Consider the following 64,701-nt stretch of genomic DNA (forward strand, 5'->3'; position numbering starts at 1 on the left):
TTTTGGTTTACTGTGGTCTTACCTCTCACCTGTCAGCAGTTCTCAGAGCTTGAGGGGTTTAATAGTTATTAGATACAGGTGACAGAATATTACAGAACTACGTTACAACACTACAAACAACACAGTCACTCAATACTTATATTTTGTAAAATTGTTCAATTAAAGAGAATCCGGGTGGTGGAACAGTCTTTTATTTTATTTTTTACAAATTAAAGATGTGGAGCTTTAATGAATGAGCATAAATGATCATTTACATTTTCATCTTTGGATGAAGTTTCCCAAAATACATTTATGCATCTAGGCAAAGATTTTGAGTTACTCTTTACAAATTTCATTAGGGCCAAAGAAAGATAGATTATCTTAGTCCATGTTCCAAAAAGGAGTGGATGTGGCACCTCTTCTCCACGTTGAAAAATGGTATCTGTCCTCCCTACTAGTCCGCTAACACTCCCAGCTTCTCAGGTTCCAGTTCTATGGGAAGCTCATCAACACTTCTCAGTTCTCCATGATGATAACATGCTCCAGTAGCCATTCTTTGGACAATATAGTATCCAGTAGCTGTTCTCTGGGTCCTGTGTGACTCCAACACTTCACTGAGTCTTCCATCCCAAGTCAACCTCCCACTAATGTTTACCTGTATCATATCCCTCCATTCCCAAGACAAACTTCCTACCCAAAAACCTCTTCCCAGGACCCTTTTCTTCGTTGTTCTTCCCAGGTGTCCCTGTACTCTCTTCTTTGTGTTTTTCTTTAAACTTCACACATTTGTCCTGTCCTGATTTACTGTGAGACTGGGGTTGCGCAATGTCAGGGTCGATCCACTGAAATAAAGTAGTTTCAGATGCTTTGCGATTCAACACCCCCCATCATAAACTGGTAATCCAAATGCTTAAAAACATATTTAGTGTCTTTAGAACTATTATATATTTAAAAAGCATATAATAAAATATGATAAGTAATATTTAGAAAAAATATATATATATATTTATAAAAAACTCTGGTGTGTGTGTGTGTGTGTGTGTGTGTGTGTGTGTGTGTGTGTGTGTGTGTGTGTGTGTGTGTGTGTGTGTGTGTGTGTGTGTGAAAAGAAAGTGGTTGATTTGAAATCAACTGCATGATCAACAAATAGACTCCAAACTATGACGGAAAAGACAATTGCTCATCTAAACGGTATGGTAAACAAAATTATAAATACAATTTATTTTGCCAAATAACATAAAAGCCAGAAGTGTTTCCAGTAAGTCCTGTATACATAACCATATTTACATCAATGCTCAATACTATATAAATAGGTCCTGAATACATAATCATATTTACATCAATGCTCAATACTATATAAATAGGTCCTGAATACATAACCATATTTACATCAATGCTCAATACTATATAAATAAGTCCTGTATACATAATCATATTTACATCAATGCTCAATACTATATAAATAGGTCCTGAATACATAATCATATTTACATCAATGCTCAATACTATATAAATAGGTCCTGAATACATAACCATATTTACATCAATGCTCAATACTATATAAATAAGTCCTGTATACATAATCATATTTACATCAATGCTCAATACTATATAAATAAGTACTGGGCATTGATGTAAGAAATGATGGTAACTATCATTTATAATACTGTGTATACTCATAGCATTGTTTTTAACAAGGACTGTATCTTTTTTGGTGATTTCTGCAAGAACTTGCTTTCTCTTCATCTTTAATGATATCTAATCAGAAAATGGATTTAGTGAAAACTCTTGGAATTGAAAAGAGTGAAATAAATATTTTTTAAAACAAATTAAGCCTCAGTTGCTTAAAAAATCATGTTAATTCACTTAATTAACTTTGCATGTACTGTAACACAAATAGAAATGGGAGTTTTGTCCCCAAAATGAATCACAAATGTGTACAGTATCTGCCAGATCTTACTGAATTACTTATTTTTCTTCTGACAAACTGGAAGTGAAGAAATATATATTTTTATGTTCTAGACAAAATATGGCACACAACATGACATAATGTAATAATAGTAATAATATCGACATTTGTGAAATACCCAACTGTACACATTGAATAAATTAAAGAAAAACGTCACTGTAGAATCTGTGTGATTTTCTTGTCACTATCCAAATACAATGTCTGCGAGGTGCGGTTTGTGTGTGTCAATTTAGATTCTAAGTGAACCTACGGTATGTTCTAGGCCTTTATCTGTAACTGAACGTATTGGGGCCAAACATACAGTCAGGCAGACTGCTGAGGTAAAGCTCCTCCATAGGAAACAATCAGGGTCAAATGACAACTAAGTGTACCACCACATGTACCAAACTTAAGCATGATAAACTTCATTACAAAAAGGACCTAGATAATTTGTTTAAGGGTATCAGCTGACAATACAATCCAGTGTCTCAACTCACCAATCATCTGCAGTGTAGACTCCATCTTGGTTCCCTGGTACTCTGACATCACCACACATGTGACCGCCTCCAGTTGGTCCATCCCTATTCTCATGTGACTGGTGATAAAGTACAGGTCACCCCCTCCTACTGTTTGGGTCTCTCTGTCTCTGCTGAGGTGATCTCCTTCCCACTGCTATCCGTCCACTGGGTACAAGTTCTCTGAGCTACAGCTGAGCTGGATGAACACTCTGTGGTGCTTCCTCATGGAGATCCTGGGGACACTGCCCTGCTCTGCTCAAGATGGGGCAGAAGAACAGTATTACCATATCATAACGGATCATTGTTGATGATTTGTGTACCAGACACACTGCATTACAGTAAGCACCACACTGAATTACAGTAAGCACCACACTGAATTAAGAAGTTTAGCTTTGCTAAATACTTTGTCTTAACTTACGTGTAACCTGTAGCATAACGGCTGGTTCTTGAATCCAATCCAAGTAGCTAGCTTGGCATTTGTAGTGCCCCCTATCTTACACCTTGACATTGTAGTGCCCCCTATCTGACACCTTGACATTGTAGTGCCCCCTATCTGACACCTTGATATTCTTAAACCGCAGTGATACAGTATGTTGTCTCTCTCACTCTTTACATTTTACAGTGGCCTTTTATTGTACCCAGTACAAAGAGCACCTGTGTAATGCTGTTTAATCAGCTTCTGGATCTGCCACACCTGTCAGATGGATGGATTATCTTGGCAAAGGAGAAATGCTCAGGGATGTAAACAAAATTGTGCACAACATTTTAGAGATATAAGCTTTTTGTGAATGTGGAACATTTCTGGGATCTTTAATTTCAGCTCATGAAACATGTGACAAACACTTTACATGTTGTGTTTATATTTTTGTTCAGTATAAATCACTTCAAGTAACTGTACTTAGAATATGGTAGTGTAATGGGTGCCACAAACGTTTTGAGTAATGACAGCACACCAATTGGAGTTTACAGTGTGTGGACATCTTCACCTGAAGAGAATACTTACTGAAAACGCTCATGTACCTGGGTGAAGATGTTGAACACCTGATAAAATAGTACCTGGTAAGGATATATGTTCAATTTTAATTCCCATTCCAAGTCAATTTATGAAATTGTGCAATATTCTTAAATACGTTCCCTGTTCATTAGTGAGGTGTACACACTATATGATTATTTGTTACTTCCAAGATCAGAGAATGCACTGTCCTTATTAAAATGAGTTTTTTCTTTGTTTTCTTTTGCAGGACACTCAGAAAGGTAAGGCTGAGACGAAGCTGAAGCAGACCACCATGGCAATATTTGTCTTCCAGAAAGAAGGGGACTCTTTCCATTGAAGGTGTGTAAATGCTGAACGAGCTGACTTTGGTCGCATCTGCTTGCGCCATGCTGTTTGCTGACATGTATGCTCTAACTTGAACTATCCAAAGGTACTCCGGTTCACCTTTGAGGTCTTTCAAAAATAATCATAATGCAGCTTGATTGATGTACAGAAGATCTCTCAAAGTGCAGACCATAAGTACCAAGCTGCATGAGCCGGAGTAAACGGAATGCTCATGTCCCTCTGCACTGATCTAGGATCTATTTTTAGGTTTTGGTCATCTGGATTTCAGTTGGAGTAAAGTGATTAAGTTTAGAGTTATGTGAATATATTTACAAGTAGAAATACAGCTGGCAAGGGACATATCAAGGTTGTGTGGTGTGTGTGTGTGCGTGTGTACTTACCTCACTAGAGGACTTCATTCAAACTCAGTGAGATCTTGTAAGAATGGGGCAATGGAAGGGTTGGGAACAGCTGACTTTCTCTGGGCCATCTTGTCAAAAACTTTGTTCCATTTCCAGGATTCAAATCAAATCAACACCAAATCAAATGTAATAAGTCACATGTGCCGAATACAACAGGTGTTCACCTTACAGTGAAATGCTTACTTACGAGCAACTAACCAACATTGCAGTTAAAAAAAATAATGGATAAGAATAAGAGATAAAAGTAATTAAAGAGCAGCAGAAACAATAAATACAGGGGGGTGCCCGCACAGAGTCAATGTGCAGGGGCACCGGTTAGTTGAGGTAGTATGTACATGTAGGTAGAGTTTTTAAAGTGACTATACATAGATGACAACAGAGAGGGGTAGTGGTGTGAAGGGGGAGGGGGGGTAGCCATTTGACTAGATGTTCAGGAGTCTTATGGCTTAGGGGTAGAAGTTGTTTAGAAGCCTCTTGGACCTAGACGTGGCGCTCCGGTACCGCTTGCCGTGCAGTAGCAGTGAGAACAGTCTATGACTAGGGTGGCTGGAGTCCTTGACCTTTTTAGGGCCTTCCCCTGACACCGACAGGTATAGAGGTCCTGGATGGCAGGGAGCTTGGCCCCAGTGATGTACTGGGCCGTTCGCACTACCCTCTGTAGTGCCTTGCGGTCGGAGACCGAGCAGTTGTCATACCAGGTAGTGATGCAACCATGCTCTCGATGGTGGAGTTGTAGAACCTTTTGAGGATCTGAAGGCCCATGCCAAATATTTTCAGTCTCCTGAGGGGTAATAGGCTTTGTCGTGCCCTCTTCCCGACTGTCTTGGTGTGTTTGGACCATCTTAGTTTGTTGGTGATGTGAACACCAAGGAACTTGAAGCTCTCAACCTGCTCCACTGCAGCCCCGTCAATGAGAATGGGGGCGTGCTCAGTCCTATTTTTCCTGTAATCCACAATCATCTCCTTTGTCTTGATCACGTTGAGGTTGAGGTTGTTGTCCTGCCACCACACAGCCAGGCATCTGACCTCCTCCCTACAGGCTGTCTCATCATTGTCGGTGATCAGGCATACCACTGTTAATGTCATCGACAAATTGAATGATGGTGTTGGAGTCGTGCCTGGCCGTACAGTCATGAGTGAACAGGGAGTACAGGAAAGGGGCTGAGCACACACCCCTGAGGGGCCCCTGTGTTGAGGATCAGCTGGCGGATGTGTTTTTACCTACCGTTACCACCTGGGGGCGGCCTGTCAGGAAGCCTAGGATCCAGTTGCAGAGATAGGTGTTTAGTCCCAGGGTCCTTAGCTTATTGATGACCTTTGAGGGCACTATGGTGTTGAACGCTGAGCTGTAGTCAATAAATGGCATTCTCATATAGGTGTTCCTTTTGTCCATGTGGGAAAGGGCTGTGTGGAGTGCAATAGAGACTCCATCATCTGTAAATCTTTTGGGGTGGATCTAGGGTTTCTGGGATTGATGGTGTTGATGTGAGCCATGACCATTCTGTCAAAGCAGTTCATGGCTACAGACCAAATCACGCGGTTTTGTGACAGCTAAGGACGATTGTTTCTTGTTTCTTGGGTTGATGTGGACCAGGAGTCTGTACAGCCATATATCCAGTAAGGTTAATGAAATCAATTGAGGCATTGATAAATACAAATAAGACAGCTAACTAATAAAACATTGCTATAGCGTACACAATACCACAGATTATTTTACCAGATTCATAATATTTTCCTTTCTTTCTGTGCCACCAAACGTTTGCATACGAATAATAAAGTGAACAGTGTTAACTAATATTGTAACATCATGGGAAAATGTTGTTTAGCGGGATGAGGCTATTCGGACACTCCTGGCCTGCAAAACAATGGAATATGTAGCACAGCTGAGAGCCGAGTGAACCGAATCACACAGGGTTGTGACAGCTAAGGAGGACACTGTGTCATGGTGTTGTTGCCATTCATGCCTCCCCATTGAGTAGACTGTATCACGATGACATCTAGATGGATACTAATATTATTTATTTATTCAGTAAACTGCAATCCTATTTGAAATATAATCATGGGAGGGAAAAATATTGTCCACATTTCTAGCTACTGCCAGCGACACTGTTACAGCTGCCCAGTGTCAAGCACCCTATAGCCGACAGGCACCTGATACAACACCGGTCCACTCGTCATTCACATTGGATTCAGTGGCTCGCGAGTAGTTTATCAGACCACGACAAGGTTTTATGTCAAATTAAGCCCGTCAATCTGTAGAGAAATACAATTTCGTGATAGTAATAATACAGTATGGGTCTTATCTTTTGAACTACTAGAAACACGCCATTTTCTCAGTAGTGAAAACATAACGTGCACATATCTGCACTCAGTTTATTCTCTATATGAAACTCTGTCAGATTGGATTCTAGGTTGCGCAGCAAGATATTTACAAGCAATTTAGATTTGACCAAAATGGCTGTGTCAACTTGAGTTAGCTAACTAGCTCGCTAGTTGCAAACATTAGCCAACCAGATAGCAAGTTTAGATAAGAAAATATGCAGTAATTCAACGTTGGCTAGCAATAAAGATTATTAGAAACAAGTCAAGGCACCTTACCAGCAGCTGCTGGAAATATTCCTCCCCTTCACAGCCGCTAAAGAAAAAAATTGTAAAATAGAATGAAGTTGGTGCATGAAAATGATCATTTGAATCTACAGAAGGCATATGCTTTTACTGTAAAGTAATTTTTACAGGAGCCTTCCAATTACAGTTAATAACAGTATCATTCAGCATTTTACCTACAATACAGTGCTATCTACAGCATTAATGGTGTAAAACACATTGGTTTAATTACCAGTTTCCAAGACAAATTGTGATTGTATTTATGTAAATTTAATTTAGCTGGTATAATTTTAGAACTTGTAAGAGGCACAAATGGTTGATTGTCATGGCCAATATTTGTGTGTTTGGATTGAAGAAATTTGATTTTTGTTTATTTATAATTTATTTAACCTTTATTTATCTAGGCAAGTCAGTTTTAAGAACAAATTCCTATTTACAATGACGGCCTACCAAAAGCAAAAGGCCTCCTGCGTGGACAGGGTCCAGGGATAAAAACTAAAATATTATATACATTTTGAACTGAACATACATCACAACAAGAGAGACACCACAACATAAAGACAGACCTAAGACAACAACATAGCAAGGCAGCAACGCATGGTTGCACAAAACATGGTACCAACATGATTGGGCACAGACAACAGCACAAAGGGTAAGAAGGTAGAGACAACAATATATCACACAAAGCAGCCACATCTGTCAGTAAGAGTGTCCATGATTGAGTCTTTGAATGAAGAGATTGAGATAAAACGGTCCAGTTTGAGGGATGAGGAGGGTTAAAACATTTAGATGGCGCTCAATATTTGATTTCTAGAAAAACAATCCTTTATCTAGTCTTTCCTGTTTTCAATTTGCTCCACTTTTTGATTTGCTCCCTGTCTTTAAGTTTTGTGTGTGTTTTTTAATTTGGTTTGCCTATTATTGGGCCGATTTAGTGGGCGCTCACGTGTGGGTGTCTTTCAGGTCCGAATTGTTTTCAGTGGATACCCCCATGAGTGTCTTTCACAACCCCTCATAAAATCCTGGTTTGTGGCTGGGAAATGTAATCATCCGTTTAGGCTACTTGCTTCTTCAAGTGTGATCGTTAGCTGGCTAGCCATAGCTTATTTAAAGAACCCATAAAGAATATAGGCTAGAAATCATTTTTATTATCTTTCATATTTTTTAATTTATGTTTTATGTATGAAACCTGCCCTTAGTCACACATAAAATAATGTTTAATGTATAAATCACAACATTTCATGCAGAATCTATTTGAATTGCATATTTCCATGTCTAGTTCATGATTTCAAAATATTTACAATATTTTTAAACAAACAATTTATGATTAAATCTGTGTATCATGACACAAGGCGAGACCCAGATGCAGACACAGGAGGCAGATGGTTGGAGTTTAAGATGTTTAATAAACCAAAAAGAAGTAGGCAAGAGAATGGTCGTGGACAGGTAAAAAGTCAAAACCAGTTCAGAGTCCAGGAGGTACAGAGCAGCAGACAGGCTCGTGGTCAATGCAGGCAGAATGGTCAGGCAGGCGGGTACAGAGTCCAGAACAGTCAACAGTCAAAACCAGGAGGACTAGAAAAAGGAGAAGAGCAAAGGCAGGAGTACGGGGGGAAAAACGCTGGTTGACTTGGAACATACAAGACGAACTTTCACAGAGAGACAGGAAACACAGGGATAAATACACTTGTACAGAGGGACAGGAAACACAGGGATAAATAGACTGGAAAAAGCAAGTGACACCTGGAGGGGGTGGAGACATTTTTATTTTACTAGGCAAGTCAGTTAAGAATGAATTCTTATTTTCATTGACAGCCTAGGGTTAATTGCCTGTTCAGGGGCAGAATGAAAGATTTGTACCTTGTCAGCTTGGGGATTTGAACTTGCAACCTTTTGGTTACAAGTCCAACGCTCTAACCACTAGCTACCCTGCCGACCCATTAATGAGGACAGGTGAAACAGATCAGGGTGTGACACTGTCTTCAAATGTATTTTTAAAATATGTACAGTATTATGATCATGATCCCAAGACATGAACTGATACACATCCAAGTCTTAAAAGCAATATTTTCTTCTTCACACATCAATACAGCGTGCAGTAAATGTGCATGAAGGGAGGTGTAACATGACCTGTTCACTATGATTTGTATTTATAACATCCGTGTGATTTGGAAAAAATACGACTGAAATAGCTGTCCATTATATTAGGACGAAGAATATAAAGTCAATTCCTTGCTGGTCCTGTGTGGCTCAGTTGGTAGAGCATGGTGATTGCAATGCCAGGGTTGTGGGTCTGATTCACAAAGGGGACCAGTTAAAATACATATAAAACTATATGCACTCACTACTGTAAGTCACTCTGGATAGGAGCGTATGCAATTATTTTTTAGATGTGACGAAGAGACACCACCTCACCATTACAATAAAGTACCCTAATGATTGATGCAGAGGTGATCCTTCATGCTTTAGATGATTCATATTGTTTAGTTTCAATGGACAATATTCTGATTGGATCTGCATCATTGTTCCAGGGTGAGAAAAGTGGGCGGACATCATCCTGATAACTTGGTCCATTGGTAAATGAGTAGATGAGTGAGCTGTCTTCTGCATTGTAGAAAGTCACCTTCCTTTCCTTATAATCTAGATAAATCCCAACTTAATCTGGAATATCTTTGTCAAGATCATGCTCCTTATCATCCATGGCTTTCAGTCGTCCCCCATTGGACAGCCTGATTACCCAGAAGCCATTGGCAGGGCTGAGAACCAATTGTCCCTTCCTGTTAGATGTTGCCTTCGTAACACCAAGTACCCAGTCATCCTTCTTCTCCACATTCACCTTCCAGTAGGCCCTCCAAGCACGGCCCATAATGCCCAGCACATAGGGATCCTCATCAAACATCTTCTCACTACACAGTCTCTGTGGTGTTTCCTTTATCCAGCTTACTGTTTTCCCATCTATCAGTAGGTTAGGATGAGCTGTGTCCACATCCAGAGTTACATCCACTGAGGAAAGAAAACACATACATAATGTTGAAGAAACATTTTTCTTATTTTGATCTTTAAAACACCTAAGCTGTTGGGGTGGAGGGGGAAGGGTACTAAGCTAACATATGGCACTGTTTTAAGACGGTAATACCATGGATCATTTAGCTGTTTGATTTAGAATTGTAGGACCCATTTAAAAGGTACAAAAATTAGAAATCATATTTGATTAAAAAAATACCCGTCAAAAGTTTGGACACACCGACTCATTTAAGGGATTTTCTTAATTATTTATATTTTCTACATTGTAGAATAAGAGTGAAGACATCAACACTGTGAAATAACACAGAATCATATAGTAACCATAAAAGTGTTAAACAAATTAAAATATATTTGTGATTCTTCAAAATAGCCACCCTTTGCCTTGATGACAGCTTTGCACACTCTTAGCATTCTCTCAACCAGCTTAATGAAGAATTATTTTCCAACAGTCTTGAAGGAGTTCCCACATACGCTGAACACTTGTTGACTGCTTTTCCTTCACTCTGTGGTCCAACTCACCCCAAACCATCTTCAATGGGGTTGAGGTCGGGTGATTGTGGAGGCTAGGTCATCTGATGCAGCACTCCATCCCTCTCCTTCATATAGCCCTTACACAGCCTGGAGGTGTGTTGGGTCATTGTCCTGTTGAAAAACAAAATATAGTCCCTCTAAGTGCAAACCCGATGGGATGGCGTATCGCTGCAGAATGCTTTGGCAGCCATGCTGGTTAAGCGTGACTTGAATTCTAAACAAATCACTGACAGTGTCACCAGCAAAGCACCATCACACCTCTTCCTCCATACTTGCAACTTCACATTTGTTTAACCTTTATTTAACTAGGCAAGTTAATTAAGAACACATTCTTATTTACAATGACTGCCTACCGGGGAACAGTGGGTTAACTGCCATGTTCAGGGGCAGAACGACAGATTTTTACATTGTCAGCTCTGGGATTCGATCCAAAAACCTTTCGGTTACTGGCCCAATGCTCTAACCACTAGGGTGCCTGCCGACCCACACATGAGGAGATCATCCATTCGTCTACTCTGCGTCTCACAAAGACATGGCGGTTGGAACCAAATACCTCAAATTTGAACTCATGAGACCAAAGAACAGATTTTGTCCTTTGCACGTGTTTCTTGGCCCAAGCAAGTTTCTTCTTCTTATTGGTGTCCTTTAGTAGTGCTTCCTTTGTAGCAATTTGACCATGAACACCTGATTCACATAGTCTCCTCTGAACAGTTGATGTTGAGATGTGTCTGTTACTTGAACTCTGTGAAGGATGTTTTTGGGCTGCAATTTCTGAGGCTGATAACTCTAATTAACTTATCCTCTGCAGCAGAGGTAACTCTGGGTCTTCATTTCCTGTGGCGGTCCTCATGAGAGCCAGTTTCAGCGCTTGATGGTTTTTGTGACTGCACTTGAAGAAACTTTCAAAATTCTTGACATTTTCCAAATTGACTGACCTTCATGTCTTAAAGTAATGATGGACTGTTGTTTCTCTTTGCTTATTTGACCTGTTCTTGCCATAAAATGGACTTGGTCTTTTACCAAGTAGGGCTTTCTTCTGTATACGACCCCTATCTTGTCACAACACAACTGAATGTCTCAAATATATTAAGAAGAAAATAAATTCCACAAACTAACTTTTATCAAGGCACATCTGTTAATTGAAATGCATTCCAGGTGACCACCGTATGAAGCTGGTTGAGAGAATGCCAAGAGTGTGCAAAGCTATCATCAAGGCAAAGGGTGGCTACTTTGAAGAATCTCAAATATAACATGTATTTTGACTGGTTTAACACTTTTTTGGTTACTACATTATTCCATGTGTGCTATTTCATAGTTCAGATGTCTTCACTAATATATTACAACGTAGAAAATAGTACAAATAAAGAATCACCCTGGAGTAGGTGTGTCAAAAACTTTTGACTGTTGATTAGAAAACGTGACAAAATATTAATAGCCACATGTAAGAAAAATGATAGTAAATAGCTTAGTACCTTCATGTAACTTCTCATCTGAAAAAAATGTAAGAAATTGAAAACAGAGAAGTGCAATAGCAAAACTCACATTTCATTCAAACTATCATCCTGATGAGCATACTGTATAAGAAAAAGAGTCATTACCGGTTGACTGCTCCATGGTCTGCACATGCATCTACAAGTGAATCAAAAATAATTCAAATATATTAACCTGGAAATACACAGTAAATAACAGGTATTCCTATAATGCTGTACTTACTGTATGGCATATCTTGATTTAAATGTATGAGTGTGTAGTTTACATTCCTTACAGTACCTTGCTTACGGGGTGATGTGGTAGACCTCTTTGGCTGTTCAATAACTGCGGTGTTATATGATTCATGTACAACAACAAAAAAGACTACCTCACAATTTTATAAAACAGTTTTAATCTGAAATACTTAAATCCTAGAAATCATATTTTAAATGTACAACATGGGGATTCTTTTACTTTTGAAGTAAACATTTTTTTCACTATAGTTATTTTGGATGTCTGCTCCTGTACAACGTGTGGTTCAAATCACATAGTTATGACCAAATGTCCAAAGATATTACTTTGCTCTTTTGAACTAGACAATTATTAAATCCACCATTATGATTTTAATGCAGCAAATACAATCAACTTAATGTACCTGTGTCTTCAACAGGTCTTCTACTGCAACAGCCACCTGTACAAGGAAGAAATTGCAGTGTAATCGTGATCTGATAAAGAGATATACAGTATGTACTTTCTTTAGTTCAAAATGTGTGCATCTCTTTCTTCATACATGAGTATATTAATAATAGTTGATTAATGATATTAATTAGGGTGGGAGATATATTTTGGGGTTATACATTTCTTTTTTTACATTATTAAAAGGAAAACTCCACCCAAAACTATCTTTTAGTATTTATTTCATTAGTCCATTGTTGATATAGTCCCAAAATGTTTTATATGTCAGCAATCGTTTTTCAAGATATGTAACTTTCTAAACACAGACATCTGGCCTGCATTATGTAATTTGCATCACATGATGGAAAATGCATCATATGGGATAGATTTCTGTATTTTGAAAGTTACATTTCTTAAACTTGATTGCTGACATATACAACATTTTGGGACTCGATAATTTTTGGGACTAAAATGTATAACCCCAAAATATATCTCCCTCCCTAATTGGCTTTTTTATTTTAAGAGTGTACAGTTTAATCTGTGCAGCAGATTTACCCATTATAGCTAACAGTAGATGGGGACCAAGTTCAGAAAAAAGCAGTAGGACAAATTACAAAAAATTAGCTAAGGCAAAACAACTACAAGTTTTGCACTAAGTAGAGACATACAGTGCCTTCAGAAAGTGTTCACACCAAGTTTATTTTTTCCACATTTTGTTGTTAAAGCCTGAATTTAAAATGTATTACATTTAGATTTTGTCAAATTGATCTACACACAGTACTCCAGAATGTCAAAGTGGAATGTTGTTTGTAGAATTTTTGGGAAATTAATAGAAAATAAGAACAAAAGTATTCAACCCCTTTTTTATGGCAAGCTTAAATAAGTTTGACCAAAAATGTGCTTAACAGGGAAAACCATTTAAAAAATGACATGCCCTCCTAAAACTGGTTATATCTCCAGTTCTGTCGTGATATTAAGATTCTAACAACGGCAGTGTGTTAATAAATAGACAAACAATACATATACACAAAGGTATGTGGACACCCCTTCAAATTAGTGGATTCGGCTATTTCAGCCACACCCGTTGCTGACAGGTGTAAAAAAACAAAACAAGCACACAGCCATGCAATCTCCATAGACAAACATTGTCAGTAGAATGGCCCGTACTGAAGAGCTCAGTGACTTTCAACATGGCACCATCATAGGATGCCACCTTTCCAACAAGTCAGTTTGTCAAATTTCTGCCCTGCTAGAGCTGCCCCGGTCAACTGTAAGTGCTGTGAATTGGAAACGTCTAGGAGCAACAACGGCTCAGCCGTGAAGTGGTAGGCCACATAAGCTCACAGAACGGTACCAATGAGTGCTGAACGTATAGCGTGTAAAAATGGTCTGTCCTCGGTTGCAACATTCACTACCGAGTTCCAAACTGCCTCTGGAAGCAACATCAGCACAATAACTGTTTGTCGGGAGCTTCATGAAATGGGTTTCCATGGCCGAGCAGCCACACACAAGCCTATGATCACCATGCGCAATGCCAAGTGTCGGCTGGAGTGGTGTAAAGCTTGCCGCCTTTGGACTCTGTAGCAGTAGAAACGCGTTCTCTGGTGTGATGAATCATCTGGGTTTTTGTCGGATGCCAAGAGAACTCTCCTGCCCGATGGCATAGTACCATTTGTAAAGTTTGGTGGAGGAGGAATAATGGTCTGGGGCAATTTTTTCATGGTTCGTGCTCCTTAGTTCCAGTGAAGGGAAATCTTAACGCTACAGCATACAATTACATTCTATGTGATTCTGTGCTTCCAACTTTGTGGCAACAGTTTGGGGAAGGCTCTTTCCTGTTTCAGCATGACAATGCCCTTGTGCACAAAGCAAGATCAATACAGAAATGGTTTGTTGGTCGGTGTGGAAGAACTTGACTGGCCTGCACAGAGCCCTGACCTCAACCCCATGGAAAACCTTTGTGATGAATTGGAAGACAGACTATGAGCCAGGTCTAATTACCCAACATCAGTGCCTGACCTCACTAATGCTCGTGGCTGAATGGAAGCAAGTCCCCACAGCAATGTTCCAACATCTAGTGGAAAGGCTTCCCAGAAGAGTGGAGGCTGTTATAGCAGCAAAGGGGGGACCAACTCCATATGAATGCCCATCATTTTGGAATGAGATGTTCGACAAGCAGGTGTATGTAGTGTATTTGGGGAAAGTCAAGGATAAGGGGTACTTTAAAAATGGCAGAGCACTTAAACATTTCGATTAATTTTGCTGCATTATGATGCTCTCTGTCTTTCTAGTGTTAATATGCACAATCACAAAGAAAACCAGTCATATTTTGTTTAGGAAGGACGTAAACAAGATCCAAGACTATTTATTTAAAAAGAACAGAATAGCATGTTTTGAGTTGCATTTATCTGTGCTTAGTAGCTGCACCATGCCAATGTAATCAACTTGTTAATTTAGCATCACAGTCCCTGCCCTACCATAGTCAACACACATATTTTACAGTAAAAATCTAATGGAATTTAACAGAAGAAAGGATATTTTTCCCAAATGGCTATTGCTGATCATCACCTGTAGCCTTTTCCCATGAGGAACTCACACAGAGCCATTGTAAATTTAGCCATTTATTATTTATTATTGAATATTTACTTAACTGAAAATGTAACGGTCATGATGACCGTCATGACCGTTCTAGTAGTTATGGAATTGCGCTGCTCCTAGTGTTAAGTAACACTGCAAAAGATGTGTCAAAGAAATTCACTTTTTGTCCTGAATACAAAGCGTTATGTTTGGAGCAAATCCAGCACAACACATCATGAAGTACCACTATTCATATTGTCAAGCAAGGTGGTGGCTGTTATGGGTATGTTTTTTTATCAGCAAGCACTATGGACTTTTTTAGGATGAATAGAAACGGAAAACAGGACACACAGGAAAAATTATATAGGAAAATCTGGTTTAGTCTGCTTTCCACCAGACACTGGGAAACTAATTCACCTTTCAGCAGAACAGTAACCTAAAATATAAGGCCAAATATACACTGGAGTTATTTACCAAGATGACATTGAATGTTCCTGAGTGGCTTAGTTACAGTTTTGACTTAAATCAGCTTAAAAATCTATGGCTTTCTAGCAATGATGTCACGAATCCCGTTTCCTGAGTCTGTTTTTTTGCCTGTGTTCTGTCCTGGAGTGTTTTTTTCCGGCGTCGTGGAACGCACCCTGTCTGGTTGCCGGGCAATGTAGCCAGTTGGGAGTTCTGATTACCCGCACCTGTATCCCATCAGCTATCTGCACACCTGGTCCAGATCATCATCTCTCCTCTTCATAAGCCCGGACCTGACATCCATTCCCGGTCGGATCGTTCTGTCACGTTCTTTCAAAATCGAACCCAGAAGCAGACCAGGACAAGGAGAGTAGGAAGAAGGTGAGTATTTATTTACAAGTGAATGTGAATGGGTAGATATATCCAGGTGGCGTAGCGGGCAGCGGTGGTGAGTTGATGGGAGTAAATAGGTGGATCCAATAGGGTAGCGGAATCCTCCGACGACCAGGCGGGAATGGGGTGTCACGCCTTGGTCTTAGTATTTTGTGTTTTCTTTAATTATTTGGTCAGGCCAGGGTGTGACATGGGTTTAGGTTGTTAATTTTCGTATTGGGGTTTTTGTATTATTGGGATTGCGGCTGAGTAGGGGTGTTGTATGGGCTTGGCTGCCTGAGGCGGTTCTCAATCAGAGTCAGGTGATTCTCGTTGTGTCAGGATTTGGCCAGGGTTGTTCCGGTTTTTGGTCACTAGATGCCCCCATTGTGCCTTTTGACCTTTTTGTTTTTCCTTGATCCCCATTATTATTTGCACCTGTGCCTCGTTTCCCCTGATTGTATTTAAACCCTTTGTTTTCCTCAGTTCTGTGCTCTGTGTTTGTATGTTAGCACCCAGCCCTAGTACTCTGTGTACTCTTGTTGATCCCGTTGGACTCTCTTGTGGAATTCTGTTTTTTGTTATTGTTTGTTTGTTTTTTGAGTATCTTTTGAGGCTTTTTGTGCTATACCTTCCGCCTTGTAGATTTACCTTTTTGTCTTGGAGGATTACCTTTGTTCTTATGGAATTCCTTTTGAGGTTGTGGAGTTACATGTTTTCTTGAAGAACTTCACTTTTTTCTTCATTAAATACACCATCACAAGTACTGCTGTGTCTGCCTCATCTTCTGGATTCTGCCGACTATTCGTGGTTCAGTTGGTTAAGTGACTGTTTCTCACTCCGGAGACCTGGGTTCGTAACCGGGTCCTGACACGTTGTCTCTGATTGGGAACCGTATTTAGGTAGCCTGGTTTCGCTTTGTATTTCGTGGGTGATTGTTCCTGTCTCTGTGTAGTTTCACCAGATAGGCTGTAATAGGTTTCACGTTCCGTTTGTTGTTTTTGTATATGTATAAGTTATTTAATGTATCGCGATATCTTTATTAAAGACATGAGTAACCACTACGCTGCATTTCGGTCCGACTCTCTTTCTACAAACGAAGAACGCAGTTACAGAATCACCCACCACACACGGACCGAGCAGCGTGTAAACAGGCAGCGACAGCTGGAGCAGCAAAAGGAGGATGAATTATTCGGAGAATGGACATGGGAAGACGTGTTGGATGGTAAAGGTTGTTACACTTGGGAGGAGATACTGGCCGGAAGAGATCGCCTCCCATGGGAACAGGTGGAGGCACTAAGGAGAGCAGAGGCAGCCGGAGATAGGAGCCGACTATACGAGGGAACACGGTTGGCAAGGAAGCCCGAAAAGCAGCCCCAAAAAATTATTGGAGGGGGGCTAAAAGGGAGTATGGCTATGCCAGGTAGGAGACCTGCGCAAACTCCCTGTGCTTACCGGTGGGCTAGAGAGACCGGGCAGACACCGTGTTATGCTATGGTGCGCAAGGTGTTTCCAGTGCGGGTGCATAGCCCGGTGCGGTTCATACCAGCCCTTCGTATTGGCCGGGCTAGAGTGGGCAAGGTAAGCTTGGGCAGGCTCGGTGCTCAAGAGCTCCAGTGCGCCTGCACGGTCCGGTCTATCCAGAGCCACCTCCACACACCAGTCCTCCGGTAGCAGCTCCCTGCACCAGGCTTCCTGTGCGTGTCCTCAATCCTGTAGCACCAGTTCCAGCACCACGCACCAGGCCTTCTGTGCACCTCGCCTGTTCAGCACAGCCAGAGCATTCCTTCCCTCCTGCGCTGTCGGAGTCTCTCGCCTGTTCAGCACAGCCAGAGCCTTCCTCCTCTACAGCGCTGCTGGAGCCTCCTGCCTGTTCGGAGCAGCCTGAGCTGCCAGTCTGCAGGGAGCTGTCAGTCTGCAAGGTGCTGTCAGTCTGCATGAAGCAGCCAGAGCTGTCAGTCTGCAGGGTGCTGTCAGCCTGCATGGAGCAGTCAGAGCTTTCAGTCTGCATGACACAGCCAGAGCTGTCAGTCTGCATGGAGCAGTCAAAGCTGTCAGTCTGTTCGAAGCAGCCAGAGCTGTCAGTCTGCATGAAGCAGCCAGAGCTGTCAGTCTGCAAAGAGCTGTCAGTCTGCAAAGAGCTGCCAGTCTGCAAGGAGCTGTCAGCCTGCATGGAGCTGCCAGAGCTGTCAGTCTGCAAGGAGCTGTCAGTCTGCATAGAGCAGCTAGATCCGCCAGTCAGCCATGATCTTCTAGATCTGCCAGTCAACCAGATTCTTCCAGATCTGCCAGTCAACCAGTCTCTTCCAGATCTGCCAGTCAACCAGTCTCTTCCAGATCTGCTAGTCAACCAGAATCTTCCAGATCCGCCAGCCAGCCAGAATCTACCGGAGCCTACTACCTGCCTGAGCTTCCTCTCAGTACTGGGCTTCCTCTCAGTACTGGGCTTCCTCTCAGTTCCGGGCTGCCCCTCAGTTCCGGGCTGCCCCTCAGTCTCGAGCTGCCCCTCAGTCCCGAGCTGCCCCTCAGTCCCGAGCTGCCCCTCAGCCCCGAGCTGCCCCTCAGTCCCGAACTGCCCCTCAGTCCCGAGCTGCCCCTCAGTCCCGAGCTGCCCCTCAGTCCCGAGCTGCCCCTCAGTCCCGAGCTGCCCCTCAGTCCCGAGCTGCCCCTCAGTCCCGAGCTGCCCCTCAGTCCCGAGCTGTCCCTCAGTCCCGAGATGCCCCTCAGTCACGAGCTGCTCCTCAGTTCTGGGTGAGGACTATTAGGCCATGGTCGGCGGCGAGGGTGGATTATCCCAGGACGCGAAGGGGAGGAACTATGACTTGAATGGAGTGGGGTCCACGTCCCGAGCCGGAACCGCCACCATGGCCTTACGCCCACCCGGACCCTCCCTATGGTTTTGAGGTGCGTCCGGGAGTCTGCACCTTAGGGGGGTTCTGTCACGCCTTGGTCATTGTATTTTGTGTTTTCGTTATATATTTGGTCAGGCCAGGGTGTGACATGGGTTTATGTTGTTGTATTTCGTATTGGGGTTTTTGTATTATTGGGATTGCGACTGAGTAGGGGTGTTGTATGGGCTTGGCTGCCTGAGGCGGTTCTCAATCAGTCAGGTGATTCTCGTTGTCTCTGATTGGGAACTGTATTTAGGTAGCCTGGTTTCGCTTTGTATTTCGTGGGTGATTGTTCCTGTCTCAGTGTAGTGTTCACCAGATAGGCTGTATTTCGGTTTCACGTTCCATTTGTTGTTTTTGTATATGTATAAGTTATTTCATGTATCGCGATCTCTTTATTAAAGACATGAGTAACCACTACGCTGCATTTCGGTCCGACTCTCTTTCTACAAACGAAGAACGCAGTTACATGGGGTAAATGATCCGGGTGAGTAACTGAAGACAGAACAAATGGAGGTAAGTTTAAGGCAAGCAATACGTAAAAAACAACAAAACAAATTCTATCCAACTTGAGGCTGATACTATGGCACAACATACTGTTCATGGCTAACGATCCGGCAGGGAATGGATGTCAGGTCCGGGCTTATGAAGAGGAGAGATGATGATCAGGTCCAGGTGTGCAGATAGCTGATGGGATACAGGTGCGGGTAATCAGAACTCCCAACTGGCTACATTGCCCGGCAACCAGACAGGGTGCGTTCCACGACGCCGGAATAAAACACTCCAGGACAGAACACAGGCAAAAAAACAGACTCAGGAAACGGGATTCGTGACAAATGATCAACAACCAACTTGACAGAGCTTGAATAATTTTTTAAATAATGGGCAAATATTGTACAATCCAGGTGTGAAAAGGCTGTTAGAGACTTAAATACACTTTAATCCCACTTTGTAACACAACAGAATGTGTAAAAGGTCAAGGGTTGTGAAAAACTTTCTGAAGGCACATTCTTTGCATCTGTTCAGGTGAAAAGACAAGATACTCATTGTAATACCCTGAAACACGGATTGTACTGAAGGTAATGCTGACCACAAAACATTGATAAGAAAGTATCATTGCAGGAAACTCTGTATGCTATTCTGAGATATAGTACTGTAGTTTCAAACCCAAGGGCAGAGAGATGAAATTGTGGAATTAAGGCAATCGCCATAATGCTTACAAATGTGAGCAATATTTGGCGCAAATGGTTTAGATAATTGAATGAATTGGTATAAAATGTTTTTGATATAGTGATATAATGATTTAGTGTTAAGAAATAAACACATGTGTAATTAAAGAGCACAGGAAGTTAACTAATGTTTCACTGTGTCACAACAACTCATCCATGGCATTTTCATTCGTTGTCATGTCAAACAACACTGTATTCAAAGTGCACACATTTATATTCTAATTACAGAATTGTAATAAACATTCTATTTCCATGATTCCAAAAGTTCACCTAAGTGTTTTGATCTAAATCGCAATTGCAACATTTGGTTAAAAAAAAGGCCTAGTATTTTTGCCCATATCGTGGCAGTGTGGAGATGATCTCAAATGATTGCAGGAAATGCAGAAATTGATGGAAATGCAAGAAATTATTTTAGGTCGAAGTTGAATTGAACCATATAAAACAATCCGAATGACCCATTGAAATCATTTTGAAAATGTACTCAGCAAAAAAAGAAACATCTTCTCACTGTCAACTGCGTTTATTTTCAGCAAACCTAACATGTGCAAATATTTGTATGAACATAAGATTCAACAACTGAGACATAAACTGAACAAGTTCCACAGACACATGACTAACAGAAATGGAATATTGTGTCCCTGACCAAAGGGGGGTCAAAATCAAAACTAACAGTCAGCATCAGCTGCAAAATCTGGAACCCTACAAATCAGCCGGGCTAGACAATCTGAACCCTCTCTTTCTAAAATGATCTGCCGAAATTGTTGCAACCCCTATTGCTAGCATATTCAACCTATCTTTTGTATTATCTGAGATTCCCACAGATTGGAAATCTGCCGCGGTAATCCCCCTCTTCAAAGGGGGAGATACTCTAGACCCAAACTGCTACAGACCTATATCTATTCTACCCTGCCTTTCTAACATCTTCGAAAGCCAAGTTAACAAACAGATTACAGACCATTTTGAATCCCACCTGACCTTCTCCGCTATGCAATCTCGGTGTCGTAACCGCCTTCAGTGGGCAAATGCTCACTTTCGACGGCCACTGGCACGCTGGAGAAGTGTTCCCTTCACTGATGAACCCTGGTTTCAACTGTCCCAGGCAGATGGCACACAGCGTGTATGGCATTGTGTGTGTGGGTGCCCCATGGTGGCAGTGGGGTTATGGTATGGGCAGCCATAAGCTACGGACAACAAACACAATTGCATTTTATTGATAGCAATTTGAATGCACAGAGATACCGTGACGAGATGCAGAGGTCCATTTATCATGCCATTCATCTGCCGCGATCACCTCATGTTTCAGCATGATAATGCACAGCTCCATATTGCAAGGATTTGTACACAATTCCTGAAAGCTGAAAATGTCCCAGTTCTTCCACAGCCTGCAAACTCACCAGACATTTTACCCATTGGAGCATGTTTGGGATGCTCTGGATCGACGTGTACGACAGTGTGTTCCAGTCCCCGCAGATATATACAGCAACTTTGCACAGCCATTGAAGAGAAATGGGAAAACATTCCACAGGCCACAATCAACAGCCTGATCAACTTGAAGGAGATGCGAATGTGTTGCGCTGCATGACGCAAATGGTGTTCACACCAGTTACTGACTGGTTTTCTGATCCACATCCCTACTTTTTTGTTGTTGTTGGGATTTGTGACCAACAGATGCATATCTGTTTTCCCAGCCATTTGAAATCCATAGATTAAGGCCTTGTTCATTTATTTCAATTGACTGACTGCCTTATAAGAACTGTAACTTCATAAATTCTTTCAAAGTGTTGAATGTTTCGTTTATATTATTGTTCAGTGTATATACACAGAACCAGTCAAAAGCTTGGACACACCAACTCATTCAAGTTTTTTTTTTGCTTACTACATTATTCCATATGTGTTATTTCAAAGTTTGGATGTCTTCATTATTATTCTAGAACGTAGAAAATAGTAAAAATAAAGAATAGAATCCTAGAATGATTAGGTGTGTCCAAACTTTTTACTGGTACTGTATATATTATGAAAAACGTTGTAGTTTTCTCTCGAGCTGTTTATGACAATGAGTTTAATGATTAATAACCACTTATATATACTTTGGCTTGTTGGAATTAAAAAATATACATAATAAAATATTCCACTAACAGTCACTAGATTAATTGTCAAAATACATTTTAACCTGGCTTCATGTTTAACTAACAATTATAACATTCACAGCAGGATAACCACATATTGTAACAAACTGGTGTATTAGAGAAACTGACCATGAACTGCTCTTACATTATCCCTACAGCAGCCTGTAGAGGGGGCTTGTGTACCATACATCTGGGAGCTACAGTATGCAGACGTTATACTTTAACATACATTTTTTTTTTTTTTTTTTACCTTTATTTAACCAGGCAAGTCAGTTAAGAACACATTCTTATTTTCAATGACGGCCTGGGAACAGTGGGTTAACTGCCTGTTCAGGGGCAGAACGACAGATTTGTACCTTGTCAGCTCGGGGTTTGAACTCGCAACCTTCCGGTTACTAGTTCAACGCTCTAACCACTAGGCTATGCTGCCGCCCCAATTTACATGATAAATGAATCCAAAGAATATTAATACATATGTACATGTTAGGACAGCTTTAACAGTAACTGAAAACCATACTATATTCTATCTTTTGAAATGTGTTTTCCCTCCTAAATGTCCAAGTGGGTGTGTAATACAGTATTGATGGAAAATGAAAGTGTTCTCATATCTACAACTGACTCTCCGGTATACTTTCCTGGGACCAGCAGTCAGGTAAGAGGCTCTAGTGAATTAATGGCTAAAACATTTGATTAATAGGTATTTTCTTTTTCAAAAAAAGTTGGTGTGTATAATGAAAATGTAAAGGTGGATTTTTTATGTCCCGTTACATATTTCCATTATATATTTTGACCATACCTTTAGTCTTGGCATTGAACTAAAACACATTGCTTCACTTCTATTTGTTTCTGTGCTTCAACCATCATAAATGTAAACACAATATTTGAATTATTACTTATTTTTTTGTCAGCAAACATTACTCAGATGGGACTGTGAATTAAAAACAAACCAATGCTTTAATGCAACTGGATATATTATGTTACGACTTGGCAAATGCAATGATTAACAGAACATGGTTTGTTTCCCTGACAGATGCATAATGGAACCTTTAATTCACAAAGTCTGTTTGCTAACTTTCCTTGTCGTCTTCGATGCCACTTCATCTGTTGCAGGTAATAAATATTACAAGCATATACTGTATTAGTCCAGGCATATGTAAAAACGATGTTAACTTTTTCATTAAAGCAAGAGTCTTGGTACACTTGTAAAGTTTGGGGCCCTGAGAATTTTCAGAAAGGGAGACATTGCAAAAAACACCTCCTGTGGCAGCCATTTTGCTATTCCGCCATCGCCTGACAATTTATCTTCCTTCATATCTGCTGAAGTAAACTAATAAAAGGTGATGTCTTCACATATGTTTTAATGGTCAAGGATGACAATGGTGCAACATAATGAAACGTTCTGATTATTATGCAAAGGTGAACTTGGGGTAAACCATTGAAAATAAATCAAATTATTTCGCTGTTTCTGACAACATACACAACAGAATATTATGTCTGTTGTTGATTTGTAAATTGGATTAAAAAAAAAAACCTTTACATAATGCTTGAAAGTGAAGCTCAGTTTGGGGTTTTCATTGATTGTGATGTTTTGGGGTTCCATGTGGCTCAGTTGGTAGAAGTTTAGTTTAGTTTGTAGAACAGACCGTTTTAAAGGAGGTGCTCAAGTGGTATTGGCACAACCATCAAACACTTAACTGCTGCAACACGGTTGCCACAAATACACATATATTTGACCGTGCCACCAAATATGTAAATGATCCCCACAGTACAGTACATTGTCCCCATCTATCAAAGCACAGTGGTGGTTGTACCTTACATTTAAAATATTGGGTGGAAAAATGTCCAATTATGCCTACAATGTACTGAACTGTACCATGTGAGTTCATTTGTGTACCTGTTAAGTTTACCTATGATTTATTTGTACCCTAGGGAACAACACTGTACCCTAACCATGCCCTTGTTCTTTGACAGAGTGTTAATACATATTCCAAGCAAGAAGTATGGATGTGGTGGCAATACAGAAACAATGATGCACTCAACCAATATTTTGCACGTTCAAATTGCTTGAGCATTCATGTATCCTCTAGGTCAAGTGTCCTTGAGCACTGCTAGATTTCTATTGATGTTACGTTGGTGGCAATAATTTGACAATTATTAACTTGATTCTGGGCAGCTTTTATCAAAGTCCAGACCTGTTTCCTTGCCAAGTCTGTAGCTCTTGTCTCGTTCAGGCTCGTAGACCTAGTTGTGTAGCAGGACATATAGCAGAACATTTCAGGCTGCTATTGATCAAGAGGTTATAAGTTCAAATCCCATTGAAGGCTGAGCCCAAGTGTGGTCACAGTACAATATTTGTTTAACAATAATTGAAATGAGAATTCAGCAGCATAATGTCATTTTATAGAAGTAACACCTTCAAGTTATTGTACAGTATTTACAGTACTTTAGGCAAAGTTCAAAAAGGTATTCTTGGCAATATATACATAGCCAATCTACTTTACGTCCACAGGCCTGGTGGCGCAACAGGAGGTTGTCAGTCCCAAGTGAGGTTGTCCCAAGTAATCAGCATACCCCAGCTTAATGTCCATTAACACCTTAACTTAGCTGTAAAAAATACAGTAACTTGTTTTAGATTTAACATATTTTCAGCACACCTAGACAAAAACCTCCAGTGGACCATGACACAATGTTCTAAGCATTGTAATGAACATGTAATGTTCTCACATGTTGTCACATGTAGTTTCATCACCTGTTGCTTCAAATGTTGTCACATGTTATCACATTAACTCCACATAAAATCACGTGATCACAAGTGAAATTCATGTGGATATTTTGTAAGGTATCCTTTGTCTGCCTTTATGGCCTGCTCTCTTCTATTCAAACCACTGGTTTTCAATAGCGTACATGTCCAAAAACTGGATTGGCAATTGCAAAATGTTAATTTTGTGTTCAATGAACAATTTCTTTGTAGATTTTGATGTGTGCTTGGGGTTATTGTCTTGCTGGAAGATCCACTTGCGGTCAAGTATCAGCAACCAGGTTTTTAGCAAAAATGTCCTGGTACTTCTTAAAGTTAATGATGACGTTGATCTTAACATGGGCCCAAGGAGCAATGGAAGCAAAATAGCCCCATAACATCAAAGATCCACCACAATATTTTATTTTAAGGTTTAAGTATTTCCTTTATATCCATTGTTCTCTCAAAGACCAAACCAACCACTGGTGTGCATTGCCAAAGAGTTATATTTTTATGTAATCTAACCATAGCACCGCCTGGAGTTAAATGCTAAACTGCATTGGCACTTGGATTGTAACCAGTGCTATGGTCATATCACACAAAAATAGAGGACTTACACCAGCAGTGAGTTTGGCCTTCGAATGAACAGTGCAGCAGAGCCATTTAGAGAAAGGCTTATGTAGAATAGACATTAGATGTGAAATGAGTATTTGGTTTAACGTTGAACAAGGCTGTACCTCAGTTGTCCTGATACCAGCGTCCTGTTATTGGTTAATACATAAAAAGACTGCTACTCACTCAGAAGTTACTCATTAACAGTTGTCATTTATTTGTTTTAATCTTGTCGTCATTATTTGCCTATTGTGTGGACTTTGTTATAGATTTTCACGTTAAAAAGACCTCTATTTCCATCTCATATAAAAAAATACTGTATATATTACTTACTCTTTCTCTGAGCTAATGTATTAGTATTAAATCATTGTATTTTTTGCTTACAATATGCAGATTTTGTAACGGTTTTCTAGGTGTGGTGAAGGAGAGTCGGACCAAAACGCAGCGTGTAGATTACGATTAATGTTTAATGAAAAAACACACTAAACACAAACACTACAAAACAATAAACGTAACGAAAACCGAAACAGCCTAAACTGGTGCAAACTAAGACTAGACAGTTACAAGGACACTAAGGACAATCACCCACAAACCAACCAAAGAATATGGCTGCCGAAATATGGTTCCCAATCAGAGACAACGATAAACACCTGCCTCTGATTGAGAACCACTCCAGACAGCCATAGACTTTGCTAGATCACCCCACTAGCTACAATCCCAATACATACCAAAACCCCAAGACAAAACACACCACAATACAAAAACCCCATGCCACACCCTGGCCTGACCCAAACATGAAGATAAACACAAAATACTTCGACCAGGGCGTGACAGAACCCCCCCCCTAAGGTGCGGACTCCCGAACGCACCTCAAAACAACAGGGAGGGTCCGGATGGGCGTCTGTCCATGGTGGCGGCTCCGGCACGGGACGTGGACCCCACTCAGTCAATGTCTTTGTCCCCTCGCCTCGCGTCCCTAGATAGTCCACCCTCGCCGCCGACCATGGCCTAGTAGTCCTCACCCAGAACCCCACTTGACTGAGGAGCAGATCGGGACTGATGGACAGCTCGGGACTGAGGCAGCTCGGGAGTGAGAGAAAGCTCAGGAGTGAGAGAAAGCTCAGGAGTGAGAGGAAGCTCAGGAGTGAGAGGAAGCTCAGAGGAAGCTCAGGAGTGAGAGGAAGCTCAAGAGTGAGAGGAAGCTCAATAGTGAGAGGAATCTCAGGCAGGTAGATAGATCTACCAGATCCTGGCTGGCTGGTGGTCTCAGCAGATCCTGGCTGGCAGATCCTGGCTGACTGGCAGATCTGGCGGATCCTGGCTGACTGGCGGATCCTGGCCGACTGGCAGATCTGGAAGAGTCTGGTTGACTGGCAGATCTGGAAGAGTCTGGCGGACTGGCAGATCTGGAAGAGTCTGGCTGACTGGCGGATCCTGGCAGACTAAAAGATCTGGCTGCTCCATGCTGACTGGCGGCTCTGGCTGCTCCACGCTGACTGGCGGCTCTGGCTGCTCCATGTAGACTGGCAGCTCCTTGCAGACTGGCAGCTCCTTACAGACTGGCAGCTCCTTGCAGACTGGCAGCTCCGTGCAGTCTGGCAGCTCCTTGCAGACTGGCAGCTCCTTGCAGACTGACAGCTTTGGCTGCTCCATGCAGACTGACAGCTCTGGCTGCTCCATGTAGACTGGCAGCTCTGGCTGCTCCATGCAGGATGGCAGCTCTGGCTGCTCCTTGCAGGCTGACAGCTCTGGCTGCGCTGAACAGACAGGAGACTCCAGCAGCGCTGTAGAGGAAGAAGGGTCTAGCTGCGCTGAACAGGCGGGAGACTCCGGTAGCGCAGGAGATGAGAAAGGCTCTGGCTGCGCTGAACAGACAGGAGACTCCGGCAGTGCTGGAGAGGTTTAAGGCTCTGATAGCGCTAGACAGGCAGGAGACTCCGACAGCGCTGGAGAGGCGAATCGCACTGTAGGCCTGATGCGTGGTGCTGGCACTGGTGGAACGGAACCGAGGACACGCACAGGAAGCCTGGTGCGGGGAGCTGCTACCGGAGGGCTGGTGTGTGGAGGTGGCACAGGATGGGCTAGACCGTGAAGGCGTACTGGAGATCTTGAGAGCAGTGCTGGCACAGGACGTGCAAGTCTAGGGATGTGCACAGGAGGCCTGATGCGTGAGGCTGGCACCAACTTCACCAGCCGACTAACACGCACCTCAGGACGAGTATGGAGCGCTGACCCAGGTGCCATCAAATCCCTGACACGTTCCGTCGGGCGAATTCCATGCTTAAAGCACCAACACAGCAACTCCCTCATTTCTCTCTCCTCCAATTTCCCCATTAACTCCTTCACAGTCTCTGCTTCGCTCACCTCCAACACCGGCTCTGGTTCTGGTCTCCTCCTTGTCTCCTCACAATAAACAGGGAGAGTTGGCTCAGGTCTGACTCCTGACTCTGCCACACTCTCCCTGAGTCCCCCCCCCCCCCAAGACATTTTTGGGGCTGACTCTCAGGCTTCCATCCGCGTCGCCGTGCTGCCTCCTCATACCAGCGCCTCTCCGCTTTCCCCGCCTCCAGTTCTTCCTTGGGGCGGCGATATTCTCCAGGCTGAGCCCAGGGTCCTTTACCGTCCAGTTCTTCCTCCCATGTCCATTTCTCCAGGTGGTGCAGCCTCTCCCACTGCAGCTGCTGCTGCTCCTGCTGCTGCTGCCTCTGTTGCCTCTCCTGTGGCTCCTGCCTGTTAACACGTTGCTTGGTCCGTTTGTGGTGGGTGATTCTGTAACGGTTTTCTAGGTGTGGTGAAGGAGAGTCGGACCAAAACGCAGCGTGTAGATTACGATTCATGTTTAATGAAAAAACACACTAAACACAAACACCACAAAACAATAAACGTAACGAAAACCGAAACAGCCTAAACTGGTGCAAACTAACACTAGACAGTTACAAGGACACTAAGGACAATCACCCACAAACCAACCAAAGAATATGGCTGCCGAAATATGGTTCCCAATCAGAGACAACGATAAACACCTGCCTCTGATTGAGAACCACTCCAGACAGCCATAGACTTTGCTAGATCACCCCACTAGCTACAATCCAAATACATACCAAAACCCCAAGACAAAACACACCACAATACAAAAACCCCATGCCACACCCTGGCCTGACCCAAACATGAAGATAAACACAAAATACTTCGACCAGGGCGTGACAGATTTAGGATCTTAATTAGAGCCAGTTTCCTACAGCAGGAAAATACTATTGTGCAGCAAAAGGAAATGTGAATTATTATGTAGATTATAATTTATTATCAATTTTGTGGAGGGTGATACATTTTTTGTAAGTGAAAATCAAGTTTGAAACTTCAAAGTGGAAATTACAAACTTTAGAAGCATTTTTTTTACTCAAATAAACTATAAGTTTGCATTTCCTGCATTGCGGGAAAATTATTGTAAAAAAAGAGTGATCAATTTAAGGTCCTACATATGTAGATCAGTATATGTATTATTGATTTTATTCAGTCTTTTTTCTCATCTTTATCAAGGGATCCAATTATATTTGGGGCACTGATGGTTTAGCACTGGTAAAAGATAACTGTAAAGATGTAACTGTCTTTGTGATCAATATGAGCCGCTCTTATCTTTGTGACCTTCAAACCCCATTCTTCCTACCTTCTGTAACACTTTCTCCTCTCCTCCTCTCTCCCTTCAGACCTCAGCCTCATAGTCCCTCCTGACCCTGTAGTTGGATCTGCTGGTGATGACATCATCCTTCCCTGTCATCTCTCTCCTCAAAGTAGTGCTGTTGCCATGGATATCAGGTGGTTTAAGGAGGGAGACTTCACTAACCCCCTGTATTTGTATAAGAGCAGGACGGGGGAAGAGGGGGAGGGCTATAAAGGCAGAGTGAGTCTGTTCACCCGGGAGCTGGAAAGAGGCAACTTATCGCTGCTGTTGAAGAATGTCAAGGTGTCAGATAGGGGACGCTACAAATGCCAAGCCAGCCACTTGGATTGGATCCAGGAACCAGCTGTTGTGCTTCAAGTTACAAGTAACCAAAGCTTATCAAGAGCCTAACAATTATCCAATAGAGACCCACAGTGGTGGTGTAATAATACCCATAAAACCTAGCGGTAAAACAGGGAAATGGTTCAAATCGTTTTTCCACCATTCATTTTTCCCTAAGGGGATTTTAGAAACACATAAATTAAGGGATGTGTTTTGTGTAGGCTAACCCTGGCATAACACATTGATTTACAATGAAAATCTCTTTCGGAAAAGGTGACTTTTATCAATATATTCGGCTCTATATTTAATCTCAGATTCAAAAATGCTAATTAGCATCAAAGTAGACCTCATGCAAGACTACAAATCCCTGCAAGCTCCTACAAGTCATCTCTAGCTGACACCTTTTGCTAACAGGTATTGTGTCAATTTAAAACTTGCCCGAGACAGTTCAAAGAATTGTCAATTTAAAGAAATGTATTACTACATGTAACTAACATTAGATAGTTAATCAAAATATTATTACCTTTGCCTCAATTCGTCAGTGTCGTCCAGATCATCATGGCATTTGTAATTCTTTATGATAGCCACATTAGCAGCTAAGTAGCATTTCATTTGTTGGGGGTAAATACATATAAATACATTGATAAAAGCCACCTAGTTATCAAAACGTCATGCCAGGGTAAGCCTACAGGAAACACAGCCCTTATTTTAAGTGTTTCTAAAATCCTCTATGGGAAAAATGTATGGTGGAATAACAATTAGAACCCTTTGCCTGTTTAATCGCTAGGTTTTATGGGTATAATGACTCTTACTGTGGAACTCTATTGTCAATGGTTTCTTACCAAATTTAGACAGAATTGGTAAAAGAGACCTGATTCATATTTGACTCTTTCCTGAAGATGTTGACATGCAGAATCTTAGAGAAGTCAACAACTGACGTAGGCAGTTCAGAATAATCAGATACTATGCAGGAACTTTCTTGTTTTGTCTGTTGACAACTTTTTGATCAAGACTAGCCTTGGCAGAGCCACATAAAATCAGTTTTGGAATATCTTCCTGATGTATATACAGTAATTCCATCCTTGGTGATCAGAGCAGGGCAGTGTCCCCAGGATCTCCATGAGGAAGCACCACAGAGTGTTCATCCAGCTCAGCTGTAGCTCAGAGAACTGGTACCCAGAGCCTGACATGTTGTGGACAGACAGCAGTGGGAAGGAGATCACCTCAGCAGAGACAGAGAGACCCAAACAGAAGGAGGGGGGCGTCCTGTACTCCATCACCAGTAACACGGGAATAGGGATGGACCAACTGGGGGGGGTCACCTGTGTGGTAATGTCAAAGGACCGGGGAACCAAGATGGAGTCTGCATCACTGCAGATGACTGGTGAGTTTAGGCACTACAATGTAGGGCCAAGTAGCCACAAACAAGTGTAAAAAATGGAAACTACTGTTGATATGACATATGATCGACCTTGACTTTGGTTCCGTTTTTATGATCTAGATGTACTGCTGTGTACAGGGTTTTCTCTTTATTTTTTTGTAGGGTCATTGCCAAGTAACATTATATCCATACCCATGGGAACAACTGGGTTTAGGGAGAACTGAGCTTCAGTCAGATGTTAAAGTGATATATCACTCATGTCACTATAGACCTCAAAATGTGTCTAATATCAAAATGAGTCAATCATTCCAGGTCATCTGTCATATGCCCGCAATACCAAATGAATGAGGGAAATAGGCATTGCCTAATTGCATTATTGAAGACTGTGTAGTATCTACAGTTATTAACGTCTGTAAAAACAGGCAAGTTTAAACCAGAACATGAAGCATGATTCCTAAACCAAGGAACATCACCAGGGTGCCATGAATGTTTCTAAACCCAATCATCAATCATGATCCAGTATATACACTGAACATGAATATAAATACAACATGTAAAGTTTTGGTCCCATGTTTCATGAGCTGAAATAAAAATACATTTTCTATACGCACAAAAAGCTTATTTCTCTCAAATTCTGTGCACAAATCTATTTACATCCCTGTTTGTGAGCATTATTTAAATTGACTGATTTCCTCATATGAACTGTAACTCAGTAAAATCATTGACATTTTTGCATGTTGCATTTATATTTTTGTTCAGTATAGTTGGGTAATGTTAAACTAGAGTATTTTTTAACCTTAGATATTTAGGAAATTGCACCCAAAACTGACCTCTGACCCTGAGTGAATCTTGTTACAGAGGAGTTCTACCTCAGCAGTCTCCCTGACCGCGTCTACATCGCTGCATTTGTGATTCCTGTGTTTCTGGCACTGGTGTGTATCACAGCATCTGTCCTCTTTGTCATGCACCAGAAAAGAGGTTGGTCTCTCTTTCTATTTTAATAAGAACGAATGTAGTATTTCTCTTGAACATCTCTATTCCCATGATAAGGGTTTCACCGATCATTTCATTTAAGAGATATGTTTTTAACTTCCAGATATTCAGGAGAAACTAAAGCCTATTGGTAAGATCAAATATGTCTACTTTCATTAACTCACTTATTTAACGTATCAATAATTAATTTAATGAACAGATCTGTAGTATTCAAAATCCCAAAGTTTAACAGAATGTTTTTTCTTTACTGTTCATCAATACAGATGAAGTCATAGCAGAACTAAAAGAGAAGAATAAAGGTATCTAAAATCCATCCTCAATATTAATATATGAAGTATTAAGCTCGGTTTCACTCAATCTTTGTTTGGTTTCATATTGATTTTCTCAGAAAGATTAACGATGTTCCTCTTACAGAACTCACCAAAAATAATCAGCTATTGGGTATGTATAACATGGTATACATAGATGTAACAATATTTGGTTCATTAATGTCAAATGCAGAATAATGTACAGTAAAAAGCCATTTTGTATCAACACAGGAATAACTGGAACAATTCCAGACACCGGTAACTATATGCTCTTTTCCCAAGTCAATGTGAAATCATTTTATTATATCCCATATAGTTTTGTTCATGAGACCCATTATGTAAAACATGAATTACCTCTTTCTATACAGTTTGGACCTTAATGGTGTATCATCATGCAGGTAACGCGCACACACACACACACACACACACACATACACATACACATACACATACACACACACACAAAATGTATTTGAAGAGACAACTTACATATTTACTACATATATTACTTTTGGACAAATCTCTAGCACACACCAGGTTCATTTCAACTGTCAAGTGTTATAGCGTTTTTCAACGGTCAAGTGTTATAGCGTTTTTCAACGGTCAAGTGTTATAGCGTTTTTCAACTGTCAAGTGTTATAGCTTTTTTCAACTGTCAAGTGTTATAGCTTTCTTCAACAGTCAAGTGTTATAGCTTTTTTCAACTGTCAAGTGTTATAGCTTTCTTCAACAGTCAAGTGTTATAGCTTTTTTCAACTGTCAAGTGTTATAGCGTTTTTCAACGGTCAAGTGCTATAGCTTTTTTCAACAGTCAAGTATTATAGCTTTTTTCAACTATCAAGTGTTATAGCTTTTTTCAACTGTCAAGTGTTATAGCTTTCTTCAACAGTCAAGTGTTATAGCTTTTTTCAACTGTCAAGTGTTATAGCGTTTTTCAACGGTCAAGTGCTATAGCTTTTTTCAACAGTCAAGTATTATAGCTTTTTTCAACTGTCAAGTGTTATAGCTTTTTTCAACTGTCAAGTGTTATAGCTTTTTTCAACTGTCAAGTGTTATAGCTTTTTTCAACTGTCAAGTGTTATAGCTTTTTTCAACTGTCAAGTATTATAGCTTTTTTCAACTGTCAAGTGTTATAGCTTTTTTCAACTGTCAAGTGTTATAGCTTTTTTCAACTGTCAAGTGTTATAGCTTTCTTCAACAGTCAAGTGTTATAGCTTTTTTCAACTGTCAAGTGTTATAGCGTTTTTCAACGGTCAAGTGCTATAGCTTTTTTCAACAGTCAAGTATTATAGCTTTTTTCAACAGTCAAGTGTTATAGCTTTTTTCAACTGTCAAGTGTTGTAGCTTTTTTCAACTGTCAAGTGTTATAGCTTTCTTCAACAGTCAAGTGTTATAGCTTTTTTCAACTGTCAAGTGTTGTAGCGTTTTTCAACGGTCAAGTGCTATAGCTTTTTTCAACAGTCAAGTATTATAGCTTTTTTCAACTGTCAAGTGTTATAGCTTTTTTCAACTGTCAAGTGTTATAGCTTTTTTCAACTGTCAAGTGTTATAGCTTTTTTCAACTGTCAAGTGTTATAGCTTTTTTCAACTGTCAAGTGTTATAGCTTTTTTCAACAGTCAAGTACTATAGCTTTTTTCAACTGTCAAGTGTTGTAGCGTTTTCAACGGTCAAGTGCTATAGCTTTTTTCAACAGTCAAGTATTATAGCTTTTTCAACTGTCAAGTGTTATAGCTTTTTTCAACTGTCAAGTGTTATAGCTTTTTTCAACTGTCAAGTGTTATAGCTTTTTTCAACTGTCAAGTGTTATAGCTTTTTTCAACTGTCAAGTGTTATAGCTTTTTCAACTGTCAAGTGTTATAGCTTTTTTCAACTGTCAAGTATTATAGCTTTTTCAACTGTCAAGTGTTATAGCTTTTTTCAACTGTCAAGTGTTATAGCTTTTTTCAACTGTCAAGTGTTATAGCTTTTTTCAACTGTCAAGTGTTATAGCTTTTTTCAACTGTCAAGTGTTATAGCTTTTTTCAACTGTCAAGTGTTATAGCTTTTTCAACTGTCAAGTGTTATAGCTTTTTTCAACTGTCAAGTGTTATAGCTTTTTTCAACTGTCAAGTGTTATAGCTTTTTTCAACTGTCAAGTGTTATAGCTTTTTTCAACAGTCAAGTACTATAGCTTTTTTCAACTGTCACGTGTTATAGCTTTTTTCAACTGTCAAGTGTTATAGCTTTTTTCAACTGTCAAGTGTTATAGCATTTTTCAACTGTCAAGTGTTATAGCTTTTTTCAACTGTCAATGATTATAACTTTCTTCAACAGTCAAGTGTTATAGCTTTTTTCAACTGTCAAGTGTTATAGCGTTTTTCAACGGTCAAGTGCTATAGCTTTTTTCAACAGTCAAGTATTATAGCTTTTTTCAACTGTCAAGTGTTATAGCTTTTTTCAACTGTCAAGTGTTATAGCTTTTTTCAACTGTCAAGTGTTATAGCTTTTTTCAACTGTCAAGTGTTATAGCTTTTTTCAATAGTCAAGTGTTATAGCTTTTTTCAACAGTCAAGTGTTATAGCTTTTTTCAACAGTCAAGAGTTATAGCTTTTTTCAACTGTCAAGTGTTATAGCTTTTTTCAACTGTCAAGTGTTATAGCTTTTTTCAACTGTCAAGTGTTATAGCTTTTTTCAACTGTCAAGTGTTATAGCTTTTTTCAACTGTCAAGTGTTATAGCTTCAACTGTCAAGTGTTATAGCTTTTTTCAACAGTCAAGAGTTTTGCTTTTTTCAACAGTCAAGTGTTATAGCTTTTTTCAACTGTCAAGTGTTATAGCTTTTTTCAACAGTCAAGTACTATAGCTTTTTTCAACTGTCAAGTGTTATAGCTTTTTTCAACTGTCAAGTGTTATAGCTTTTTTCAACTGTCAAGTGTTATAGCTTTTTTCAACTGTCAAGTGTTATAGCTTTTTTCAACTGTCAAGTGTTATAGCTTTTTTCAACTGTCAAGTGTTATAGCTTTTTTCAACTGTCAAGTGTTATAGCTTTCTTCAACAGTCAAGTGTTATAGCTTTTTTCAACTGTCAAGTGTTATAGCGTTTTTCAACGGTCAAGTGCTATAGCTTTTTTCAACTGTCAAGTGTTATAGCTTTTTTCAACTGTCAAGTGTTATAGCTTTTTTCAACTGTCAAGTGTTATAGCTTTTTTCAAGTGTTATAGCTTTTTTCAACTGTCAAGTGTTATAGCTTTTATCAACTGTCAAGTGTTATAGCTTTTTTCAACGGTCAAGTGTTATAGCTTTTTTCAACGGTCAAGTGTTATAGCTTTTTTCAACTGTCAAGTGTTACAGCTTTTTTCAACTGTCAAGAGTTATAGTTTTTTTCAACTGTCAAGAGTTATAGCTTTTTTTCAACTGTCAAGTGTTATAGCTTTTTTCAACTGTCAAGTGTTATAGCTTTTTTCAACAGTCAAGTGTTATAGCTTTTTTCAACAGTCAAGTGTTATAGCTTTTTTCAACAGTCAAGTGTTATAGCTTTTTTCAACTGTCAAGTGTTATAGCTTTTTTCAACTGTCAAGTGTTATAGCTTTTTTCAACTGTCAAGTGTTATAGCTTTTTTCAACTGTCAAGTGTTATAGCTTTTTTCAACTGTCAAGTGTTATAGCGTTTTTCAACGGTCAAGTGCTATAGCTTTTTTCAACTGTCATGTGTTATAGCTTTTTTCAACTGTCAAGTGTTATAGCTTTTTTCAACTGTCAAGTGTTATAGCTTTCATTAACTGTCAAGTGTTACAGCTTTTGTCAACGGTTATAGCTTTGTCAAACATGTATTTCTTTCAGTGGATGTGACTCTGGACCCTGACACCGCACACCCCAAACTCACTGTATCTGACGATAAAAAATGTGTCAAGTTTGGAGACCTACGGAGAGAAAGGGGCACTGAGAAGAGATTTGAGGAAAAGCAGTGTGTCTTGGGAATGGAGGGATATGATATAGGCACACATTACTGGGAGGTTGACCTGGGGAAGAAGAGCCAGTGGAGTGTTGGAGTCGCACAGGACCCAGAGAACAGAAACAACACACCAATGATTCCAGAGAATGGCTATTGGAGCATACGTTTGGAAAACGGTGTATTGAAAACAGTTGACAGGTCTTCTATTGTCCTTCCCATTGAACTGAAACCTGGAAAGCTGGGGGTGTTAGTGGACTATGAGGAGGGAAAGATAGTGTTTTTCAACGTTGAGAAGAAATGCCACATCCACTCCTTCCTTGGAAGATTTGATAAGACACTCTATCCGTTCTTTGGTCCTTTGATTGGTTGTACAGAGGAACTCAAAATCTCACCCATCCCTCAAGCTGAAAAGTGAACCTATAAAAGATTGCAGTTGTCAGGCAAGGCCATAGCATTTTTTATTCTGTCTTTAGTACCCCAAAACTCTCTGTGGTTTAAATTGACCATGGAGAAAATTTTTGATGCGTGGAGTGCAATCCGGATTATCTTCCATTGTTTGAGTAATTATTTAGCTTTAGCTATTATTCACTTTGTTAAGATTGAGTTACTTTAAACTTTTACTTATTTTGTCACACACAAATTGATCTGAGCGATGTGAGATGGAATGTTTTCCCCTTTTTCATAGCTGTACTGTTTTCTAATGTTTTAGATGTAACTGTATACATCTATTAAAATCTCTGGTTTGATTCTGTATATACTCAATGTTTGTAAAGTGAGTATCCCTTGCTGTACTGATGTATTCCATTTTGTCTTATTCATTTATCATATTTTAATTTCATATTGTATAGCCATAGTTATTTTTAAAACAAATCATATAATCACTTTATATCCGAGACTGTTTGAACTATCATGTTGGTAGAAATATCTGTAATGATAATATGGTCCAACTAGATGTTACACTGGACAACTAACTACAGGCTTCACCGAGTCAATATATTGTGTGTCTCTGGCTAACTAGCTTGCATTCTTGGTCATTGTAAAGATTATTATCATCAAAGCGAGCGGTCGCATTCGCACTTCGCTCTGCAGGTTGTATAACTTTTTCATTACATTTCATTATAGTACAACGGTTGATTTGTCTAATCTTAGCAATTCTTCTTAGCTAGCTACATAGCCGTCCTTGTATCAGAGATAATTGCATAATTATCGTATTTCGTCGCCCTAACGTAGCCTTCACTGCTATTCGCCCAGGAGCTAGCTAACGCACACAGATTAGCATCACTGTAGTGCTATTCACTCAACTGTACGACTTGATTAGTTCAGTGTTAGCTAGCTACATAGCTGTCTTTGTTTCCAAGATAATTGTGTAGTTTAGTGTGTGTAGCCTTGGAGTGATTATCTTAATTCACTGAGGTTCGCTAGCCAGCTATTTGTCGTCCTTAACGTAGGAGACTCTGCTAGCTAGCCAACAGCTAACTGCTAACAGCTAGCCAACGTCTACTGTTTTGAATTCAACAACCCGGTCAGGTAGTTTCACATTTTCATTTCATTTCATTACAGTACAACGGTTTGATTTGTTTGATCGTAGCTAGCTACATAGCCGTCTTTGTTTCAAAGATAATTGTGTAGTCTAGACCGATTCCCTAGGTTAGCTAGCCAGCTATTGTCGTTCTTTAACTCAACGTAACGTAAACAACACTGCTAGCTAGCCAGCTAGCCCCGAATAGCAGCACTGTAGAATTATTACACTCAACGGAACGACTTGATTAGTGTAGTGTCAACAACGCAGCTACTGCCAGCTAGCCTACTTTAGCAGTACTGTATCATTTTAATCATTTTAGTCAATAAGATTCTTGCTACGTAAGCTTAACTTTCTGAACATTCGAGACGTGTAGTCCGCTTGTCATTCAATTTCCTTGCATTAGCGTAGCCTTTTCTGTAGCCTGTCAACTATGTGTCTGTCTATCCCTGTTCTCTCCTCTCTGCACAGACCATACAAACGCTCCACACCGCGTGGCGCGACCACCCTAACCTGGTGGTCCCAGCGCGTACGACCCACGTGGAGTTCCAGGTCTCTGGTAGCCTCTGGAACTGCCAATCTGCGGCCAACAAGGCAGAGTTCATCTCAGCCTATGCCTCCCTCCAGTCCCTTGACTTCTTGGCACTGACGGAAACATGGATCACCACAGATAACACTGCTACTCCTACTGCTCTCTCCTCGTCCGCCCACGTGTTCTCGCACACCCCGAGAGCTTCTGGTCAGCGGGGTGGTGGCACCGGGATCCTCATCTCTCCCAAGTGGTCTTTCTCTCTTTCTCCCCTTACCCATCTGTCTATTGCCTCCTTTGAATTCCATGCTGTCACAGTTACCAGCCCTTTCAAGCTTAACATCCTTATCATTTATCGCCCTCCAGGTTCCCTCGGAGAGTTCATCAATGAGCTTGATGCCTTGATAAGCTCCTTTCCTGAGGACGGCTCACCTCTCACAGTTCTGGGCGACTTTAACCTCCCCACGTCTACCTTTGACTCATTCCTCTCTGCCTCCTTCTTTCCACTCCTCTCCTCTTTTGACCTCACCCTCTCACCCTCCCCCTACTCACAAGGCAGGCAATACGCTTGACCTCATCTTTACTAGATGCTGTTCTTCCACTAACCTCATTGCAACGCCCCTCCAAGTCTCCGACCACTACCTTGTATCCTTTTCCCTCTCGCTCTCATCCAACACTTCCCACACTGCCCCTACTCGGATGGTATCGCGCCGTCCCAACCTTCGCTCTCTCTCCCCCCCGCTACTCTCTCCTCTTCCATCCTATCTTCTCTTCCCTCTGCTCAAACTTTCTCCAACCTATCTCCTGATTCTGCCTCCTCAACCCTCCTCTCCTCCCTTACTGCATCCTTTGACTCCCTATGTCCCCTATCCTCCAGGCCGGCTCGGTCCTCCCCTCCCGCTCCGTGGCTCGACGACTCATTGCGAGCTCACAGAACAGGGCTCCGGGCAGCCGAGCGGAAATGGAGGAAAACTCGCCTCCCTGCGGACCTGGCATCCTTTCACTCCCTCCTCTCTACATTTTCCTCCTCTGTCTCTGCTGCTAAAGCCACTTTCTACCATTCTAAATTCCAAGCATCTGCCTCTAACCCTAGGAAGCTCTTTGCCACCTTCTCCTCCCTCCTGAATCCTCCCCCCCCTCCCTCCTCCCTCTCTGCAGATGACTTCGTCAACCATTTTGAAAAGAAGGTCGATGACATCCGATCCTCGTTTGCTAAGTCAAACGACACCGCTGGTTCTGCTCACACTGCCCTACCCTATGCTCTGACCTCTTTCTCCCCTCTCTCTCCAGATGAAATCTCGCGTCTTGTGACGGCCGGCCGCCCAACAACCTGCCCGCTTGACCCTATCCCCTCCTCTCTTCTCCAGACCATTTCCGGAGACCTTCTCCCTTACCTCACCTCGCTCATCAACTCATCCCTGACCGCTGGCTACGTCCCTCCCGTCTTCAAGAGAGCGAGAGTTGCACCCCTTCTGAAAAAACCTACACTCGATCCCTCCGATGTCAACAACTACAGACCAGTATCCCTTCTCTCTTTTCTCTCCAAAACTCTTGAGCGTGCCGTCCTTGGCCAGCTCTACCGCTATCTCTCTCAGAATGACCTTCTTGATCCAAATCAGTCAGGTTTCAAGACTAGTCATTCAACTGAGACTGCTCTTCTCTGTATCACGGAGGCGCTCCGCACTGCTAAAGCTAACTCTCTCTCCTCTGCTCTCATCCTTCTAGACCTATCGGCTGCCTTCGATACTGTGAACCATCAGATCCTCCTCTCCACCCTCTCCGAGTTGGGCATCTCCGGCGCGGCCCACGCTTGATTGCGTCCTACCTGACAGGTCGCTCCTACCAGGTGGCGTGGCGAGAATCTGTCTCCTCACCACGCGCTCTCACCACTGGTGTCCCCAGGGCTCTGTTCTAGGCCCTCTCTTATTCTCGCTATACACCAAGTCACTTGGCTCTGTCATAACCTCACATGGTCTCTCCTATCATTGCTATGCAGACGACACACAATTAATCTTCTCCTTTCCCCCTTCTGATGACCAGGTGGCGAATCGCATCTCTGCATGTCTGGCAGACATATCAGTGTGGATGACGGATCACCACCTCAAGCTGAACCTCAGCAAGACGGAGCTCCTCTTCCTCCCGGGGAAGGACTGCCCGTTCCATGATCTCGCCATCACGGTTGACAACTCCATTGTGTCCTCCTCCCAGAGCGCTAAGAACCTTGGCGTGATCCTGGACAACACCCTGACGTTCTCAACTAACATCAAGGCGGTGTCCCGTTCCTGTAGGTTCATGCTCTACAACATCCGCAGAGTACGACCCTGCCTCACACAGGAAGCGGCGCAGGCCCTAATCCAGGCACTTGTCATCTCCCGTCTTGATTACTGCAACTCGCTGTTGGCTGGGCTCCCTGCCTGTGCCATTAAACCCCTACAACTCATCCAGAACGCCGCAGCCCGTCTGGTGTTCAACCTTCCCAAGTTCTCTCACGTCACCCCGCTCCTCCGCTCTCTCCACTGGCTTCCAGTTGAAGCTCGCATCCGCTACAAGACCATGGTGCTCGCCTACGGAGCTGTGAGGGGAACGGCACCTCAGTACCTCCAGGCTCTGATCAGGCCCTACACCCAAACAAGGGCACTGCGTTCATCCACCTCTGGCCTGCTCGCCTCCCTACCACTGAGGAAGTACAGTTCCCGCTCAGCCCAGTCAAAACTGTTCGCTGCTCTGGCCCCCAATGGTGGAACAAACTCCCTCACGACGCCAGGACAGCGGAGTCAATCACCACCTTCCGGAGACACCTGAAACCCCACCTCTTCAAGGAATACCTAGGATAGGGTAAGTAAGGGTAAGTAATCCTTCTCACCTCCCCCCTTCTCCCCCAACAAGATTTAGATGCAAGTGGCTGTTCCACTGGTTGTCATAAGGTGTATGCACCAATTTGTAAGTCGCTCTGGATAAGAGCGTCTGCTAAATGACTTAAATGTAATGTAAATGTAAAGTGACCAAGATAGTGTTTTTAATGTGACTGCTCGTTACCAAACTTGTTAAAACAACTTCTTATTAGCCAGTAGAAGCTAGTTGTTTCTCAATCCTAGTCATCAATAGATCCACATCCAGATACCAAATAAGATCTTGTATTTTTTAGGTTTTAAAACAAAAATGTGAGTTTAATGTCACAAAATAAACTATTGAAATAATGAATTAATAACATATTAATACAGATAATGGAATACAGCGTAGATGCCTGGATTGATGACAGCAAAGGATCATACAAATTAATCCACATTTGTTGATATTACTTATTGGAAATTTATTCACATAGCTTTGTAACACAATATGCTATTGATAGCTGTGATCAATTATGTTTTTCTACGTTGCCGTGACGGACAACATTGTGATTGGTTTTGCATCATTGTTCCAGGGTGGTTTAGGTTTACAGGTTTTATTTATTCGCACCAAAGAAAATAAGTGAAATATATAACACTGATGCAGGTTGGAAGACCAAAGTGCTGATATGAAAACACCACAAAATATAAGTACAAAAAGTTTGCTCAATCAGTTAAACAAAGAACATTAATTATAATTCTAAATTATATACTTAGTATACAAGAAAAAAGTGTGTGTGTGTGTGAGAGAGAGAGAGATTGAGATTGTGAGAGAGAGAGAGATTGAGATTGAGAGAGAGAGAGAGAGCGAAAGAGAGAGAAAGAGAGAGAGAGAGAGTTAGGCTACATTGAGGGGATTATTGGATAGTATTCACTTGAAGTCATTGAGGGTTGATGATGTTTTGGCAATGTTAAGATAAGAATTCCACAGTATGGTGAATTGACTTACGTGAAGTGCGGCAGAGGGAGGGTGAAGGTTATCAGTCTTGTGTTATATACATAGATTTCAGAATTACCCCGAAAAATCCATTTGAGAGTTTAGGTAAACTGTCTGTGAGGAATTAATATTTGTAGATGATAATTGGCGTACAATAATGTCGTAAATGGAGATGATATTGAGTTTTTTAAACAAAGGTGCAGATGGAGCCAGGTAATTAGAGAGGGTGGATAGTCTTGCAAATTCATTTTTTGTATGATGAGTCAGTTGTGTAGAGAGACCGGGCAGGCACCGTGTTATGCTATGGAGCGCACAGTGTTTCCAGTGCGGGTGCATAGCCCAAGAGCTCCAGTGCGCCTGCACGGTCCGGTCTATCCAGAGCCACCTCCACACACCAGTCCTCCAGTGGCAGCTCCCCGCACCAGGCTTCCTGTGCGTGTTCTCTATCCAGCTTCACTAGTGCCAGCACCACGCATCAGGCCTACAGTGCGCCTCGCCTCTCCAGCTCTGTCGGAGCCTTTCTCCTTCCTTCTCTCCAGCGCTGCCGGAGTCTCCTGCCTGTTCAGCTCAGCCTGAGCTGCCAGTCTGCCTGGAGCAGCCTGAGCTGTCAGACTGCATGGAGCAGCCAGAGCTGCCAGTCTGTATGGAGTAGCCAGAGCTGTCAGTCTGCATGGAGCAGCCAGAGCTGCCAGGTTGCATGGAGCAGCCAGAGCTGCCAGGTTGCATGGAGCAGCCAGAGCTGCCAGTCTGCATAGTGCTGCCAGTCTGCATAGAGCAGCCAGAGCTGCCAGTCTGCATGGAGCAGCCAGAGCTGCCAGTCTCCATGGAGCTGCCAGAGCTGCCAGTCTGCATGGAGCAGCCAGAGCAGCTAGATCCGCCAGTCAGCCAGACTCTTCCAGATCTGCCAGTAAGCCAGACTCTTCCAGATCTGCCAGTCAGCCAGACTCTTCCAGATCTGCCAGTCAACCAGACTCTTCCAGATCTGCCAGTGAACCAGACTCTTCCAGATCTGCCAGTCAACCAGACTCTTCAAGATCTGCCAGTCAACCAGACTCTTCCAGATCTGCCAGTCAACCAGACTCTTCCAGATCCGCCAGCCAGCCAGGATCTGCAAGAGGCAACTACCTGCCTGAGCTTCCTCTCAGTGCTGAGCTTCCTCTCAGTGCTGGGCTTTCCTTCAGTGCTGGGCTTCCCCTCAGTGCTGAGCTGCCCCTCAGTCCCGAGCATCCCCTCAGTCCCGAGCTACCCCTCAGTCCCGAGTTACCCCTCAGTCCCGAGCTGCCCCTCAGTCCCGAGCTGCCCCTCAGTCCCGAGCTGCCCCTCAGTCCAGTGGGGTTCTGGGTGAGGACTATTAGGCCATGGTCGGCGGCGAGGGTGGATTATCCCAGGACGCAAGGGGGAGGAACTATGACATTAATGGAGTGGGGTCCACGTCCCGAGCCGGAGCCGCCACCATGGACAAAAGCCCACCCAGACCCTCCCTATGGTTTTGAGGAGCGTCCGGGAGTCCGCACCTTCGGGGGGTTCTGTCATGCCTTGGTCTTAGTATTTTGTGTTTTCTTTATTCATTTGGTCAGGCCAGGGTGTGACATGGGTTATTGTGGTGTGTTTTTTGTCTTGGGGTTTTGTGGGGTGTCTAATTAGTCTATGGCTGCCTGAGGCGGTTCTCAATCAGAGTCAGGTGATTTTCGTTGTCTCTGATTGGGAGCCATATTTAGGCAGCCATATTCTGTGAGTGTTTTCGTGGGTGATTGTTCCTGTCTTTGTGTTTGCACCAGATAGGGCTGTTTCGGTTTTCACTTTTCATTATTTTTGTAGTTTCCGATTGTATTGTTTTTTCCTTCATTAAAATTATATCATGAATCATCATCACGCTGCATTTTGTTCCGATCCTTGTTCTACCTCTTCATCAGAGGAGGAGATAGAAGAGAGCCGTTACAGACATTCTCTTGTGGAATTATCTGATACATAGCAGAAATCGTGGTTTCTTCTATTAACTTCTTGCATCGAGCCATCCCGGATCCGGGATCGTGAATACAGCCTCAAGCTCATTACCATGACGCAACGTTAACTATTCATGAAAATCGCAAATTAAATGAAATTAACCTATTTGCTCTCAAGCTTAGCCTTTTGTTAACAACACTGTCATCTCAGATTTTCAAAATATGCTTCTCAACCATTGCAAAACAAGCATTTGTGTAACAGTATTGATAGCCTAGCATAGGATTATGCCTGGCTTTCAGCATGCAACATTTTCACAAAAACCAGAAAAGGATTCAAATAAAATCATTTACTTTTGAAGAACTTCAGATGTTTTCAATGAGAAGACTCTCAGTTAGATCGCAAATGTTCAGTTTTTACAACAAATATTATTTGTGTTGACAAATCATTCCGTTTTCTTCATCATTCTTCATCACGTTTGGGTAAGAAAACAAATGAAAATTAAGTCATTAAAACGCAAACTTTTTCCCAAATTAACTCCATAATATCGACAGAAACATGGCAAACCGATGTTTAGAATCAATCCTCAAGGTGTTTTTTACATATCTATTCGTGGCAGTTGACTTTCTCTTCTGAAGAAATGGAACGCGCATGGACCTACAGATTACGCAATAATTTCGACACAGGACACCGGGCGGACACCAGGTAAATGTAGTCTCTTATGGTCAATCTTCCAATGATATGCCTATAAACACGTCACAATGCTGCAGACACCTTGGAGAAACGGCACAAAGGGCAGGCTCATTCCTGGCGCATTGACAGCCATATAAGGAGACATTGGAACACAGCGCCTTCAGAATCTGGGGCATTTCCAGTATGAAACTTCATCTTGGTTTCGCCTGTAGCATTAGTTCTGGGGCACTCACAGATAATATCTTTGCAGTTTTGGAAATGTCAGAGTTTTGACTTTCCAAAGCTGTCAATTCCACGCATAGTCGAGCATCTTTTCGTGACAAAATATCTTGTTTAAAACGGGAACGTTTTTTATCCCAAAATTAAAAGAGCGCCCCCTATCTCGAAGAGGTTAAAGCAGTTCTGCATGGAAGAGTGGGCCAACATTCCTTTACAGTAACATGAGAGACTGATCAACTACAGGAAGCTTTTGGTTGGAGTTATTGTTGCTAAAGGTGGCACAACCAGTTATTGAGTGTAAGGGGGCAATTACTTTTTCACACAGGGGCAAAGGGGTGTTGCTTAACTTTTTTTATGAAATACATGAAATAAGTATATCATTGTTGTGTAACTTGTTCACTTATATTCCCTTTATCTAATATTAGATTTTGGTTGAAGAGCTGATAACATTCAGGTAAAAAATTTGAAAGGGGTCAAAGATTTTCACCACACTGTAGTAATGAAGAGACCAGTGGTGATTTTAGGGGTTGCATTATATCAAAGTCACTACACAACACAACACTAAACAATACGTTAATTGCACTATAACAGTGACAAACTGCACACACAACTGTTAGGGCCTACATAAAGCTGTCCCAACAGCAGAGTCCCAACTGTAGTCCCAAAACCTTACCACTGTTACACCTGGCTATCAGCAGAGCATTGTCTGGCAGTGAAACAGTTAATTCAACCTTATTTACTGCCTTTTAAAACAACAAAGCTGAATTGCTGACTTGCTTAAACTGACTTGCCTGGTTTCCACTCACAATTGAGATGTACAAACTATGGCACAATGGGATGACAAGCCGATAAGACGCAGTCTGTTATTTCGATTAAGATATTAATGAGCAAGTGAGGATGGACGTAGTCAACATAACTATTTGTTCAGCACTTTTGAAATGTACATCTACAGAATTCAGAACGTGGGCCGGTCTTACAGTGTTCTCCTTGTACACATAGTCAGAACCGTAGGATAAATAAAGGGGGCATATAAGCAGATAATGAAAGCTCTTAAAATATTCTATGATGACATTTCTCTAAAACAGACTATAGGCTACATGTGCACCACCAAGTCAGAACAGTAGGCTAACTTATGAATGGGAAAGGGACCAAATTATTGGGGTGAGGCACATGGGCTACTAACAGCTTACTACACAACACACACTTAACTTCCGGCGCCGACTGAGATGCCCGCCTCGCTTTGCGTTCTTAGGAAACTATGCAGTATTTTTTTTTTGTGTGTTATTTCTTACATTGGTACCCCAGGTAATCTTAGGTTTTATTACATACAGTCAGGAGGAACTATTGGATATAAGAGCAACGTCAACTCACCATCATTACGACCAGGAATACGACTTTCCCAAAGCGGATCCTCTGTTTTGCCCACCACCCAGCACAATTGATCGGATCCCAGCCGGGGAACCAAAACAATGCCGTAAAAGGGGTAGACGGAGCAGTCTTCTGGTCAGGCACCATAGACGGGCACACAAGCATTTCGTTACACTCGCATTAACATCTGCTAACCATGTGTATATGACAAATAAAATTTGATTTGATTCCATATCTCCCTGCCATATTACATAATTTGTGCAGCAGCATGCAATACATTTTTGGACTCACTTTGTTGTGCTGTGCTCACTTGAACAGGAAGGTGGCACAGCAATCCTTCGTGGGCAAAATGTGTCATTAAACTTTGTCATCAAATCTGGCAATCTCTGGATTTATGGTGCTTTCAAGACATCTGGGAACTCTGAAAAAAACAATGTTGAATTCCGAGTTGGATTAACGTTCAAAATGTATATTCCCAGTCAGAGCTCGTTTTTCCCAAGTTCCTAGTTGTGTTGAACTCACTGAAGTCTGATTTCCCAGTTTTGAGTTAACAGTTGTTTTGAGCACGGCAGATATCCTGATGGATTGACAGCATGGCCAATGTTGAATGTTTATCATTTTAAACTTGAAAAGAGATCCTTAAACACAGAATTGGGACCGTACACCTACTCCACTGAATAGCAGGCTAGTGATTGCTTTGCAATGCTTGTAGTTAGCCACTGATTCCTTCCAAACCACTTATTGTTGATTTTGCGATTTCCAACCTTTTTGTGATGTTTATGTCCAATGGTCAATGAGCATGATACGTTTTATCCGTAATTTCTCTTTATATTTTCTCTTCATATGACAAGGATTAAAAAGGATTTGCCAGTAGATTGTTGACTTGATTCATGATGATGACTACCAGCTAAGATGTTGAAGGTATGATGTCCAATCAAAACTACTGTAGATAAAATGTTATTTGAAGTCATTTTATCTATGTCCAATGACCTTGAGCCTTCTTGGATGGGCACTTCTAATGTATCTCTATGGCAGCACCCAAGGTGCAGGCGAAACCCCGAGGAAAATTAAAACAGGAAGTGGCTTCTATTTTGAAAACTCCATGTTCCATAGCCTCCCTTTGCTGGATTTAAAGGGATATGAACCAGATTCCTTTTCCTATCGCTTCCTCAAGGTGTCAAGGTGTGTGTGTGTGTGTGTGTGTGTGTGTGTGTGTGTGTGTGTGTGTGTGTGTGTGTGTGTGTGTGTGTGTGTGTGTGTGTGTGTGTGTGTGTGTGTGTGTGTGTGTGTGTGTGTGTGTGTGTGTGTGTGTGTGTGTGAGGAGACGTCCACAAACACGATGGTCATCTCTGTTTTTCTGTACAACCCCCACAAGTGTCACTAGACTCAAAAGCAAATCGAAGTACAGCATGGAGGTAGTTTGGCACCCCCAAAAATATATATTTACAGTAACAGTCAACAGGTTGGACACCTACTCATTCCCGGGTATTTCTTTATTTTTACTATTTTCTACATTGTTGAATAATCAAAACTATGAGATTACACATGGAATCATGTAGTAAACAAAAAAGTGTTAAACAAATCAAAATGTGAGGTGGTTAAGATTCACGTACACACATACTCACGCACACACAATAAAAGTGTTACAACTGCTTTGAACAATGAAATATGTACTTACCTGTACTTACAGCGGATGTGACTCTCGACCCGTGCACTGCACACCCCAGACTCAGTCATTGTAAATAACTGACTTGCCTAGTTAATTAAAACATCTTGGTGCACCCATCCCGTTAGCGGGATCATTTTCGTCAACATCCGCTGAATTGCAGAGCGCCAAATTCAAATTAATACAAATATTTAATTTTCATGAAATCACAAGGGCAATATACCAAAACACATCTTAGCTTGTTGTTAATCCACCTGGCATTTACAGCAAAAGCAAACCAAGCGTTTATGTGAAGACATCTCTCTCAGCAGACAAAACATTACAAACAGCTAGCAGCAAAGTAGATTGGTCACGAAAGTCAGAAAAGCAATAAAATGAATCGCTTACCTTTGTTGATCTTCGGATGTTTGCACTCAGATTATTTTTATATCCAAAAACCTCCATTTGGTTGGCGCGTTTTGTTTAGTAATCCACAGGCTCGTTTCAAGTCACAACAGGCAGACGTAAATTCCAAATAGTATCCGTAAAGTTCAAACCTCAGGTTGTTTTTACAATAAATAATTGATAATATTTCAACTGGGCAGTAGCCTTTTCAATAGGAGAGAGAGAGAAAAGGTCTGCTCCAAGCTGCTTGCGCATGCAAAACTCTGGGGACACCTAGCTATCCACTGACGCAATGTGATCATTCTCGCTTATTTTATAGAATAAAAGCCTGAAACTATGTTTAAAGACTTTTCACACCTTGTGGAAGCTATAGGGAAATGCATCTGGTTGATATCCCTTTAAATGGAGGGAAGGCATGCAATGGAACAGAGAGGTTTCAGGATATCAGCACTTCCTGGTTGGATTTTCCTCAGGTTTTCGCCTGCATTATCAGTTCTGTTATACTCACAGACAATATTTTGACAGTTTTGGAAAACGTTAGAGTGTTTTCTATCCTAGTCTGCCAATTATATGCATATTCTAGCTTCTGGGCCTGAGGATTAGGCAGTTTCATTTGGGTACGTTTTTCATCCAAACATCAAAATACTGTCCCCTAGTCTCAATAGGTTTTAAAGAAAGGTTAATAAAACAAATTAAAAAATGGACAATCTCAAATCAGTCAAATTTGGAGACCTATGGAGAGAGAATGGAACTGAGAAGAGGTTTGAGGAAAAGCACTGTATTTGAAATGAAGGGATGTGATACAGGTAAACATTACTGGGATGTTTACATGGGAGAGAAGACTCAGTGCAGTGTTGGAGTCACAGGATCCAGAGAATAAAGGTTCAAACATCCAAATGGTTCCAGAGAATAGCTACTGGCGCATACGTTTGGAAAACAAAGTATTGAAAGCAGTCTCCTACTGTACTTCCCGCCAAACTGAAACCTGAGAAACTGGGAGTGTTAGTGGAAAGTATTTCTCAATGTTGAGAAGAAATGCCACATCCACTCCTTCACTTTTACATTTACTAAGAAACTATATCCCTTCTTTGGCCCATTGTTAGGTTGTAAAGAGGAACTCAATATCTCACCCATCTGACAAGCGATACACTCCTCATGCTGAGAAGTGAACCTGTAAAAGATTGCAGTTGACAGGCAAGGCCATAACATTGTTTGTTCAGTCTTTTTTTACTACTGCATGTGTGTGTGACTTTATTAGTTACTCTAAAAACCCCAAATTCTCTGTGGTTTTATTATTACTCTAACACTCCACAACTCTCTGTTTTCATTAGTACTTGTAACGGTTTTCTTCCAGTGAAAGAGAGGCGGATCAAAACGCAACGTGGTTAGTTTTGTACATCTTTAATAAAGATGAAAATACAACAATCTACAAAACAAGAAACGTGAAAAAAATCTAAACAGTCCTATCTGGTGCCACAAACACAAAGACAGGAACAATCACTCACAAGAGACCTAAACATTATGGCTGCCTAAATATGGTTCCCAATCAGAGACAACAATAAACACCTGCCTCTGATTGAGAACCACTCTAGGCAACCATAGACTTAACTAGAGTACTACTCTAACCACAATCCCATAACCACAAACAACCCCAGACAAAACAAACCACATAAATCCCCATGTCACACCCTGGCCTAACCAAAATAATAACGAAAACACAGAATACTAAGTCCAGGGCGTGACAGTAGTCTAATAACGCACAACTCTCTGTGTTTTTATTAGTACTCTAATACCCCCAAGCTCTGTGGTTTTATTAGTACTCTAATAACCCCAAACTCAGTGGTTTTATTAGTACTCTAATAACCCCAAACTCTGTGGTTTTTTTAGTACTCTAAAAAACACAAAACTCTGTGGTTTTATTTAACCATGGGGAAAATAACTGATGGGTAGAGTGCAAGGCGGATTATCTTCCATTGTTTGAGTATTTATTTAGCTTTAGTAATTATCAACTGTGAAGATTGAGTTACTTCAATCTTTTACTTGTTTTATTTCACAGAAAATGATCCTGAGCGATGTGAGATGGAATGTTTTGCCTTTTTTTGTCTGTAACTGTAAAAATCTACTAAAATCTCTATATTGATTCTATATATACTCAATATTGTAAAGTTAGTAAATATCCCTTGTTACAAAGATGTATAGACAGACTAATGTGTTCAGTTTTGTCAAACTCATTTGTCATATTGGTGTTTTTTCATGTTCATATCATACAGTCATAGTTCTTTTAAAAACAAATCATAGAATCACTTTATCTCACACACTGATTGAACTAGCATGCTAGAAATGTCTGTAAAGAAAAGACGGTCAAAATAGATGTTACACTGAACAACTAACTTCAGGCTTTACAGGGTCAATATATTGAGTCAAAACTCTGGCAATCCAGCTCTCATACTTGGTCATTGTAAATATTATCAAAGTTTTACGTGATGGATGATTACCAAACTTGTCAAAACAACTACAAACAAGCCAATAGAAGGTCGTTGTTTTTCTCAATCCTAGTCATCAATAGATCTACATCCAGATACCAAATAAGATCTTGTATTTTTCACAACTCAACATTTAATATTTTAAAACAAAATTATTGTTTAATTTCATACACAAAAATGTATTGAAATAATGAATGAATAATATATTACTACAAATAATGGAACACAACATTAGATGGTTAGATGACAGCAAAGGATCATACAAATTTAGCCACAATTCTGGATATTACTTAGTCAAAAATATTAACATAGCTTCATACCATGATAAGCTATTGACAGACAGGGAATATGATCAATTATGTTTTTCTATGTTGCTGTGATGGACAAAATTGCGATTGGTTTTGCATCATTGTTCCAGGGTGAGAAAAGTGGCAGGACATCATCCTGATAACTTGGTCCATCAATAAATGAGTAGATGAGTGAACCGTCATCTGCATTAAAGAAAGTCACCTTCTTTCCCTGATAATCCAGATAGATACCAACTCTATCTGGAATACCTTTCTCAAGAACGTGTTCTTCATCCTCCATTGCTTTAAGTCTTTGCCCATTGGAAAGTCTGATTACCCAGAAGCCACCTGTTGGTCTTAAAACCAGCGGCTCCTTCCTGTGAGCCGTTGCCTTGGCAACGCCAAGCACCCAGCACCCAGTCATCCTTCTTCACATTCACCTCCTAACTCTTCCATGCACGGCCCATATTGCCCAACACAAAAGGCTCTTCATCAAAACAGTTCTCAATGTTAATGTTTCTCTGCTGTGATTCATCTATCCACTGTAGTGATTTCCCATTTATCTTCAGCTTAGGGTGAGCTGTGTCCACATCCAGACTAACATCCACTGTGGAGAATAGGAAAACAGATTAAATGACAAAATAATCTCCATTGATTGTAAAATTAGGCATGTAGGGCAAATTAAGTATTTTAATTTTATTAAGTATTTTAATTGATTTGAAAAACGGATTCTGTTGGCAGAGCCCATTACCTTCATGTGAGCGTGCTTGATTTATATCTGGAGAAAGAAAAAACATTTTTAAGCATAACAGTGACAAATTCATTGTCTCACATTTCACATTAATATTATTTTGTATTATATTGTATGTACAAGAGACACATTACCGAACTCTGCAGTGTTCTTCCTGGATCTGGCTGATGCATCTAAAAATGCAATGATAAACCAGAATAAGGTATGGAACACAAAGTTAATAACTGTGAAAGATACTGTGTAATTACAAAATATATACTGACTTAATACTGATGCGCTTGGGTAAGAGTGTGCACTAGGGTAAGTTGGTGCAACATTGGTGCTTACACAGAATATACACAGCACCAACTATATTGATGTAATATACTTCACACCTTTCTTAGGAGATGGTTTGAACTGAGTTCCTGTCTGTAAAGGGTTTTCTTGCCTTGCAATTGAGTCATAACCTTCATATCACCAAAACAATAGAATTCTCCTTAAATAATTTAAAATATACAATCTTCATCTGAAATATTTTGACAGACACTGTAACTGCACATGCTTTCCATCAATTGCATGATTCTGTTGTTTAATGTGGAAAAAATGCTAGGTTAGAGAGAATATAGGAGACGGCACGGGTCAAAATGATTGATTGATGACCGTACGTCATGATGACGTGTACATGTCTGAATATGGGCCTCCGGCCCGTCCCCCCTGTTCATGTGTTCACGTGTTAGTGGGTGTGTGTTATTTTATATCTCTATGGTATGCTTTGAAGTAGTCATGGTGCTTGATGTCTAGGGGGGCTGGTTGAACTGGGGAGGGTGGTGGTTGAGTGTTTGAACTTTTGGGACCATGTATGTCCCCCACCCCCAGCTTTATCTCCCTTATGGTTGTTATCTATGAAGCAGGAATGTCCAGGATTATGGATCTGGGGCCTAGGCTTTATAAATGTCCAGAACAAGCCATTTTTAAGACCTGAATATTAAACATCTAAAATATGTCTACAAGGGGAATTCTCGGAGTGCTCTGCAGCTCATGTCATGATTCCAACGCCAAAAGCCTGGAGGATATTTTGCTTGAGGCTCCAGAATGTTTTAAAGGATTTTTGTGTACAAGCGAGGGACATATTTCGTACATATTCAACCCGGAGGAATCTACGGTTAAGATATTCACAGACAGCGTGTCCCAACCCTTTTATCGTGCAGAACCCGAGCCTTTTTCTCCAGCGCTAAGGATGCGAGAATGGCTTAAAATAAGGCTAGCTTTGTGTCAAATGGAACGCGCCCTGAGTGCTTCAAGGCTGCCCGGATATGCGTTGGAAGAACAAGTCTGTGGACGAAATGATCTGATGGCTCTAAGAGTCACTTCAACGAGGTATACCCCGGACTACCCCTACGTCATGATGACGCGTGCATGTTTAAATATGTGCCCCCGCCCCGGCCCCCCCTGTTCGTGTGGTCATGTGTTAGAGGGTGTTTGTTATTTTATATCTATATGTCATGCCTTGAAGTATTCAGGGTGTTTGATGAGTAGGGGGGTCTGGTTGGGTGTGGGGGGGTGTTTGAGTGTTTGAACTTTTGGGACCATGTATGTCCCCCCCACCCCCCAGCTTTATCTCCCTTATGTTTGTTATCTGATGAAGCAGGACTGTCTGGGGCTATAGCGCTGGGGCCTCAGCATTATAAATGTCCAGAACAAGGCTTGCGAACCCAGAACAGTAAACCCTATTTTTTAAACATGGATTTTGCGATCAGTGGCAAAGCTGTGATGACTGTAGCAACGGAGGCAGGACCGGGTCTGAAACATCGAGAAAGGGCAAAGGATACAGCCGCAATATACGATGCACTAAAAAAGCGGTTTCTAAATGTGTATAGAACCCATCTACCTCCCGCAACTGCGCTGAAAGATGAAGTGTTGATGTCTAACGGACAGCAGTGGGGGTATCTGTTTGATTACTTGGCCTGTAGCGTGAAACTCTATATGTTAGCCGAAGGAGAAGAATATACCGACCTGAAATGATGCGTGGCTTATGGGGTTGAAAACTGGACGGTTTTTCGACAGGTTTTGTGTCCCGAACTGAGCCGTATCACCAAGGGTTACAGCTTGTTCACAGGCTACGAGACCCGTTGGGAAGGTACCCCGGACACCTCAGGAAGAGTATTTCACTGGGTGAAAATACAGAGAAAGAATGGTCTTCCCTGCGGCTGCGTGTAGTTCTACGTCAGCACAGCGGAAATCCGAAACCAGAACATCAGGGATGGCGGTTCGGACGGGGATTTCCGGCTTCGAATGCTTATACCCTTTAAAAGCTGGCCTTTAATGGAATTGAAAATGTTGGAGATATTGGACGCTCTGTTTGTACAGAGCCAAAAGCGCCAGAGCATTGTTCGGCTAAAGAAGTGCATAATATATACGAATCCGGAGGATTACGACTCAAAGCAGCCCCAAGAAGGTACAACGTCAGGAGAGGCAGCCCCCCCCCCCCCAAAGAAACCGAGGTAAGCGGCGTTGTTAACCCCGCCCAGATACCCCGAGGGCTGGTTCAACAATAAAAGGAGGGTTCTTAAAACCTACAGTTCTTAACCTACGCATTGACCATGGATATTCCTAACGCATACCCGAACGCCGAAACGGCCTGGTCTCCCGACACTAAGGACTGTATGCCTCGCAGCCCTACATTCTACTCCCCCCTGGCAAGACCCTCGACACCCCCTACATGTACACAACCTGAGGACGTGTTTGATGGGGTGGTCAGTACTATTTTTGTGGACACAAATCAAGGCCTCAGTAGCCACGCTTTTAGACGTGGTGATTGGAGAATATATACACGAAAAATGCATCGGTTGTGAGATTAATCACCCCAGCCAGCGCAGGCATCCATGCCTATACGACCCCCCAAGATACTACTTCTTCAACAATTTTGAGGCGCTGGTGAAAAGACTTTGGTCCTGCCGGTTTATACCATCGCTGGTCAGAACCCTGGAGGCTATGGGCCTTGTGCCGTCTATCCCCAGAGTTTACGGGGTAACCGAGGCATTCCTACACGAGCTGAAGGAGGCGATTCACATACACGAGAAACTCAAAGAAATCTGACACACCCTGGTGGAGGATAACAAATACCGGGAGGCTGTGGTGTCTGATGTGATGACTTTCTGGCTCAATAAACCCCAAGAGCCCGAGTGACATTTTTGTTATTTAGATGTTGAGCAATGTGTATACAATGTTAGAGAGAATAAATACATTTTTTCTTTTGAGAGAACTTACAAGTGTTATGCATCAAATTATTGAAAATAAAGTGAACAATGTCTCGTTCTACACAACCAACAATTCCGGGACTAATGTAGAGCGTGTTTTGAAAATGGACCAAATCATGAATCATGTACGACATGTGGGCGAGTGTCTACAATGGACAGCGAAACAAACCTGTTAATCTAAACCAAATATACAAGGTTTTACATGATTCGATCATAGAGAAAGGGTGGACATGTACCCTGCAACGAATTATGGATTGTCTGTATATGTAATACATAATGTTTTCATGAAAATAAAAATCCCAAAAATGAAAATGAAATGTTGTTGTTATTTGAAAGTGGCTCATTAACGTTATTGTACCTCAGAGAGGCAAGAAGGATGGCAGAGCAGATTTTGAAAAACATTTATTATAATCCCTCTAACCCGGGGTCTTATGGGGGTAAGGAACGTTTACAGCGAGCTTTAGCCAAAGAAACAGGTCACAGGTTAAGCGATGCTAAAGTGAATGAGTGGCTATCAGAGCAGGATGCTCACACTCTGCATAAGCCCGTAAGAAAACATTTTCCTAGAAATAGAGTTTTTTCTACCCACCCATTGTCCCAATTTCAGGCTGATCTATGTGACATGCAGGCCCTTGCAGATAAAAATGAAGAAAATCGCTACATGCTAACGGTCATAGATATTTTCTCTAAAATAGCTGGGAGGGTTTTATCAAGACAACACATTGTATCCTATTGGCTTCCTCAGTACTTTATAGGAAAGCTTCCCCCCATGGCTATTTTAGTTACTGCAAGTTTTATGTATACTCAGTGTGTGCTGTATCATAATACCTATTCATGTTTTGTAGATCTTAGAAAAAAGTGCTATCTAGAACTTAAAAGGGCTCTACATGGAACCAAAAAGTGTTCTACCTGAAACCAAAAAGGGTTATCATATGGGGATAGCTTAAGAACCCTTTTGGAGCCTTTTTTCAAAGACTGTGTTGTGCCTCTTGGCATTGAGGTAGTAACACACTCTTAGACAGATTTACCAAATGGTTATACCTGTAGGGAATGTCGCAACTGAAAGTATAAAGGATTTGGCTATTGATGATGAGGCTATTGATTGGAAGGATGTCTGGCAGAATTACCACCTAAGGTGGTAATTGCGGTCTGTAAGTATAGTGGTGTAACAACAAATGCATTTTACAAATGTGCAAGTTTCCAATTAATTCACCAATGTATTATTTTGGTTTTCCTCAGTTGCATCCAATATAGACATGGATTGTCTTTTTCTCCCGTTTATAGCATTAAGTCAGAATGGAAATTGACAAAATATGAAGTATTTTAAATACTCATGGTCTCATGGTCCCCTTCTGTGTTTTGTTTCATTTCTTGTTAGCATTTTCCCATCCTGGAGTCTGAAGACCTTGTGGGTTCTACCAAATTGACTTCAGATTCTGAAGATTATCCACGTTTCTCCAATTGTCAAATTTCAAACGTTTTTTTACACCCTGGACTGGGTTGCTCAGCATCGTTACGTTTCTCCAAACGTCAAATTTCGAACTTGCTAAAACCTAAAACATTACATTTAGGCATTTGTTACCAATGGTTAAGGTAAAGGTTTGGGATAGGGTTCCGAAAGTTTAAAGTAAGTGTTAAAACAAAAGAAAGAAAGAAACACTGGTCTACCACTGGCATTGAGCACAAAACCATCCAATCCGGAGTCATGGGACTACGCCCACAGACCCACAACTCTAGCAAATCCAAAACCTTAATTGATGGTAGAGTGACCATCGGGTCTTGGACACCTCCCTGACCAAGTCCCTTCTCAGCCACTGTGTTCTTGGGTATCGTCAATGCTGCAGAACTTTTTTGTTACCCTTCCCCAGATCTGTGCCTCCACCCAATCTGTCTCAGAGCCCTAAGGACAATGCCTTCGACCTCATGGTTGGTTTTTGCGCTGTCAACTGTGGGACCTTGTAAAGAAATGTGTGTGCTGTTCCAAGTCATGCCCAATCAATTGAATTTACCACAGGTGGACTCCAATCAAATTGTTTAAACTTTTCAAGGATGATCAATGGAAACAGGATGCACCTGAGCTCAATTTCGAGTCTCATTGAAAAGGGTCTGAATACTTCTGTACTGTAAATAAGACATTTCTGTTTTTTAGTTTTCAATAATTAGCAAACATTTCTAAAAGCCTGCTGTCATTATTGGTTTTTTTAGAATAAGGCTGTAACAGCTCAAAATTGGTAAAGCATGGGTTCTGAATTCTTAAGGCAATGGTAGTGGGTTTCAGTTCCAGTGGACCACCCATACTAGAATGTATGCACACATGACTGTAAGTCACTTTGGATAAATTATTTCATTGTTAAATGGCATATATTATTATTTATTATTATAAAATGTGGAAAAAGTTAAGGGTTCTGAATTCTTTCTGAAGGCAATGTACAGTACATGCATCTTCAGTGTCCAGTGGGATTTCTGCACTAGGTACTGGAACTGTAGTTATCTCCAGAGGCTGAACCTCCAATATGCCCTCCTATAGTGAAGATATTATTTCATTGTTATATTATTACTATTCAGTTTAATATGAATTCATATGAAATTCAGGAAACAACAACTTGAGTAAAAAAGACATGGGTAACTAAGAGAAAATGGAAGAGTGAAAATAGGGTGGCCTTTGCTCCATAGCCAAACAGGGCACCAGTGAGAATCCTTAGCTCCATAGCCGAACAGGGCACCAGTGAGAATCCTTTGCTCCATAGCCGAACAGGGCACCAGGGAGAATCCTTAGCTCCATAGCCGAACAGGGCACCAGGGAGAATCCTTAGCTCCATAGCCGAACAGGGCACCAGTGAGAATCCTTTGCTCCATAGCCGAACAGGGCACCAGTGAGAATCCTTAGCTCCATAGCCGAACAGGGCACCAGTGAGAATCCTTAGCTCCATAGCCGAACAGGGCACCAGTGAGAATCCTTAGCTCCATAGCCGAACAGGGCACCAGGGAGAATCCTTAGCTCCATAGCCGAACAGGGCACCAGGAAGAATCCTTAGCTCCATAGCAGAACAGGGCACCTGTAACGGTTTTCATGGTGTGGTGAAGGAGAGTCGGACCAAACTGCAGTGTGTAGATTGCGATCCATGTTTAATGAAAACAAACGTAAATACAAAATAAACACAAAACACTACAAAACAATAAACGTAATGAAAACCGAAACAGCCTATACTTTAAACTAAATACAGCGACAGGAACAAAGACACTAAGGACAATCACCCCTGACAAACTCAAAGAATATGGCTGCCTAAATATGGTTCCCAATCAGAGACAACGATAAGCACCTGCCTCTGATTGAGAACCACTCCAGACAGCCATAGACTTTGCTAGATAACCCCGCTAGCTACAATCCCAAATACATACACACCAAAACCACAAGACAAAACACACCACAATACAAAAACTCCATGCCACACCCTGGCCTGACCCAATATATGAAGAAAAACACAAAATACTTAGACCAGGGCGTGACAGTATTCTTATAAAAATGACTCTAAAATGACACAATACATTATTTTGCCATTCATTTCTATTGAGCACAAAATGATCTGAAACACAACCAAAACTATGTGTTTAGAAACATTTTCTATTCTTATTTACAATAAAATTGTCTCCAAAATGACTCTCATAACCGCATACTCATTATATCATTTAAAATCCAAAGTGTTGGAATACAGAGCTAAAACAACCAAAAATGTGTTACTGTCACACTACTTTTGTATATATACTTCCATCAATTCCTTTTGTTTTCCCTTGTTAGTTTGGAGCTTGATGGTTGATCATGCAGGTAATTTTGAACACTTTTATAATTCATATGTGTCATGATGTTTGGCACTAATAGAATACACACACACACACACACACACACACACACACACACACACACACACACACACACACACACACACACACACACACACACACACACACACACACGCCTATATCATTGTATGTTTCATTTTTAACATGTGATCACATTTCCAACCACAAATAAGATTCAATTCAATAACAATGTTTGATATACAATCCCAAATACATACACACCAAAACCAAGACAAAACACACCACAATACAAAAACTCCATGCCACACCCTGGCCTGACCCAATACATGAAGAAAAACACAAAATACTTAGACCAGGGCGTGACAGAACCCCCTCTAAGGTGCGGACTCCCGAACGCACCTCAAAACAATAGGGAGGGTCCGGGTGGGCGTCTGTCCATGGTGGCGGCTCCGGCGCGGGACGTGGAACCCACTCAGTCTATGTCTTAGTCCCCTCTCCTCGCATCCCTGGATAGACCACCCTCGCCGCCGACCATGGCCTAGTAGTCCTCACCCAGAACCCCACTGGACTGAGGAGCAGATCGGGACTGAAGGACAGCTCGGGACTGAGGCAGCTCGGGAATGAGGGGAAGCTCGGGAGTGAGAGAAAGCTCAGGAGTGAGAAGAAGCTCAGGAGTGAGAGAAAGCTCAGGAGTGAGAAGAAGCTCAGGCAGGTTGATGGATCTACCAGATCCTGGCTGGCTGGTGGTTCCGGCAGATCCTGGCTGACTGGCGAATCCTGGCTGACTGGCAGATCCTGGCTGACTGGCAGATCCTGGCCGACTGGCGGATCCTGGCAGACTGGCGGATCCTGGCAGACTGGCACTTCTGGCGGATCCTGGCAGAATGGTGGATCCTGGCCGACTGGCACTTCTGTCGGATCCTGGCAGACTGGCACTTCTGGCGGATCCTGGCAGACTGGTGGATCCTGGCTGACTGGCAGATCCTGGCCGACTGGCAGATCCTGGCCGACTGGCACTACTGGCAGATCCTGGCCGACTGGCACTTCTGGCAGATCCTGGCAGACTGGTGGATCCTGGCTGACTGGTGGATCCTGGCTGACTGGCGAATCCTGGCTGACTGGCGGATCTAACTGATCCTGACAGACTGGCGACGCTGGGCAGACTGGTGGCGCTGGGCAGACTGGCGGCGCTGGGCAGACTGGCGGCGCTGGGCAGACTGGCGGCACTGGGCAGACTGGCGCCGCTGGGCAGACTGGCGGCGCTGGGCAGACTGGCGGCGCTGGGCAGACTGGCGATGCTGGGCAGACTGACAGCTCTGGCTGCTCCCTGCAGACTGACAGCTCTGGCTGCTCCATGCAGACTGACAGCTCTGGCTGCTTCATGCAGACTGACAGCTCTGGCTGCTCCATGTAGACTGACAGCTCTGGCTGCTCCATGCAGACTGACAGCTCTGGCTGCTCCATGCAGACTGGCAGCTCTGGCTTCTCCATGCAGGCTGGCAGCTCTGGCTGCGCTGAACAAGCGGGAGACTCCGGCAGCGCAGGAGAGGAGAAAGGCTCTGGCTGCGCTAAACAGGCGGGAGGCTCCGGCAGCGCTGTAGAGGAGGAAGGCTCTGGCTGCGCTGAACAGGCGGGAGGCTCCGGCAGCGCTGTAGAGGAGAAAAGCTCTGGCTGCGCTAAACAGGCGGGAGACTCCAGCAGCGCAGGAGAGGAGAAAAGCGCTGGCTGTGCTGAACAGGTGAGGCGCACTGAAGGCCTGGTGCGTGGAGCTGGAACTGGTGGTACTGGATCGAGGACACGCACAGGAAGCCTGGTGCGGGGAGCTGCTACTGGAGGACTGGAGTGTGGAGGTGGCACAGGATGGGCTAGACCGTGAAGGCGTACTGGAGATCTTGAGAGCAGTGTTGGCACAGGACGTGCAAGGCTAGGGATGTGCACAGTAGGCCTGGTGCGTGAGGCTGGCACCAACTTCACCAGCCGACTAACACGCACCTCAGGACGAGTATGGAGCGCTAACCCAGGTGCCATCAAATCCCCAACACGTTCCGTCGGGCGAATTCCATGCAAAAAGCACCAACACAGCAACTCCCTCCTTTCTCTCTCATCCAATTTCCCCATTAACTCCTTCACAGTCTCTGTTTCGCTCACCTCCAACACCGGCTCTGGTTCTGGTCTCCTCCTTGGCTCCTCACGATAAACAGGGAGAGTTGGCTCAGGTCTGACTCCTGACTCTGCCACACTCTCCCTGAGCCCCCCCCCCCCAATACATTTTTGGGGCTGATTCTCAGGCTTCCATCCGCTACGCCGTGCTGCCTCCTCATATCTGCGCCTCTCAGCTTTCGCCGCCTCCAGTTCTTCCTTGGGGCGGCGATATTCTCCAGGCTGAGCCCAGGGTCCTTTACCGTCCAGTTCCTCCTCCCATGTCCATTTCTCCAGGTGGTGCAGCCTCTCCCACTGCAGCTGCTGCTGCTCCTGCCTGTTAACACGCTGCTTGGTCCGTTGGTGGTGGGTGATTCTGTAACGGTTTTCATGGTGTGGTGAAGGAGAGTCGGACCAAACTGCAGCGTGTAGATTGCGATCCATGTTTAATGAAAACAAACGTAAATACAAAATAAACACAAAACATTACAAAACAATAAACGTAATGAAAACCAAAACAGCCTATACTTGTCAACTAAATACAGCGACAGGAACAAAGACACTAAGGACAATCACCCACGACAAACTCAAAGAATATGGCTGCCTAAATATGGTTCCCAATCAGAGACAACGATAAGCACCTGCCTCTGATTGAGAACCACTCCAGACAGCTATAGACTTTGCTAGATAACCCCACTAGCTACAATCCCAAATACATACACACCAAAACCCCAAGACAAAACACACCACAATACAAAAACTCCCTGCCACACCCTGGCCTGACCCAATACATGAAGAAAAACATAAAATACTTAGACCAGGGCGTGACAGCACCAGGGAGAATCCTTAGCTCCATAGCCGAACAGGGCACCAGGGAGAATCCTTAGCTCCATAGTCAAACAAGGCACCAGGGAGAATCCTTAGCTCCATAGCCAAACAGGGCACCAAGGAGAATCCTTTGCTCCATAGCCAAACAGGGCACCAGGGGGAATCCTTAGCTTCATAGCCGAACAGGGCACCAAGGAGAATCCTTTGCTCCATAGCCAAACAGGGCACCAGGGTGAATCCTTAGCTCCATAGCCAAACAGGGCACCAAGGAGAATCCTTAGCTCCATAGCCAAACAAGGCACCAGGGAGAATCCTTAGCTCCATAGCCAAACAGGGCACCAAGGAGAATCCTTTGCTCCATAGCCAAACAGGGCACCAGGGTGAATCCTTAGCTCCATAGCCAAACAGGGCACCAAGGAGAATCCTTAGCTCCATAGCCAAACAGGGCACCAGGGAGAATCCTTAGCTCCATAGCCAAACAGGGCACCAGGGAGAATCCTTAGCTCCATAGCCAAACAGGGCACCAGGGTGAATCCTTAGCTCCATAGCCGAACAGGGCACCAGGGAGAATCCTTAGCTCCATAGCCAAACAGGGCACCAGGGTGAATCCTTAGCTCCATAGCCGAACAGGGCACCAGGGAGAATCCTTAGCTCCATAGCCAAACAGGGCACCAGGGTGAATCCTTAGCTCCATAGCCGAACAGGGCACCAGGGAGAATCCTTCTCATCCTGAACGTTTACATCCAAACAGACAGAAACATAAAAACACACACTAACACTGTGTTGGGATGCTCTGAATTAGAGAATACTATGCAGATGATGCACTTCTTTTATTGGGATGATAGTATTATAGTGTGGTACTTTGTGACAACTGATGATGTAAAAATAACTTTAAAAAATAAATGAACTTATTTCTCAAGATTTGATTTTTGACTGTCTTTAAAAAACATTGATGAATGTGTTATTCAATGCATTTCTATGGGCTATAGTAGTGATTTTATCAAATAATTGTTTTATGTATGTTTTTATACCTAAAGGGGTACTAAAATTCTAAATGAAATAGCTAAATGATCCAAGGTATGATCATCTTAAAACAATATGTCAGCTTGTTGAAAACCTGCTCCAGAGTGCTTAGGACCTCAGTTTGGGGCCAAGGTTCACCTCCCAACAAGACAACGACCCTAATCACAAAGCCAAGACAACGCAGGAGTGGCTTTGGGAAGTCTCTGAATGTCCTTGAGTGGCCCAAACAGAGCCTGGACTGGATTGAACATGTCTAGAGAGACCTGAAAATAGCTGTACTGCAACGCACCCCATCCAACCTGACAGAGCTTAAGAGTATCTGCAGAGAAGAATGGGAGAAACTCCACCAAATACAGGTGTGAGATATTAGATAATATTAACATGTTATACGATATATATACATTTTTAAATTACAAGAATATGGGCATTTGACATTAAAAAAAATGATGTCATCGGTTTAAAACACATATAACTCCTGTTTAATAGTACAATAATATCCATAATATTCAAACAATTCCCTGACTCCAAATCTAATATATTATTTTCACTAACTCACCTTCAGAAAGCTCCATTAGGATGGATTCACGGATGATATTTTTATCTGTTGGCCTGTGGGTTTGTAGATGCAATAAAGCGGTGCGAACAGAGTGGGAAAGTATCTGTTTCACTAGACTTGTTCGCGGTCGTGTCCCTAACTAGAGATAGTACCCATATCCTGTATGCAACACCCTGTATATTTGGTTTAGATTACAAAGGTAGTGATTTCAAACAACAGGAGGGGCTGTCGAGACATTTCTTCTCCATGTATTACCTTTTGATTTCCTACATCCTCAGGGGTAGCAGCTTGGGGATGTGTATCTTTGAAATGTGTATCTTGTATTCTTTGCTATTAGATGGTAGTTAAAATGACTACATGGTGAGCCTGTCATTATCTGATGTTTTGGTGACTAAACTAAATGTTCTCATTTTATGACTCAGTGTTGAAAGATGTGTGTGAGAGAGAGAGAGAGAGAGAGAGAGAGAGAGAGAGAGAGAGAGAGAGAGAGAGAGAGAGAGAGAGAGAGAGAGAGAGAGAGAGAGGGAGCTCGATAACCTTTAATTCTTGTGGTGAAACTTGATTCAATGTTAAGGCCCCTGTTATGTTGCTGAACAGGTGGGACTGCATTTTTGTGGGGCATCAGACGCTGATGAAGATCTTATCACCCAACCGTTCTCTCTTATCCTGGTAGCCGGATCTGTTTGTGCTCTTACCAACACTTACAACATTTACTGTCATGTGATCCAGAAGTTGGTTAAGAACCAGGCAATATCCAACCTATGGCATACACTAGTTTATGTATCACATTTGTTGTTTTGGTATTTTGTAGTGTCACGTTTATGGTCTTTATTAAACATGTTGAACACTAACCACACTGCGCTTTGGTCCGATCCTTCGTCCACAGAAGAAAGCCGTTACAGAACAACCCACCAACCAAGGACCAAGCGGCGTGGTAACAGGCAGCGGCAGCAGGACCAGAGCAAGAAAGAGGAATGGACATGGGAGGACGAGTTGGATGGAAAAGGAGGGGAAATCGCCGCCCCAAAGCAGAGCTGAAGGCAGCGAAAGCAGAGAGACGGCATTATGAGGAGCCAGCACGGCAGAGCGGCTGGAAGCCCGAGAGGCAGCCCCAAAAATGTATTGGGTCGGGGCACAGGGAGAGTGTGGCAGAGTCAGGAGTCAGACCTGAGCCAACTCCCCCTGTTTTCCGTAAGAAGCCAAGGAGAAAACCAGAGCCGGTCATGGCGGCAATGGAGCAGTCGACGATTGTCGAGGAGTTGTTGGACAGATTGGAGGAGAGTGAACGGAGGGGAGATTATGAGACATTTGAGGAGTTGTTGATGAAAT

General features: G+C 42.2%; 1 protein-coding gene and 1 long non-coding RNA gene across 2 annotated transcripts; one reads left to right on the top strand and one right to left on the bottom strand.

The window, feature by feature from the left end:
* The first annotated feature begins 22,436 nt into the window (after positions 1 to 22,436).
* LOC118368929 (butyrophilin subfamily 1 member A1-like) lies at positions 22,437 to 36,862 on the top strand. The gene is made up of 11 exons (XM_035753424.2): positions 22,437 to 22,801; positions 23,180 to 23,259; positions 29,203 to 29,541; positions 30,592 to 30,882; positions 31,738 to 31,857; positions 31,976 to 32,002; positions 32,136 to 32,171; positions 32,287 to 32,313; positions 32,412 to 32,438; positions 32,549 to 32,578; positions 35,998 to 36,862. The coding sequence occupies exons 1-11, from the start codon at positions 22,740 to 22,742 to the stop codon at positions 36,522 to 36,524; spliced, it is 1,566 nt and encodes a 521-aa protein (XP_035609317.1). The 5' UTR covers positions 22,437 to 22,739; the 3' UTR covers positions 36,525 to 36,862.
* Positions 36,863 to 49,716: 12,854 nt separating this feature from the next.
* On the bottom strand, positions 49,717 to 55,311 carry LOC118368956 (uncharacterized). The gene is made up of 4 exons (XR_004822465.2): positions 53,764 to 55,311; positions 51,906 to 51,944; positions 51,772 to 51,798; positions 49,717 to 51,627 (listed from the first exon to the last, which is right to left on the bottom strand). It is a non-coding gene; the product is annotated as an uncharacterized LOC118368956 (long non-coding RNA).
* Positions 55,312 to 64,701: the final 9,390 nt, after the last annotated feature.

The sequence above is a fragment of the Oncorhynchus keta genome, chromosome 35 (assembly GCF_023373465.1).
Source record: "Oncorhynchus keta strain PuntledgeMale-10-30-2019 chromosome 35, Oket_V2, whole genome shotgun sequence".
Taxonomy (NCBI): Eukaryota; Metazoa; Chordata; class Actinopteri; order Salmoniformes; family Salmonidae; genus Oncorhynchus; species Oncorhynchus keta.

What these genes read in the sequence shown, in the direction of transcription:
- LOC118368929 (XM_035753424.2), top strand. Translation starts at nt 22,740, where the DNA reads ATGAAAGTGTTCTCATATCTACAACTGACTCTCCGGTATACTTTCCTG. An exon ending in TGTCATGCACCAGAAAAGAG is followed by an intron (nt 31,858 to 31,975) that starts GTTGGTCTCTCT and finishes TTTAACTTCCAG; the next exon opens with ATATTCAGGAGAAACTAAAG. An exon ending in CAAAAATAATCAGCTATTGG is followed by an intron (nt 32,314 to 32,411) that starts GTATGTATAACA and finishes GTATCAACACAG; the next exon opens with GAATAACTGGAACAATTCCA.